Source organism: Tamandua tetradactyla, chromosome 4 (genome assembly GCF_023851605.1).
Source record: "Tamandua tetradactyla isolate mTamTet1 chromosome 4, mTamTet1.pri, whole genome shotgun sequence".
Classification (NCBI taxonomy): Eukaryota; Metazoa; Chordata; class Mammalia; order Pilosa; family Myrmecophagidae; genus Tamandua; species Tamandua tetradactyla.
Window position 1 is genome coordinate 121,897,784 of NC_135330.1, and position 72,089 is coordinate 121,969,872.

Consider the following 72,089-nt stretch of genomic DNA (forward strand, 5'->3'; position numbering starts at 1 on the left):
AGCTATTCAGCAATTAAGGAGGAGAAGTATAAGCCCCCCACTCTTTAGGCAGTGCCTGCACGTAATTACTTTGTTCTATAGAATAGTCGAGCACGGTGGAGAAACCTGACAGACACCACTTCGGCCGTTAATGAAGATTGACATAAGTAGTGACGTTACTGTGATAGTGTGTTCCCATGACATGTGCGGACAATGACACTTAATTTTCTGATATTCATTCCCCAATTTAAAAAACCACTAGAAAAAAGAGAAAAATGTCAGAAAAATTCCAAATGAGGGATATTTTTAAAATACCTATTTCTCTTTTAAACAGTCAATGTCATGAAAAACAAGAAAATTTGAGAAACTGTCCCAGTAGAGGGAGACTTAAGGAAACACAAAAAATACATGTAGTGTGGTATCCAGGATGGATCCTGGAACAGAAAGAATACTTTAGGTAAAAACTAAGGAAATATAAATCAAGTATGGAATTAGTTAATACTAACATTATCAGTATTGTCTCAATAATTATAACAAATGTATTTAACCATTGCAAAATTTTAATAATAGGGGAAATACACTTTTGAAGGTATATTGGAATTTTTCTGTATCATCATCTCAACTTTTCTACAAAGCTAAAATGATTGTTAACAAAAGCTATTTAATAAAAATGCACACAAGGATATTCTGAAAAGTTATGAAAGCATATATCTTGCACAAGTGTTCTAAGGCCAAGAAACCTTTAAGGAAATGTGTATATAGACAAACTTTCCTTACTAACCCTTTTATTTTCTGCTCATAAAGAAAAATTGAACTACTCTTTGATACTTCTTGAACTGAGAACTAATTTAATATTGAACTAAAATTTAAATTATAATTAAGTACTGTTAACTAGTTTATCAGCATAGAGGGATTTTCCAAAACTGGTAACTCACCCAAGCATTAATCATCTTCAAAGCGGGTTTGGATTACAATTCAATCCATTTGTGTTCCTGCTTACTCTTCATTCCAGCATGCATTATATACGTCTGTAATCGGGAACAATGGGAAAATCAAGTCCCCCTAAGCTACTGATATTTCATTATATTTTCTCAAGAAAATAATAAAAAAAGAAACCTTGACTCACTGAATGGCAAGATAATAAGATTGTGATAATATTTGTCCAATCCTTTGCATGTAGGCATGTTATGAAATGTAAATTATGTCAGGACAGCATAAATGAATTCTTCTTCAGTTAATATTTTAATTGCTTACTCATATTATTCATTCGACCAAACTGAGTAGAAGTAGAAGTCATACTTTTGCTCTTTAAGCACTGCTGTATTATTGACAAACTAAAGAGAACAGTTAAAGATGTATTTCTTCTCGCCCATGGCCTGAAAGGAAAGCCAAACATAATATGCATAATTAGATGAGTAATTCCTGGAAGGAAGCATAAAACACTGAAATCTTTAAGACTTAAGAGCTTCATTAGCTGCTAAGCAGAAATGATTGTTTTGACCCTGCCCTCTCCAAATAGTTAAAACACACACACACAGATACAAGTGCATAAACATAAACAAGCACACAGATGCAAGCATATGATCATAATAAATACAATCAATTAGGAAGTAATTGAGAGCTGAATTTGAATGTACAATTTCAGTGATTTTTATAATACAACTGTAATAAATATATTTATGGAACACTATCTAAGCCATCTAGTCCATAATAAGGTGAAAGAGTAAAACAATACACAGATACACTATTTTAGATTTATGAAGCAGTTGATAAAGGAATGTAAAGGTCCCTGCTAATGTTTTCACCCCAAATAGTAGATGATTTACTAAAGACTACAGAAATCATAGCTCCTACTTAGGTTTATAGTATCTTCGTTATATATAAGTACAAATGTTCTATATAGAATAGGCTAAAAAGAGACTCCATCATTATGTATATAATTTAACTTTTAAAATGAATAAGAATGGCTAGGAATTTTCTTATCCTCCCCTATCTTATCTTAAACAAAAGACCAAATATCATTTAAGCATCCTCATCCAGCTTACAGCAGCATGATGTGAAATGTAAATAAAGAACAAAGAACTGCTTAGAGCTAAAACAGTATTCTAAAGCTGTCAATATCTTCCATGGATTATCTGAAACTGAAAAACTCAAAGATACAATCCCATTAATTTTATAGTTGGTTTGCTGCCTAATCATAATTAATTGATATTAAATATAAATTTTACTTTCTGTTAGTTTTCAACTCTGATAAAAAATTGCACATATTATTTTCATAAACAATTTGGCCTCATTTTCATGCTGTATTTTATAGAAATTCACTTTTATTAGGGAAAATAATTTGATCATTTTCATTTGCTTTTATTATTTTGTTTTTCTTATTTAAGATACCAAAGGTGGGAAATACGGTGGGAATTTCATAATTAAGTACTATTAACTAGTTTATCGTCATAGAGGAATTCTCAAAAAGTGGTAACTCACCTAAGCATTTATCATCTTCAAGGCGGGTTTGGATGACAATTCAATCCATTTGTGTTCCTGCTTACTCTTCATTCCAGTATGCATTATATACATCTGTAATCGGGAGCAAAGGGAAAAATGCTTTGATATTTGTTAAGATAAACACTTTAAGATACAATATATACAATAATCACTCTAGATAATGCAGTAAAAAAATCATTTGATGACAGGCAAATTTGAGCAGAAGCTTCAAAACTGAGAAAAGAAAACAGTGGGAGGAGGGGAGAGCGAGAAAAAGAAGGAATGAGAGGACAATTGAAAGGGATATATTTCGTATGGAAAAGAATAACAATATTAACGTCACAGAAGGAAATATAGACATAGATGGTCTCATTTATATGGCTTGTAATAAATAAACAACAACAACAAAAAACAAATTATCATCCAAGTTAATATAACTTTAAAAATTCAAGTTGTTTTGGACTTCACACTGTTTATAAAAAATTAAAATAAAGCTAATTAAAGATAAAATAATATATGGCAAATAATTCCTCAGTAAAATCATGATGAAGTATTTTTAATCCAGTAAATTATTTCTAATAGTTATTATTCTTTTAACAGTTCTAAAAGTTTTAAATCCTGGGAGTTGTGATCTCAGTAAATACAAGTGATTAGTGAAAAGCTGCAGTTAGTGATAAACCAAAGGTGTGGTCTATTTATAATACTGCTTCTAGTCATTTACTTTGACAGGATCTGAATTACCAAAATCATTAAGGTAATTTTATTAAAGATGAAAAGACAGGAGATTCAGAGGTCTAACAATAACCCAAGATTCAAAACCAATGATCAACCAAATATCTACAGGGTCCATAATACAATCAAAACTCAATTATATGTTGTGATTCATTGTATTACTACTCTTAGTAATTCTTCATTTTGAATGTTGCTTAATTTTTTTCCATATGCTTGCTCATTTCTTTGGTCTGCAATATTTTTTAATTAATGTGATTTTATTGAGATACGTTCACACACCATACAATCTATCCAAAGCTTACAGTATCATCACATAGTTGCACATTCAACACCACAATGTTTGCAATTTTTAAATGAGCGCAATTATATATACTTATTATGTAATTCTGAATATAGAAAAAATAATAAGCACACTAGAAAAACGATCCAGTTGGTTGATAAGAACTTACAATAATGGAGTTTCAATTATCTTCAATTATATTTTTGTTTGTTTTTGCATGGGCAGGCACCGGGGATCGAATCTGGGTCTCTGGATGCCAGGTAAAAACTCTGTCACTGAGCCACCATGCCTTTCAGTAATATTTTGATTTTATTAAATTGAGCATTCGAGATACTTGGACAATTAAAACAGAATCTCATATATTAAAGTGAATCAGTTAAAAAAATAAAATTAAGAAGAAGAGAAACATCTAACACATTCCAGTGTCTAACTTTCTATTTCTTTTGCCTAGAGTTAAGGTAAACCTTGGGAAAATTTTACCATCAGAGACCTGCAGCCCTCTGGGTCTCTCTGATGCATAAAGCCCGCTTGGGAATTCATGAGATTTCTCACAACACTAAGTTTTTTGCAAGATTCTGAACCATTTCAGTATACAGCAGGTTCAGCATTCTGTGTATGTATTTTAGGTGATTAGAATAGGGCCACAAAAATGTTGCTACAAGGGGATGCAATTTTTATACTTGATTATTTAATGTCAAGCTCTAAGGGTTGAGTACAGAAATGACTCAAAGTCTCAAATAAATTAGATGGCAAATCCTCTAGCACTATAACTGAAAAAAATCATCTATTTTTTTCTCTAATAAGTCTTTCTCTCACACGTATTTAAGTTGCTTTCTAGCATCAAGTTTGACCAGCATGGGTCCTTTAAGCATTTGTTGCCAGTACATTGTATTCCAATGTATGTTTATAGCTAAGTCACTGATTTACTAAGTGAATAAAAATATATGAATTCAAGATATAAATATTATTTCCAATAAGAATATTTTCAGCAAGTCTTTAGATTACTTCACGTTTTGTAAGTGTCTGAGTATTTTATGTTTTCACCTGTGTCAATAAACAGAAGATACAAGGCACTTGGGAGAGGTGATATGTAGATAAATATAAGTGGTTTTAAATTAGGGGTGTTGTAGTTGTCTATAACTGCACTCATATTTTACATTTATTTTCTATCCTGATCTCATCATGAACATTTTCCTGTGGCATTAAAGGTCCTGAAAATATTATTTATTAATATAGTTATCTAATAACTATATTATATTATTAGATTAATACATGATATTAATCATGTGTGTATATGATATATGTTATAATACATGTGTCTGTACACCTCTATGTACATATGTACACATACCATTCTGTAAAATGACATTTGCATGCATAAATATATAGTGTGGTTAAATATTATTTTATATAATACTAAGAGGAAAATGATAAATATCCTGGTTACTTATCTATGGTTTCAGTTTTGGAGGGGGGTGGCTATTTTCTTAAAATGGAATTACATGGATAACGCCTTATCAACATTTAAGCCCCTGACGTGTATTTACAGAAAATATTTGCAAATGCAAATATCTTCAGAAGGTAGGAAATTTTCTATATACTACTGTGTTGTGTTTGGTAGTGATATGAATTTTCAATGAATAAACTATTTGGCAATTTATTAGGAAAGTGAAATTTTTGCCTAGAGCAAATTTGCACATTTGAATATCCATGATGATAAAAAAATTATATTTATGGCCATTTGCATATATTACTCTCAATTTTCAGTTAATTTGTTCAAGAGTCTTGACTTATTTCTAAAATTAATTTATACTTCAATAACATCAATTAATCTATTCATTCATTAAAAACATTTGATTGCTTTCTATTTTATTTACTCAAGGATGGAAATATAATGACAAACTTGTTATATACTGTCCCAGACTTCTGGTTCTTAATAGGATTCTGGGATCTACAAATAAGAAATTAGATAATTACAGAAATTGTGAAAAATGTTATGATAGGAGATCAAGGCGTTTTAGGAGTAGATAAGAAGGAAAAATGTTTCAGTTTCAAAGGTTTATTTCAATATGAAGGTCAAGTTATTTCAATAGGGAAAATATAAAACGGGGCACAATTTATAAAGATATTTCAAGAGCTGGTCAACCAAATATGGAACTATGAAGCCATCCAGAGATGAGGCACATGGAAGAAATCCCTAACTCCCCTTGGGTTTGAGAGAAGATTTTATTAGCAGATTCCAGGAGCTGGGACCATCATGCAAAAGGCAAAAGGGATGGTTTAGTGGAAGTTGGAATCATAGAAAAACAGAGCCAATTAACTTTTAGGATCCCACAATAACGTTTTAATGTTATTGTTTTTAATCAGAAGAAAAAATGCAATGTTTATGAATATAAAATAATGAATGCTGTCTGGATTATATTCATTTTTATAGTAAAACAGTTATAAAATATAACTTTTAATATTTGTAATGAGGAAGGGACCTACAAAAGCAAAAGCACCTAGGCCCAAGGAGTCATAATATAATTCTTTCTGCAGAGCAAGTTGCTATAAGGAGCACCGTGGGAACACAGGCTCAGGCACAACAGAAACTTTCAGCAAATAACTGCTTTATTACTTGTACAGAACAAAGAGCCCAAAAGATCAGGAAAAGAAATCTTGTCACGGCCAGTCTCCTTTGGAGGCCAATCATTTGGGTCAGTGTTGGTGGATGGCAGCTCTGAACACCCTACTTCCCATAGGAAATCTGTTTTGCCAAGGGCGGAGTATTTATATAACCCTTATGGGAGAGAACGCGGCCACAGAGATTTCCATCCTGACAAGTATCTGGGGCTCTTCTAGGTTTCTGGGTTTAACATGGTTGAGTCTTTCCCTTAGACCTAATGTCTCCCCAGGGGCTGTGGAATGGCAAAAGAGGGATACATCTGCACACCAACGTAACGGAAGGGATAGGTAGGCAAGAGCTAGGAGATGCCTCTTGAGCCTGTGTCTAGGACTTCCCCTGTACTTTGGAAGATATGTGTCATCCATGACCAGGGACACTATCCAAAACAAAGTGAAAAGAAAGAAAGGTGATTTTCCCTTTTCATACTCTCTAAGTATACTCAGTGGCTAGAAGTAAAAAGGCAAGGGATCCTACAAAGTGTAGTTTGCATGGGTTAGCATGTTTTGGTTCAGTTAATCAGGAATACAAGGAATAGAAATGGACAAATTACTGGTTCAGTCCATCTATTTGATACTCAGCATCAATATAATCATTTTATCCATATTTATATCCAAATAAAATAATCATCTTGCCCTTCATCTAACTTGAAGCAATTATTCAAGATATAGACATTAACATGCCTTCCTCCAAAAAGAGAAGGCACAGATTCCCATCAGCTATATTCACTGTCTAAAAGTTCAGGGTATCCTGGTGATAAGAAGTCTTTCCATCAGATTTCTTATGATTTAACAACCCATTAACTAAATTATAAAGTTAACACCTCTACTGTTCAAATAATAAAGAATGGAGAAGTGTCCAACTTTAGTTACTGAATAAGGCTGAGAAAGTAATGGAGGAATGATGTTGCAAACAACTAGAAAAGCTACATAATTTATAAAATAATCCAAATTTGTAAAGTTACCAATGACCTTACCTTACAGACTTCTTGCTTCTCAGCCATTTTGTACTTTGGCCCGTTGATCAAACCTGAGGAGGTTGAGCAAAACAGGATGAATGACATCCACCAGAGGTGTGATTCTATCCACTTGAATATCAAGAGCCTCCTCTGTGTATATGAGAATTTACATGCAAAATAAAAATTGATCTTTGATAAGGCAGTCAAACCATCTCACCTGGGACAGAGCAGTCGCTTCAATAAATGGTGCCTAGAGAACTGGATAGCTACATGCAAAAGAATGAAGGAGGATCCATATCTCAAACCCTATACAAAAATTAACTCAAAATGGATCAAAGACCTAAACATTAGATTTAAGATCATAAAACTTTTAGAAGAAAATGTAGGGAAAGGGAAATATCTTATAAATCTTATAATAGGAGGCAGTTTCCTAAACCTTACACCCAAAGCACGAGCATTGAAGAAAGAAAAAAATAAATGGGAACTCCTCAAAATCAAACACTTTTGTGCATCGAAGAACTTCGTCAAGAAAGTAGAAAGAGTCTACACAATGGGAGACGATATTTGGAAACTATATATCAGATAAAGGTCTAGTATCTAGATTATATAAAGAGATTGTTTAACTCAACAACAAAAAGACAGACAACACAATTACAAAATGGACAAAAGACATGAACAGACACTTCTCAGAAGAGGAAATACAAATGGCCAAAAGGCACATGAAAAGATGCCCAACTTCCCTGGCTATTAGGGAAATGCAAATCAAAACCACAATGAGATATCATCTTATACTCACCAGAATGGCCATTATCAATAAACAGAAATCGACAAGTGCTGGAGAGGATGTGGAGAAAGAGGCACACTTACCCACTGTTGATGGGAACGTCAAATGGTACAACCACTGTGGATGTCAGTTTGGCGGTTCCTAAGGAATCGAAGTATAGATTTGCCATATGACCTGGAAATACCATTGTTAGGTTTCTGCTCAGAGCACATGAGAGCAAGGACACAAACAGACATTTCACACCAATGTTTATACCAGCATTATTTACAATTGTCAAAACATGGAAACAGCATAAATGTCCATCAACAGATGAGTGGCTAAACAAGCTGTGGTATATACATATGATGGAATATTTGCAGCTGTAAGACAGAATAAAGTTATGAAGTATGTAATAATATGGATGGACCTTGAGGACATTATGCTGAGAGAGGTTAGCCAGAAACAAAAGGACAAATACTGTATGGTCTCACAGATATGAACTGACATTAGTGAATGAACTTGGAAACTTCAGTCGGTAACAGAGACCATCAGGAGATAAAAATAATGTAAAGATTTGGCCATTGGAGCTAAAGGGATACAGATTGCGCAACAGGACTGATTGTAAAAATTCAGAAATGGAAAGCACAATACTACCTAACTGTAATAAAACAATGTTAGAACACTGAATGAAGCTGAATGTGAGAAGGATAGAGGGAGGAGATCTGGGGGCGCAAATGAAATCAGAAGGAAAAATAAATGATAAATACTGAGCTGGTATAATCTAAGAATGCCTAGAGTGTATAATGATAGTGACTAAATGTACAAATTCAAAAATGTTTTTGCATGAAGAAGAACAAAGGACTGTCAATACTGCAGGGTGTTGAAAATAGATGGTAATTCATATCTTAAAAACTTTAACATATGTGTGAGACTAAGGCAAAAAATGTTTATTTGGTACAAAATAAATAAAAATAAATAAATAAATATTCCCATAACCAGTGTCTATTCTGTTGAGTCCATGGATATACCCTTTTCTCTAGAACGCTCTATCACAAATATTCTAATCTACGCCTGCCCTAATCTCTGACCTAGTGGGTGAATGTTATTAACTGTTCATAGAAAGATATAGGTCCTTATTTCAGGACTTCGCTTCTTACACACCATAAAATCATCAAATGTATTGCCAGAAAACTCCCCGAGGTCTTAATTTCTTTCTGAGATGATGCTGAGTTGGGCTACAATGTGGGAACCATTTGCTTCCAAGTAGAGTTAACATTAAGGGGTTTGATCTTGTCTTTTTATTTTTTTTTGTCTACCTTTAATTGGTGACAGTTAGGTCATAATTAGGGTTTATGTGCTCCTGCTATTAAGGTACGATCATTAATAATTTTACACAGAATTATCCTATACATCTCCTCTCAAAATCTGACATTCATGAGTCATCTAAGATATTGCTTTTTTTCAAATTTAATAGATGTATTAATCATTTGAAGATTTTGAATTTTATTTTTTATGCTGATTCAGTAACTTTGGTGTGGGTGCACTTTGCATTTCTGTTGTGTTTCCCAGTGAGGCTGGGGCTGCTGAGGTCAATGGATCAAACTTTGAGAACAAAGATATAGGGTAACTACTGCGCTCTGTTTACAAAGATGTCATCCATTTGGGATGTCCAAATTATGAAAATCATAGCAAACTACATGAAAACAAAGAGCCATGGTGATGACATAGTCTTGAGGTAGGAGAGTGGAGTGTACTGTGGCTTCTGTTAGGAAAATTGCCTCTCATTGTTTTGGATATATACTAGAAAAGAAAAAAAACAAAAGCTAAACTAGGTGCCAGAGGCTGGGCGGCTATTTTTATTGCAAAAACATCATATCTAGAATATTAATGCACTTGAATGTCTATTTGATTACATTATAATAAAACCATAGACATTCTCCAAAATCTATCTCTGTCACTTTCTCATTTTGAGGAAAACACTAATGCCTGATGTTCTGCTGGGAAAATATTGATTAGTGTTTTGGTGGAGAGTTCAGACTTAGAGCATAAATTTCACATACTTTTTAAATAGTGCTTTCATTCCATGTGTCATAATCTGAAGGGGAGAATACTTCTTAAATTTTTACTCTATCTGTTTATCTATCCACCTATCTATTTATCTTTCCTGATAGGAAACATGGGATCAATAGATCAGAGACCAGACACTATTTACTCAGACTATCTTATCAGTACCCATTCCCTAAACTGTAGTTCCTCACAGGTAATGTGATAAGAGTCCGTTTTACCTGTGTAAGCATCAGGGTTTGCACCCCGTGGGAAGAACTCTGAAATCATGAGACTCTGAGTTTGCATAGGATGGCTGGCACATAACTGAGTCTACCTAATGACAGAGGAAGATTCGGCAGATTTAGGGGTCTAAACATTTTGGATTTACCTCAAACCATCTAAGTGCTTTTATCCCAAGTCTAGCATAACATTATTTCCAAAGTACTGCCCAAGTCATTCTGTTGTGATTGTTGTTTTGATATTTTTGTTAACCTGTATGAAGTTTTTAATTTTGTTTTATTTTCTGGTCCTCGATTTACAAATAAGTGAGGAGGCTTTTTAGAGATTTCTTTAGGAGGCAACAAAAGAAAGGGCTGAATATTATTTTATTTTTCACAGTCTATGTCCAGCTCCATTTGCTCCCATAGGTCTTAGCCTGCAGGCAATGGACAGCACTCCTGGGTGGCTGCAGGAGACATGGAAACACATATTTATACTAACAAAGAAAAAGAGACAATCTCCCACCTAAGAGTAAAAATGAGCAAAGTGTGGTGTATTGACAATTACAAAGATGTCACAGTTTAAGTATCTTAGGAGTTTGCAGTTTTAATACACTTAGGAAAGATTATTCTTGGCACAGGCAGTATTCCCAGGCATGGTGCCAGTTGCTGCAGCAATATGAGGCACCAATATTAGGAAGATTCAATGTAAGTAAATATTTCCAAGGAGGGGTTTAAGCAGAAAAAGAAAACCTTACCCCTAATGGGTGTACGCTATTCCTTATGGATGTCACAAAATGTTCTGAGTACTGCAAAAGGCCAAGTTCCTTTATTCTATAAGCATGCACAAAATAAAATGCAGAGTATTATATTATTCCCTATGAATGACCAAAATGATTACGTACATACATATATATATATATATATCTTCAAGTAAAGCCTGGAGAAACTTGGAATGATAAAGAATGTGCGTGGGAAGTGTGCTTATCTCTAGACACATATATTTCAAATTAATATGTAAAGAAATGCTATTTTGTTGAAAAATGTTTCATGGCAAATCGTGTTTATAGCAAGTATAATTTCTAAATAGTAAAAAGTTCTGTGCACCAACTGCTTAGTCAATAATGGAATATTTTGACGCATCCTAAAGATTTGCATTTTAATAAAACAACGTGTAACCACATTTAATAAACCGAAACATAAGTTGGAGGAATGTCAGTGTGCTTCAAGGGACACTAAGATACAGCTCTGGTTTTGGAGATCTCTACTGAAAATTTGAGCATTTGTTTCTGAACAAAGTTGTTAAGGACAAACACATACGCAGCCATTCAGATGCCTCCTCTACAGCCCTGTAACCATTTAATGTGGCACCTACATATGCAGGGATTAAAATAACTTCATGCTTTTTTTGTTGTTGTTGTTAACATAAAAGTTTCATTCAAAAGCTTTACCTTAGATAATGATGATTTCTGATTATTGAATCAAGGTTCAGCGCTTTCTCTCCTTAGAAAGCTTAGGCACATAATATTCTTGACAAAGTCTTACTGTAGCCGTTGTTGGAATAAATAAAACATGCCTTTGTCTTAAAACACTAAAAACACTAAAAACATTATAAAGTTTACCCTACTATGTGTGTATTTTTTTTCCACATTGGTATCTAGATCAGGGCGGTTTGAGGAATCTGGTAGTCCAGAAATCACTTTCAGGATGTCCATGGAGTCAAAAGCCTTTTATTATAAACTAATATGTCATTTGCTTTTTTTACAGTATTGTGAAAATTGGAGGTCAAACTGAGGTTCTCTTAGTACTAAGTAAAGAAGTGGAAAAAAAAACTGTATTCATTTTTTTTTTTTTTTTTAAAGGAAAGACAGAGAGAAGGAAGGAAGGATAGAAGGAAGGAAGGAAGGAAGAAAGGGAAACATTTTTTTAAACATTTTCTTGTTTTATTGTATTCTGTTTCTCCGTTTTTGTTACATGGGCTGGGGCCGGGAATCGAACCGAGGTCCTCCGGCATAGCAGGCAAGCACTTTGCCCGCTGAGCCACCGCGGCCCGCCCAAACATTTTCTTGTTTTATTATATTTTGTTTGTTTGTTTGTTTTTTTACATGGGCTGGGGCCGGGAATCGAACCGGGGTCCTCCGGCACGGCAGGCAAGCACTCTTGCCCGCTGAGCCACCGCGGCCCGCCCCTGTATTCATTTTTATTCACTGTATTCTATCCTGCTATGCATAAGCCGAAGGAAGTAATGTTTCACTTCAGATGCCCTTAATGTAGCAGTAAAAATATATTAATTTCACTAAACTGGCCCTCATTACTCATCTTTTTAATATTATGAATGATAAAAAGAGAAGTATAAATAGCAATTCTGTTGCATATTGAAATGGGATTGGTTCATTGAAGAAAGCATTTGTGAGTTTAATTGTAAACTGAATGAATCAATTATTTTTTCACAGAATTTTTCACAGAATCATGGCTAAAAGATCTGTTAAAAGTGTGAGATAAATTAATTGCTTTAACAATGTTTGTATCTAAGTTCAGGTGAAATATTGGTGTTAATTTTTCTTTCTTTGTAGTCTCTGGTTTTCATATCAGGTGATCACTGAACTCAGAATCAACAAAGAAGTACTTCCTCCTCTTCAAATTTTGCATGATTTATGTAGAGATGGTATTCATTTTTCCTTAATATTTGTTAGAATTCATCACTAAAGCCAATTGTGCTTGGAGTTTTCTTTGAAAGAAGGTTTTTAATTTCAAACTCAAGCTATTCTGGCTATTTTTTTTCCTTGATTTAACATCAGTAACTTGTGCATTTCAAAGAAATTGTCCATTTAGTTTTTTGTTGAAATTACTAGAACGAACAAGTTAATAGCCCCTTATAACTTGTAGAATATGAATATTAAAGATGGATATTGAATATATTATTAAAGAATATTAGATCGATATTGATATTCAGAGAAACTTTTAATATTACATAGGTAATGTGTAATATTCATAGAAAGTGGAGTGATTTCCCCTCTCTCACTCCTTATATTGGAAATTTGTGTTTTTTTATTTTTATGAACCAGATTGGATAATTTTACCATTTTATTGACTTTGCAGAAAAGCAGATTTTCTGCATTGAATTTCTTTATTCTTTTTCAATTTTCTACTTTAGTGATTTTTGCTCTTAACATTATTTTCTTCATTCCCCTTACTTTGATTTTAATTTCCTTTTCTCTTTCTATTTTCTTAAGAGGGTAGCACAAGTCAGAAATTTAAGACAGTTCTTCTTTTCTAATACTCATCTTAGGTGCTATAAATTTCCCTCCAAGCACTGCTTCAGCTTTACCCCATACATTTCAATATATTGTGTTTTCAACTTTTTTTCAGGATAGGTTCTAATTACCCTTTCAGTTTCTTCTTTTATTCATGTGTTATTTAAAAGTATGTTTTCATGTATGTTATTTCTGAATCTGTTTCTATTAACTGATGTTTCTCCTCATTAAGGGATGCGTTGTCCTGCTTCTTTCATGCTTTTTACATGTTGATTGCATGCAGTAATTGTCATTTATCCTTTGTTTGATGCTGGTTATTTTTGCATTCCTTTAAATATTCTTGAGATTTGCTGTGGGGTGCAGTTAAGTAACTGGGGAACTGTTTGATGTTCTCAGGATATACTTTGGCTCTTTTTTAGGTTGGACTAGAACATCTTTCATTCTAGGACTACTTTTCCACCATTAATGAGTCAACTATACACTGAGTACTCTAGCCAATATCTCATATATTCTGAGATTTTTTTTTCACTCTAACAGGAACACAAACTATTCTGGGCCATGTATAAGCTCCTGGGGTTACTCTACTCATTTATTTCTGAGAGGTCTTTCCTCAGATTCAGTGTTTTCCTCACTCAAGAAAAGCCATAACTCTGGAACTCCTCTGTTCTCAACTCTCTCTTCTTTGATACTCTCTTTAACTCAGGTCCCTATTTTGGTTCCCCTTCCCTTTGCTGGTGCCCTGGAAAACTCTCCAATTAGTAAGCTTGTGCAATCACAGCTTACCTCATTTGTTGCATTTTCTCAGAGATCACTTTTGTGCTGTCTTTTTTCAATATTTGAAAACTTGTTTCGTATTGAATGGATTTTTACAAAAAGTTTATTCATGTGGTTTCCTATGGTATTTTACAACTATCCATGTGAAAATAAAAGCAAAACCTGCTTGACCATTTTTTTGTGCCTATTAGCAAGGGAGAATACAGTCTCACTTGTCCAGTTGCTTGTACTAACAAAGAATACCTTAAATTTTCTGAAAAATTGATGGAAATATTGCTGCTTTTTCCAACTTTGTATTTGTAAAGGGTAATTTTTTCCCCACACCTCAACCAAACAACATATTTTAATAGATTGAATCCACAGGCACATAGAAGAAGTCAAATACCTTGTCTAATGCTGGACATTAGCAAGATCTGGAAAATGTAAAAGACCTTCACTCATCACGATTTTCTGGAAAAAAATATTTTTAATCAAGTTTATGAACATGGAATGGTCTTTGTTATTTTAATGAATTCATAAATACTTTTAAATAACCCATTTTAATTTCTAATATCATAAAAGTCAGGTTTTACTATAGGTATAGAGCCACAAATGACTTAGTCATGTGGAATTACATTAGATAGCTCTAACTTTATAACCTGAATAAACAAAATCTCATAAGCATCCCCAATCACTTTAGACAGGTTAAACGTATTAACAATGAAGAATTTAAGAATTGCTGACATATCTTAAACTCTTTAGACATAATAATTCACCATTTTTTGCCTCCTTTGAAACAAATTAATGACAAGAATTCTCTCTATATTATTAATATTCATCAGTAAATTTATTAATCATCAAGCCAAGTAAAAAATTTCTTATGAGAAAACTATTTTATTTCTAGCACTCAAAACTATTTGTCCATTTTCTTATTCAGCAGAGGCTGAAAATTATGAAGTGGAAACATTTGTATAATGTCTCCTTTGGGCTATTCAAATTGCTTCTTGTCAATTAGGTCAAGTGCTTGAAATGTGGGGATGTGATGGAGGGTTGCGCTTGGATAATGCCCATTCACCCTATCCTGAAAAACTAAGGATTCTGATTGGGTTTGAGTTGCCAGGTATGGGGCGTGACATATGACTTCTGTTTCTTAGATTTATACTGAAGTATCATAAAGGAGAAATCCACTCAGAAAAAATGCCCAAGGGTCTGCACAAATTCCCACACATCTTAAAAGATCTAACAGTGGAATATGGAACAGGGACTCAATTCTCATTCCCAGGAGCGCTGCAATTTATCACTCCCCTAGCTGTACTTCACCAGCAAAGCGATATATAAATTTCACCTTGGAGGAATTTGCTGAGCTGCCTTTTGTGCATTCATAACGTGTGCATGCATTCTGGCTCTACTATTTTATTAGTGTGAATCATGAGCAGTCAGTTCTTTACTTTATTTCTTAGTCTTCTACATCTTCTACTCAAAAAAGACCTTTAAAAGTCACCTAAAAAAAGGCTGTGGGTCCCCTGAGACTAGTAAATCTCAGCCCCTTATCAGCTTCGTTATGATGTTAAAATCTTTTCCTGACAAGCCTAAAACTCAATAGAGGAAATTTTTTGTCCTTTTTTAAAGGTCTTCTATCAGATGAAGATTTAGAATGTATTTAATTCAAAATAGAGCAAAATTTTATGCCATCTAAAATTACAAGTAAAACTGATTAACGCTAATGTAATTGCATATGACTAAGTCATTTTTGTGACTCTATACCCATAGCAAAACCTGACCTAATACATTGGTTTACTAGAAAGAAAAAAACACCAGCTTTTTTCCCCTAGTCTTTCTTTACCATTATGATCATAAATTAGAACTTCCACAGAGATGACATTCCCTAAATATTTATTAAATAAAAAAAGATATTTTGTGCAATTAAAGTAGTAGATGGATGACTATTGAAATGCAAATCAACATAGGGGATAATTTTTAATCTCTAAAGTGTAAGTTAATATGTCCACAATAAAGACTATAGTAGAAAATATTAAGAATTTAGTACTTAATATTTTTTATCTTTAGTGTTTTATAAGTAACATAGATAAGACTGGTGTTGGTGTGTGCATGTGTATGTACAAGGATGTATGAATGCCATTAAATTCCCTGCACTGTAGGCTCCCTGAAAACAGGAAGAACAGAATTAAAACACATGCATCCTTAATAGCACTAATCAAAGTATTCTGCATGTTTGTTTGGATGAAAAAATATTAATTGATAAACTGATTAATAAATATTTAATTTTATTCCAATCTCCTAACTTTAAGGTTGATGATTTCATATAGGGATAGACTAAAAGAAACACTTATTTCCAAGGTTCCAAATACTTATACTTTTATGATTTGTATAGTGATTTGTATAACTTTATGTTATTTTTGATAGAAGAAAAATAGAAAATGTAACAACTAAAAATTAAAGGAAAAAATACTATGTCTATTGTGAAAAATATCTATTATTTTTTGACAAAATTTACATGAACATAATAAAATGTTGTATACCACTTTACCAACATAGCACTCTTATGTAACGTGAAAATTATCCCATGACAAGTGAAAAAGAAAATAGAATAAATCTCTGTTTAAATGCAAAGATATGAAGAAATAATGAAATTTCCAGGGATTATTAGTAAAGAAAGAAGTGAAATTAAGAGCAATTAACATACATACAGTCACATTTTCTATGACTTTCACAAGACAGGACCAGATGACAGAGGCAATATGCAAAAGACGATGATTAAGAAGTTCCCAGAATTGAGGAAAAATAAAAATCCTCACATACTGAAATTTAAAAAACTTTTAAATTAATCTATGCATTAATGATTAATGCATTACTGATTATTGACAAAGGCAAAAAAAATATATTAGCAGATTTCTTATGAGCAAAACTAAAAAACATATAATAAAGTAATAGCACCAAATGCTGAGAGAAAGTATTCAAGCTGATATTCATAGCCAGCTCAAAATAATTTAAAAAACAGAAAGCCGTTAATAGTATTTTTGAAAATAATTATCAGGTATTTATATCTAAGAAAATAAAATGAATTTTTACAAATAGCAAACATTAGCAACATAAGCAGGTCATCTCTACAGATACCACATACATTAATAAAATGAAAAGGGCACATTGAGATTAAATGACATTTAAAAATTATTATTTTAAAAAAGGTAAAATTATAAGTAATAGAAATTCCTAAAAATCCTATTTTATAAATGAAATCTATGGTGGAAACCAACAATTAAAAACTGATGAAGAGATTCCAGTCTTAGATAACTCCTCTGTTAAATTTCACCAAATAATTTAGTGAAAAATAATGCTAGTACAAATTCTCAAGAGAGGAGAAAAAATATATATTCTGACTGATTTTATGATGCTAATATATTCCTGATACCAAAATCCTAATAGGACAATGTAAGGAAAAAATGTACACATTTAATCCAATAGTGAACAACTGTGTAGAAATTCTAAACAAATAGCAAACTAATCTGTGATATATAAATATTAAGTGCATCAGGATAAAGTTGGATTTATTCCATCTGGCTTTAACAGTAGAAAATTTACCTATATAAATCATTGCCTGAACAGAATAAGTGAAAAAAAAAAAAAAAAAAAACCCAACATAACACATATAACTACCCCAATGGATGAATCAACCACAGAAAAGAAATAAAAAACAAAACAGTTAAATCACACTATAAAAGTATCAGAGACCTTTGAAAGGTTGAGGACTATATAAACCGAAAGTCCAGAGAGGCCAAACAAATGTTATTTTCTCCAAAGTACGTGCCAACTTGCTTGGTCCATGCAATGGGCTACTTCAAGTGGAAATAAAGCCTGTAATACACATAAAAGCCACTAAGAACTTGTGCATGACCTGGAAGCATGGGAGACGTCAAAGATATGACAAAATTTCATATCTTTGACCAAAGCACCTTCCCTGAGATCACAGCTATGCAAGAGTCTGGAGAATATCTGTGAAATCTTGGAAAAATGACATAAATTCTCCAGCTATATAGGGGGTAGGGGTATGACTTGCTAAAGGGGTGGAGTGCTTTAGGTTCATTTGCCCAACTCCACCTCAAAACAGTTCTCAGATTTTATCTTTTAACCTCCCATGGTTAGAAAGATAGCCAACCCAACTCTTAGTAAAGAAGCTTGTGAAAGCCAAAACTCAGGAATTGTGCAGAAAAACAGAACCACATCTTCCTGAGCAGCCCAGCTCTGACTCACCACAATATCAGACCCTCTTTGCTGATAAGAGGAAAGAGGAAAATCTCTCTGATGGGTAATAATATCTCTGTAGCCTCTATACAGCATTTTTTAATTAAGAAGATGGCAGCAAAGGGCGGGCCACGGTGACTCAGCAGGTAAGAATGCTTGCCTACCAAGCCTGAGGACCCGGGTTTGATTTCCGGTGCCTGCCCATGTAAAAAATAAAAATAAAAAAAAAAAGAAGATGGCAGCAAAAACAACAACAATAATAATAGGCCAACACAGATAATATAATCCATAAAAAAGAGGAAAACAGACAATGGAAGTAAACTCACTGATGGTCCTGATACTAGATTTAACAAACAAGAACTTTAAAATTTCTTCAAATAAATATATTCTAAATGGGAAAAACAGATACATTATATATATATAAATATATATATATATATATATATATATATATATATATATATATATTCTATGGGAAAAACAGATGAAAGAGTAGGGAATTTCAACAGATAACAAAAATCCATAAAGTAGAATGAAATGGACATTTCAGAACAAAAGTTTCAATATCTAAAATTATGTACTCAAAAGTTGAGTTTAACAGCAGGTTGGACAGAGCAGAACTCAGAATTGCTGAAGTAGATGACAAATTGCTTTAGTTTCCCACTGCCATGACAAAAACCAGCAAAGGAATAGATTGGCTCACAGTCTTGAGGTTAGGAGAAATTCAAAATGGAAGCACTAGGAAGACAACATTTCTTCCCTGAGTATGGTGATGCCCTGCTGCTGGCTGCTGGTGAGCACAGCAATTCTTGAGTTCCTTGGCTTTATCTTTATATTATGATGTCCTTTCCTTTCTCTCCCAGTTCTGTTAGTTTTTGGCTTCTTCTGGTCCAGGTGCCTTTCTCCTCATAAAGCTTCTGGTAATAGGTTTAAGGTCCAACCTCACTCAGTTGGATCACATCTTAACTAAAAGTAACATCTCCAAAAGGTCCAATTTACCAAGGGTTCACACCTGCAGGAATGCATTAAGAACATGAGGTGTTTTTTGTTTGTTTGTTTGTTTGTTTTGTTTTCCCTTCTGGAGTACATAATTCAACGTACCTCACAAGCCAATAGATAACATCCAAAAGAAACCCGGAAAAAAAAAAAAAAGCCATGGAGCAAAAGGAAAAGAACAGAATATAATGCTTTTGAGATTGATCCATCTTGTAGTTGACTTATATTGCCGAGTAGTGCACCATTTTTTTTTACAAAAAGGAAAGTAAATGAAAGAAAACAAAAAAGAACAGAGAAGAACAGAAAAGAAAAGGAAAAGCATGTGAAAAGAAATATTTTATGACATATAAATTAATATAAATTAAAAAGTTTTATGAGAAGAGAAAAACTGAGATCAGGAAGACCTCAAACTGAAAACAAAAAAACAAAGTGCAAGTCTCAATAGATCTGATCATATGCTAATGAAGGCATTTAGGGAATTTCCAAGTGGGGGATTACAATGACTAGCTGACATAGGGAGGTCTTTCAAAATGTGGAACCAATATATATTGCTTGGTTTGGTATGGCTTGTTCACTCTGATAAACTATCTTTACTGGACCAAAACTGGCTTATCACCAGTTTGCTAAAGCTGCTTGAATGCAATATGTTAGAAAAGAGTTGGCTTTTACAATGGGGATTTATTAGCTTACAAATTACAGTTCTTAGGCTGTGAAAATGTCTCAATTAAGACATCAACAGGCTGGGAACTTCTCTGAAGTCAGGCTACCAGGGATCAGAGACATCTCTGTCACATGGGTAGGCACATGGCCACTGTCTGCTGGTCCATCTCTCCCAGGTTTCATTGCTTCCAGTTTCTGGCTTCCTCTTTCAGGCCCTCTGGAGGCTTTTCTCTTAACTTTTTCTCTACGAGCTCTCTTGGTTTCATCTCTCTTAAAGGGCTCCAGTCAAAGGGTTAAGACCTACCCTGAAGGGTTGGATCACATTTCAACTGAAATAACCTAACCAAAAGGTACCACCCACAGTAGGTCTACACCCACAGGAATGGATTTAAAGAATATAGCCTCTTCTGTGGTATATAACACCTTCAAACCAGCATACCAAGTGTGCTTAACTGCAGTTCCATAGGGTGCTTTCGATTTTCTCAGAAAGCCCCTACACTTAATTGTTTTTTGGTCTTTTGGAAAATCCTGTCCAAGAAAGAGGTCACTCCCAGCAATGCCCAATGGAAGTGGCCATTTTATGGTACTTAACATATGCAGTCACTTAAATGAACTAAACAAGAGAGTACATTGACCATAATAGTGTCATGAGTTAAAAATGGAATCCCAGAATGATAACAGAGAGAAAAAGAACTAGAAACAAAAGTTGGAGAAGTAATGACTGAAGATTTTCCAGATTTTAATAAAATAAAAATATTTACTGTATAAGAATAAATTTTATAAAATATTTGTTTGATCATTGCAGAGATCTTCACCACTTTTCCACTGTCTACCCTTATCTTAGCTTCTGCCTCCATTCCTCTTTCTCATTCTAATCCTGGACATATTGCCATTCCTTGCAAACAGTCCGGTTAAATTGCCTGTCAGTTTCTTTGGTTTTGTTGCCCACTCTGCTTAGAGTGCTGTGTTCCCAGATTTTCATGACTCCAAGTCTTTCTTCATTCATACCTTTAATACCATCTCTTCAGGAAAGCTTTTTCTACTTATCCTAGCTAAAGAAAAGTGCTCCTTTTTCCTCTGTCTCGTTTTATTTTTCTTCATAGCATTTTTCAATTACTGACATTATAAATATACTTATGTAATTATTTGTGCGGTCTTTCTCCACTGTTAGAGTGCAGGCACCATATGAGTAGAGATTTTGTATACCTAGTTCATAGTTTTTCAAAAGAAGGTATAGGCACGTGTTTCAATTTCCTCATTGCTAAAGCAAACACCATGCAATGGATTTGTTTACACAATAGGAATTTATTGGCTCACAGTCCTAAGGAGAGGAGAACTAAAAAATCAGCTCCTCCTCATGGCAATCCTTTCCTCCCAAAGATGGTGTTGTAAGGCTGGCTGCATGTGATCCTTGGTCCTGGGCTCTTCTTTCACATGGCAATGCACATGGTGGCTTCTCCTGGCCTCTCTCTTCTCTTCTGGGTTCTGATGACCTCCCAGTTTTTCTTGCTTGGCTTTCTCTCCGTCAGTCTGAATTTTGTTTTGCTTAACAAAAGACTCCAGTAGTAGAACTGACGCATCCTGATTGAGCTGTACCATACCCTAACTGAAGTAGCCTCATCAGAAAATCCTATTTAATGGGTTCACACCCACAGAAATGGATTAAGTTTAAGAACATGTTTTTCTGGGGTATGTTATCTCTAAACCACCACAGGAAGCATGACCTAAAACTTATTTATGTAAGGACAGTGAGTCAAGAATTATTTTTGCATTTTTAAATGATTAGGAAAAAAATCAAAAGAATGATACCATTTCACAATGTGTGAAGATTATATAAAAATAAAATTTTATTTTCCAGAAATAAAATTTTATTGGAATGTAGTCATGCTGACTCATTTACATTATCATCTATAACTGCTATCAGGCCACAAGGCCAGAGCTGTGTAGTTGCAATAAAGAGCATATGGCCCACAACACTTAAACTGTTTAACTTTCTCTTAAAAAATAGTTTGTCAAGCCCTGGTCTAAAGCAACACCTAAGAATATACATATATTTTCTACATGTCTCCTCATTATGAAATAATTATTGATTTAGAGCTAATGCCGGATCACTTCTCAACCTCTTCATCTCTCCCCACTGCAAAGTGCTATCCTAAATCTGATGCCTACACAACCATGTTCTATTATATATGTGCTTACACAAAATATGTTTTGTTCCCTTGTGTATATATCATTTTACAGTTTTTATTATTTATTCTTAAAATAAAATTTGGTATCTTTATGTACATATTTAACATGTATATGACAATAGAGTAGCTTATTCTACATGAATTATTCAACAATAAAGTTTTATAAATTTTATGACTGAACTTCTTACAATTGTTTGATAGATTTATTCCCAAATGCTATAGCATTTTGTCGTATTCTGAAATGGTACCCTTAAACTAAATTTTCTGAATGTTTGTCATTATGTATAACAATGCTATCCATAGGTGGTTCAGTGGTAGAATGCTCACCTGTCATGCCGGAAACCTAGGTTCAATTTCTGGACCATGCACTGTCCCCCACCCCCAAAATGCTGTCTATCTACCTATGCATATATAGAAGCTAACTGAGCTCCATTACATTCAATTTTGTATGTGTATAGTTTCTTGTATTAAATAAGGAAATAATGGAAACTTTATTTCTTCCTTTTTAAGTCTGACAATTTATTTTTTCTTGTCTTACTTGCTTTACTAGGCTTTTCCTCACTAAATTGAAATGGTTATAGCAAGCACTGATCTTTGCCTGATTTTCAATATAACACTTCTACATTCATTCAAACAATGATATTTCCAACAGTTTTTTAATAGACTTACTTTATCAGGTTAAAATAGTCATCCCGTTTCCAGGATGTTCTAAGAGATTTCATCATGAATGGATGCTGAATTTTATCAAATGCATTTTTAGTATCCAATGAAATAAATTTATACTGTTCCCATTTTAATCTAGGAATATCATGAATTAATTTTATTACTACCTTTATTGATAGTCCTTATTTAAACATTTCTGTAATAAACATAATTGGTCATGATATGTTATCATGTATTCTGTTGGTTAGTATTTTACTGAATGATACCAACCTATAATTTTTCTTACTGGTGCTATCCTTAATTTGGGAATTGAAATAATACTAGCTTCAAAGTGGGATTAAAGAAGACTTTCTCATTTGTAAAATAGTGGGGATTTCATTTATTGAACATTTTTAGGAACTTCATTTAAAATAAAACTATGTGTGTATGCATATGGGTTTGTGCTTACTTTTTTGCTCAAATTGCTTTTGCTTTGGAGTGAGAAATGATTTTTTACCTCTCATTTTTCGTCATTATATATCACTTTAGGTACACTATTTCTCTTTAAAAGAGATGTTCTAATTTACATAGCTTTTCTACAAAAGTATACATTACATTTGCTTTCACATTTATTATGGCATGAAGTGGTTAATAATATTCTCAATATTATTTCTTAATTTCTATTTTTTATGTCCTCTTTCTCAGCCCTGGCTTTGTTTAGGCTTCCCTTCCTTCTTTTCTTCCTTCTTTCCCTCCTTCCTTCCTTCCTTCCTTCCTCCTTTCCTTCTTTTCTTTCTCTGTTTTCAGATATTTCTCTTTTATACACCCTTGCTTTAAGTTAACTCAACTCATCGAAGTGCTACTTTGATAATTGGCTCATTCATTCATGTACTTTTATTTCACATTTTCTTGCAACCATTTTGTATGTAGTTGATTAATCTTTCTCAAAATTCCTCATGTGAATGATTATCTTTTTAAAAATTGTTCCCTAAGGTGTTCATAAATGTAATACATTTTCCTTTCAATATTGTTTTATTGGCACTTTTGCAATAAAATGTTAATTGAAGGCTTGCATACTAGTCAGTGTTTTCTGGGGAAACAGAACCAATAGGAGATTACTGTAAATAGTTTAAGATTTTATAAAATTGTCTCACACAACTGTGGAGAGCATGAGTCTAATTCTGTAAGGCTGGCTGTAATTTGGCAACTCTGATGAAAGTTTTCCATGAATTCTCCAGGAGAAGCTGGCTGGCTGAAGTAGAGTGTAAAGTTCTCTCTTCTGACAGCTGAAGTGATCACCTCCCTGTTCAAAACCTTCAACTGATTAAATGTCTCTCATTGTGGAAGACACTCCCTTTAGCTGACTGCAGGTGCAGATGTAATCAGCCACAGATGCAATCAGCATGCTGATGATTTCAATCCATGCAATGTCCGCACAGTAACAGATTGGCCAGTGTTTGCTTGACCAGACAACTGGGCACCATCACCTGGCCAAGTTGACTTATGAACCTATCCACCACAGCTTGGGTTACCCAAACCCTGTACATTCCAAACAAAGGGCCGGCCCTAGACCAGCTCCAGGGGAGAAAGAACCTCTAATTTCTGAAATATCCTGCCTGATGAGCCTGCCTGTACATGTCTGAGGCTTTGGGCAATGCTATACTATTTTGATTTATGCTGGTCTGAAGACTGAGGTCACTTATAAGGACACTGCATATTCATATGACTCGCCCCCAGTAAAATCCCTGAGGAAGCTTCACACCATTTTTTCACATCATTCCTGGGAGAATTAAGCACTGTCTGTGGGTCTGTACTGGAAGAGGACAACTGGAAACTGGGTGTCTCCTGGACTTTACCTGGTGTGCTTTTTCCCTTTTGTGATTCTAATCTTTACTTCCCATTGAAATAAATTGTAACTGTAAGAATAACAACTTTTTCCACATGTTGAGGGTACTTCTAGTAAACACTGAAACCTGAAGGTGTTTTGGAGACCTGTGACACAACAGTCAAAAAATGATGGAGTGTAAACTTGTAAATTTGACAATGTCTCAAATTCAAAATTTGATTTAAGGTATTCTTACAGTAATACACTACATTCCCTCTTCCTAGCAGATGGCAAGAACTGGTGACACTCTTCAGAAAGGAAGGTAGGGAGAGGATTTTTCACTTATTTGATTGAAAGTATATTTATTTTTCTCTAACTCTTAAATAATAGTTAGCAGTTATTTTCCTTCAGCATTACAAGATAGGTTACATTGTCTTCTGGGATATGTTGTGGCTTAAAAATAAAGATATTTATCAGTCTATTATTAAATCCTTATAGACAATCTATTTCCTTTCCTTTTTACTTAATTTATTTATTCATACTTTTCTCTTTGTTCATTGTATACAAGAAAAGGTCAAAGTACAGAATTGTTCAAGGAAGAGATTTTTGTTTTTTCCAATAATTACTAGAGCACATATTAATTTTTTGTTGTTGACTATGGTTTGCAGATGATGCTTTAATTCTTCTTATATCTTTTCTCTGAGGTTTCATCTCATAAAGTATAACTGACCTTTTGCAGGCATCTCAAATTCAACTCTTTCCAAGGTTCCTCCATCCTGTCTTTGCTTTCTCCATTAGCAAAATTCTGGAGTCCTAGCCAATAACGATCAGTAACTGCATGAGTGTGTCATGCTTGGCTTCTTAGATCAAACTTTTTCTCTAGCATCGGAGGAGTTCTCTTCCTTTCCTGGAAACTTAGCTAGGAATTGAAAGTATTTTGGTTATGACCATCGTTTCTCTATGTTAATCAACATTTCTCCACATTTTTAGTGGAAAGGTTTGCTCTTGCCTATTCTCCATTTAGCCAGAACCAGGAAACTAATTTTTCTTAATTTTTCCCAGGAAACTAAAGCATGTATAAAATAAATTTCTCAAATAAAAACTGGAATGATAAAAAATGAATATAATGTCCTGGGACATGCACTCTCTTCCTTCATGTATGTGATCTAAATGAAAGCAGTTGTCCTCATATGTGGCTTCATCTCACTGGTCACAGTGACAGTAACACAGTCTGAATGAGTCAGTCTATGCATAGTTTACATCCTACAAGTGGCGAAATTCCTTTTTCTCAGTGGCTCTGAAATTACATAGTGACTGTCGTTTTAGCCTTATGAAGAAACCAATTTGAGGTAATTAAAACACAGAAAGAAGCAGAAATGAAAAACTGAAAAAAATTTTGATAGAGTTCAAGTCCCTGCTTAAAGGCACTTCTAGGCTATATTTTCTTGCAGTTTATATATATATGAGTCAATCAAGAAGTTGCTTGCTTCTTAATTAGTCAGATTTACATTTGTCACTTGGAACAAAAAAAATCCTATTAATATAGCAATTGGGAATAAGATCTCTGTAACTGGTTATCAGCACTAGTGATATTCTTATTAGATTTCACATATTCTAAATGGTTTATAGACAGGTTATTTTGACCCTCTATTCTTAATAATAATGATGCAAATATAATTGCATCAAGAAATCAGTTTTTTTAGTTATCTCAGAAGATAGTGTCATGACTATTCATAATCTACTCTTCATAATCATAATAACATATATTTGCCCTTCCTCCTGATCTGTTTCCCTTCCAATTGTCCTTTACATTGCTATTAGGACTAGCTTTAAAAAAAATGTATCCAATCATGCAATCTCTCAAATGACTTTCCCTGAACAAAAGAAATATGAGAGAAGAATTAGCAAGTCAAAATATCTTAGTATCACATTTGAAATCCTCAGAAATTATGCAACTAACAGTACTTTTGGTTTTATCATATGAAATTGAACACCAGCACTTTGACCATGTTATTGTCTCCATTGAAATGGGTTTCTGGGTGGGCCACGGTGGCTCAGCAGGCAAGAATGCCTGCCTGCCAGGCCAGAGGACCCAGGTTTGATTCCCGGTGCCTGCCCATGTAAAAAAAAAAAAAAAAAAAAAAAAAAGAAATGGGTTTCTTCCACTGCTTTGTGAATTGAAATTCTATCCATTCTTCATGCCCTAAGTCAAATGCTTTTTCCTCTATGATGTGTTTTACAAAACTAATATTGGAATTACTCCCATTTTCTGTGGCTTTATATCTGTTTGATTTCATTTGTGATATTGGGCTTATCTCAATATTATGAACATTTTCTTGAATGGCTTTTGCTTCTGAATCTCTAAATAGACTAAAAGCTCTTTGAGGGTTAAAATATAGTCATATAGATTTTCACAAATACCAAGTACATAAACATAAATGTTTGATGGTTGGGTTTAGTATCTAAAAATCTTAGCATTTTATAGAAGTACTGAATTCAATTCATGTTGTTATTTGCAATATGCATTATAATCCCAGCTTGATTTTCCTGCAGCTCTGGATTTGAAGCAATATTTCACATATCATACACCATTCAAAGTAAAATAAAACCTACAAAAAAGTTGGAAATTCACAAGGCAATTTTTTAAGTTTCACTTAACTGAAGTATCTTAAAGTTCAAAAATGCCATCTTTTTAGAAGATGATTGGGATTCCACAAGAATATAAAACAAACAAACAAGCAAACAAACAAAAACACTTGTTCGGCAAAGTAACAAAAGAAAGACAAATAGCCATGACAGTAAATTAGGGTGTTGTGAAGAAACAAAGCATTTTTGTTAAAAACTATAGAAATTCAGACTCACAGTGAATTTCGGAAGTTTAAGAAATAATGTTTGACTTTTTGTGAAAGAAAATACTTAATTCTGCATCGTCTGTTTTAAACAGCTATGGAATCACAGGTTTCATGTTAAGTTAAAAAGAAATAATCTGAAATATACTAAACAGCACAGGAAAAGAGACATGATGAGAACTGAGAGGAATTCCAGATATTTCTGATAAATGCTCGGGATAAGTCAGAATAGCCTCGAAATTGATAGGCCATCTGCTGTGTGAAATACTGAGGGGGAAAAGGCTGTAAAACTGACAGTATGGGCACTATTGAGGTGTATGTGTGTATATGTGTTTGTGTATGGTGCTCAAATTTTTCATAGAAATAAAGAAAATTTCAGCAGATAAGATTGACTGTATAGAGTGATATTATGTGACATTTTTCTAGGCCTTTTTTAAAGTCAGATACATTGAATTAAACCTAATTAGATTATTTACAACAGATAGTTTTGGCCTCCTTTTCTAGGACTCTGATGGCTGCATTTTTTACATCTAACTTCATAGAAGACCAGAGATTAGACCATTTTCTGTGGATTACTGAAGCATAAAACTTTTAGATTAAATACATTCACTTTCATAATGCATGGTAATCACAGAAATAATCAACAATCCCCATCATGTTTATTGATCCTATAATACGATGCTTAAAAATGCTGTTCGAAATAATATGCAAATCTTTTTCTTTGTTTATTTGTTACTCAGAGTCTTGATTTTTAAAAATTTTACGGAAATATACTAGGGAATATGGGGAAACATTATAAAAAGTCATTTGACAATTTCTAGGTTATGCTCCAAAGGATTTCTTTTAATATGACATTTCAAAATTTGGTGAAACACATTTTTCCATTTTAGTGAACTATAATAAAACTGCAGTTAGGTTACTGACTATTCAGATAAATACATACATGATATTCATTAAAATGAATTTTACATTTAAATAGAAAAGTCCTAATTTAATGCCATTAATAATTTCAAGTTAGTAGGAATACAAATCTGTCATCTGATGTCTTAATCAACTCTCTTCACTAAGCTTTCTCCCAATCTGCTTCCTCTCCTGCATTTACTCAGCAGATATAAATTAAATCATCCTATGAGGGTAGAAACTATAGTGTTGGCTCATGAAATAGCAGTTAAAAAAAAGTAGACAAGAGCTGAATTCTTCTGTATAGAATGGAAAGGACAAGGTAAGCGTGTAACAGATGTAAGTGCATGGTATGTAAGCTATCTGAAAACTATGAAAAATTGTGTGACGACAGTAACATAGGATATTTAGATCCAGAGTATCTTTAGTTGGCCTTTTAGATTGTGAGGTCAGGATATTTTAACCCAAGGAAAGACAGAAACTCTTAAGCAGAAGAATAACATGATATGGTTTCTGTTGTTAAAAGATGACTCTGATTGTTACATAGAGGATAAATTGCAAGGTCAAGAACAAAAGTAAGAAGATCACATAGGGGACAATTGCAGTGAACCTGGATTAGCAAAGTAGCACTTAAACTAGACCAAAATGTGCTCATCTGCCTGAAATCTCTCAGTTGATAAAAATTTTTCTCCTTCTTGGTGATTAACATTCAGGAAATTCTTTAAAAGGTAGACAGAGGGGTTTGGTATCAGCAAGTACCTTACATAGGAAATGATATTTTTGAGAGAATTTTGATATTTAAAAAGAAACTTTAATTTTTCCCAGAAGTTCAGTATTTAAGAAAACTATTTGTGTGTTTCTTTATAGGTAGGAAAAATGAATGTGGACCAAATACATAAAGCGTTCCTAAAAATGGAGAAAAGACAAAAATTTAGATATATGGGTAAAATATATGAACAGGAAGCTCATGAAAACAGAAATAATACGTAAATATTTGAAAATATGTTCATTCTTTCTCAGAATAGGTGAAATGTAAATTATGGTTACGCTGAGAACAATTTGTTGCCTATAACCTGTCACCTATCAGATGGGCAAATCTGCTTTGGGGAAGCAGATACTCTCATTTCTGTTTGGTGATTGTATAATATCACACATTTTCTATGGGGAGGGATTTGGCAATATCTAGCAAAATTACATTTGCATTGGCCTTTTGACCCAAAAATCCAAAGAACACTTGCAGAAACAAAACGGTTATGCATATGGTTATTCACTACAGTATTCTTTGTAATACCAAAAGAATGGAAACAACCCAAAACCTTTCAGTAGAGGACAGATTAAATTAACTATGGGATAGCCATCTAAATGAGAACTATGCACCTATAAAAAGAAATGAGACGGTGGTCAATGGTGGCTCAGTGGCAGAATTTTCACCTGCTGTACTGGCGACCCAGATTCAATTCCTGGAGCCTGCCCATGACAAAAAAGAAAAAAAGAAGAAAAGAAATGAGGAAGATCTTTGTATATTCATGCATGTGATCTTCAGAATATATTAAATGAAGAAAACTTAAGTGAACAGTAGTCATAGGGTACCAACCTTAATTAATGAAGGGGAAGAAATATATATATATAAAAAAAAAGGACTAGAGGAATGACGGAAATATTGTATTATTTCTAGAATGTATTTTTTAAATTTTAAAAAGAAAGTGTTCAAATTATAGTAATTTAGTAGAGATTATGGCACGAAATAAAGTCAATTAACATGTAAAATTTTCTATTACTTTAATCGGATAATTTAGAGATGATTCATATGATTAATCATTCATATGATTAATCCTACAAGTAATCTCAAAATTCATAATGTGAGGGTCATATATTATGAGCCAATAAAAAAAGTTTCAATAATTTTGATAATATCCGTATCATACTAAATCTGTTCTTAGGGTATTCTGCAACAGGAATTTTTTTTTAAAATCCTGAAATTTTGAAACCTAAATAACATACTTCCAAATAATCTAAATGTTAATGAAGAAATCAAAAGGAAAATTAGAAGTGAATGAAGAAAAAGCAAAACACAGTATATCAAAATTTTCATGATATTGTTATAACAATAATAGGGAAACATTTATATATCTAAACATATCTCAGATGAGAAGAAAGCCTCAAACTCAGGTTCTCTTTTAAGAAAGTACAAAGGAAAAAATAAGTTAAAAATAAGACTAAATTAAGTTAAGCCTAAATTAAAAAGAAGAAAGAAAAGTAACATGAGAGATAAACAATGAAAGAGAAAACAGAAAAACTATAGAGAAAATCAATGAACCCAAAGTTGATTCTTTGAGAAATTGAAAAAAAAACCCATGATTCAGGGCAGGCAATGGTGGCACAGTGGCAGAGTTCTCTCCTGCCATATTGGAAACCTGGGGTTGATTCCCAGTGCCTGCCCATGCAAAAATAAAGAAAAAGAAAAAGAAAAAATATATATATATATAGATCAATCACCAGATTAATCGTTCAAAAGAGAGAAAACATAAATGTAAGAAATGACAGTGTATCACTAAGTAACCTAAAGATGTTAAAAGGATAATCAGGAATGTTTCAGAACAATTTTATACTAATAAATTAGAATAAATGGCCACTTTTTTTAAATACAGAAACTACCATCTCAGTCAAAATAAAATAACCTGAGTAACCCTTCATCTATTGAAAATGTTGAGTTTGTTGTTAAAAGCCTTTCCACAAAGAAACTCCAGGCACAGATGGTTTCACTGGTAAATTCTATCTAACATTTAAGGACGAAATAATATCAATCTTGCACCAACTACTCCAGAAAATTAAAGAGAAGGTAATACTACCTGAGTAATTCTGAGGCCAGACTTACCCTAATATGAAACCAGACAAAGGCATTACAAGAAAAGTACAGATAGTATCTCATATGAATATTTATGCAAAAATATGAAGCACAATTTTAGCAAATTCAATACAACTGTATATAAAAGACGTGTATCCATCCATCTATCTACCTATCTATCTACCTATCTATCTATCTATCTATCTATCTATCTATCTATCTATGTGACCATTATAATAGATGTAGAGAAGTTAGTAGATAAACTCCAACATTCATTCTTATGGTAAAGAAGGAATAAAAAGGAATTCTCAGGCTGAAAAAGGGTATATCTGAAATACCAAACATCATACTTAAAGGTGAAAGGCTGAATGATTAATCTCTAAAATTAGGAGTAAGTTAAGGATGTTTGCTTTCACCACTGTTATTCAACATCCCACTTAAGTTCTAGCTAGTGTAGTAAGACAAAAATAAATAAATAAAATGCATACAGGTGTGAGAGAAAAATGTAAAACTGTATTTATTCAAACACATGCAAAAAACGCTTGTCAATTTTGAGGTATAATTAAATCTACAAAACAGCCATTTTTAAAACTATCAAATGGTTTTAACAAAGATGCAGATACATAATCAATATGCAAAAAATCAGTTGTATTTCTGCATAATATTAACAGGAATTCTACTGAAATTTTTAAAACACCATTAATATTATCAAGTATATGAATGACTTAGAGGTAAATCTAACAAAATTGGTAAGGTCTGAACATTGCAACTTACAAAATGGTGCAACAGCAGTTAAACAAGACATAAATAAGTTGAGAAAAAAGATGGTGTTAATAGGTAGAAGAATGAATACTACTAATTTGTCAGTCCTTCTTAATTTAATCTATAAATTAAATTCAATCGAGTTCAAAATTCTTTATTTTGAGTCTCATTATATACCTTCAATAATCAAGACAACATGGTATCAGCATAAAGATAAGGAAATAGATCAATAAAGCAGTAGTGATGTCCAGAAATGGACACTTTTTAAAACAGGGAGCAAGGAAATTCAGTGGTATAAGGAGGTTTTGAACAAATTACTCCATGTACAAAAATTTAATTCAAAATTGATAATCAATCTGCTCATAAAACCTCAATGTATAAACTTGCTAGAAGAAAAGAGAGGAGATAATAGTTTATAAGCTTTATTTAGGCAAGGATTTCTTTTAAAACATGAAAAGTTCAATCCATAAAAGAAATATATGATAAATGAAACTTCTTCAAATTTAAAGACATGTTTTCTTCAGAAAATATTGCTAATAGATTGAAAAGGCTAGCTATAGACTGAGGAAACAGTTTTGGAAAGACATATTTAATAGTGAATTTGTACCCAAAATGAATGAAGAATGCTCAAAATTCACTTCTGAATTCACTTTCAGAATGGCAGCATGAAGTACAATGAAGACGCTTTACTCAGTGTGGACAACCATAACTGGTGAAAATTATTAAAAATAAACATTCAAGTCTCTGGAAATTGATCCAATTTTAAACAACAAGTAATCAAATATTTACTCAATATTGAGTGTGTGGCACTCAACAACATGCTTCTTCTCTTTTCCATCCATAATTTCAGCATAAATGAAGATACATTCTGGATGGGTGTGGCCAAGAAGATAGTGCTCCTTTTCTACCCAGCTTCCAGCCAAGTGCTCTGGTATCTCCATGAGAGGGGCAAGCCACCAACATGGCTCATTTCTCCCCAGCTTTAAGCTGCAAAATCTAAATTCCAGATGAGTGTGGCCAAAAGATGAGGGGTCTCAGTTGTTCCCCAGCTACCACTCACTGTAGAGAGGTTATATCATGCATGCAGAAGTCTGAGAAAACTGGGAACCTGGTCACTCTTACTCCAGCTCACTTGTAGGATGGAGATTCTAATTCAAGAGAGGCAAACTGGGAAGCCTATAGACTAACATCTGCAACCCAAGCCCAGTTTCTAAAAGAAAGCAAGAGAATGGGCCAGAGTCCCATACCACATCTCAGTAGCTCCTGACAGATTTTGTCCAAGGGGAAAAGCAGACCATAAGAATGAAGAACTCCAAAGCTCTCCTGAAAGGAATTGAGTTTTGGGGGAACACAATGTGAAAAAAGTCAAGCCTAAGAACATTCTGGAAAACAATGGAGATTTTAGTGGTGCACAATGGAAAAGAGGTTGGGAACTCCATAAAAGCAACAAAATAAAACATAGGCAAGATATATTATCATGCTGAACCAGGAAAGTGATAACTAAAATGAGTCTTCTGGTATTAGAAAGAACCTAAAAGACTTGCTTCAAAGACTACCACTCAAAGTTCACCAACTTTAATTAGATCAAACAGTAGAACAACTCCTGGCTGAAGACATTGTCAACCGACTTCCTGGAAGATGGCTGCTTAGTAAGAGGCGCGGATCTTAGTTTCTTCCCCAGGACAGCTACTAGGGGAGTAGAAATGACACAGAAAGCGCCCAAAGCCACAACAGAGATAAAAAAGACAGCGTACCCCATCCTGGAACAGCTGGCTGGCTGAGAGAAGCAGCTCGGGTGAGACCACCGAGGCATGCGGGCCTCACTGGGTGGGGTGGCAAGCGGCCAGAGTTACTCCCTTCCCCCTTCCCGGGCCGGCTGGGAGAATTGGAGAGGCGGTCCCCTGAAACCAAGGAGGCTGGCGCCCACACCACGTGCAGCCCCCCGGACCAACTGAGAGAATTGGATCGGAAATCCCCAGGCCGTTGAGAACGGTGATGGGTGGGGGAGGCCCCTTCCAAACCCGTGACTCCCGGGGAACGAGCACTCTCCCGGGCAGGCCATTGCCGCTGGCGCCCTCCCGCCACGCTTGTCGCCCAGGGCCGACTAGGAAATTCAGACAGGCTCTTTCCCGGGCTGCAGCAACCAGCAACCCTCCCTGCGTTCGGACCCCGGGCCGGTTCAAGCCATTTCGGCTAGCGAACCCCCCGGACGGCAAGAGTTTTCCAAAGTTTAAGGTCCCACAGCACCTTTTACTGGTGGGACCCGCATACAAACGTGTGCCACGAGCGCCACCTACTGGGCAGGATAAGAAAAAAAGAACCCAGAGATTTCACAGAAAAATCTTCCAAACTTTTGGATCCAATACCCAGGGAAATCTGTCTAAATGCACAGACGTCAACAGAAGATAACGGATCACGCTCAAATAATTGAAAATATGGCCCAGTCAAAGGAACAAACCAATAGTTCAAATGAGATACAGGAGCTGAGAAAACTAATGCTAAATATACGAACAGAAATGGAAAACCTCTTCAAAAACGAAATCGATAAATTGAGGGAGGACATGAAGAAGACATGGGCTGAACATAAAGAAGAAATATAAAAACTGAAGAAACAAATCACAGAACTTATGGAAGTGAAGGACAAAGTAGAAAAGATAGAAAAAACAATGGATACCTACAATGATAGATTCAAAGAGACAGAAGATAGAATTAGTGATTTGGAGGATGGAACATCTGAATTGCAAAAAGAAACAGAAACTATCGGGAAAAGAATGGAAAATTTTGAACAGGGTATCAGGGAACTCAAGGACAATATGAACCGCACAAATATACGTGTTGTGGGTGTCCCAGAAGGAGAAGAGAAGGGAAAAGGAGGAGAAAAACTAATGGAAGAAATTTTCACTGAAAATTTCCCAACTCTTATGAAAGACCTAAAATTACAGATCCAAGAAGTGCAGCGCACCCCAAAGAGATTAGACCCAAATAGGCATTCTCCAAGACACTTACTAGTTAGAATGTCAGAGGTCAAAGAGAAAGAGAGGATCTTGAAAGCAGCAAGAGAAAAACAATCCATCACATACAAGGGAAACCCAATAAGACTATGTGTAGATTTCTCAGCAGAAACCATGGAGGCTAGAAGACAGTGGGATGATATATTTAAATTACTAAAAGAGAAAAACTGCCAACCAAGACTCCTATATCCAGCAAAATTGTCCCTCAAGAATGAGGGAGAAATTAAAACATTCTCAGACAAAAAGTCACTGAGAGAATTTGTGACCAAGAGACCAGCTCTGCAAGAAATACTAAAGGGAGCACTAGAGTCAGAACCGAAAAGACAGAAGAGAGAGGTATGGAGAAGAGTGTAGAAAGAAGGAAAGTCAGATATGATATATATAATACAAAAGGCAAAATGGCAGAGGAAAATATTATCCAAACAGTAATAACACTAAATGTTAATGGACTGAATTCCCCAATCAAAAGACATAGATTGGCAGAATGGATTAAAAAACAGGATCCTTCTATATGTTGTCTACAGGAAACACATCTTAGACCCAAAGATAAACATAGGTTGAAAGTGAAAGGTTAGGAAAAGATATTTCATGCAAATAACAACCAGAAAATAGCAGGAGTGGCTATACTAATATCCAACAAGTTAGACTTCAAATGTAAAACAGTTAAAAGAGACAAAGAAGGACACTATATACTAGTAAAAGGAACAATTAAACAAGAAGACATAACAATCATAAATATTTATCCACCGAACCAGAATGCCCCAAGATACATGAGAAATACACTGCAAACACTGAAAAGGGAAATAGACACAAATACCATAATAGTTGGAGACTTCAATTCCCCACTCTCATCAATGGACAGAACATCTAGACAGAGGATCAATAAAGAAATAGAGAATCTGAATATTACTATAAAGGAGCTAGACTTGACAGACATTTATAGGACATTACATCCCACAACAGCAGGTTACACCTTTTTTTCAAGTGCTCATGGATCATTCTCAAGGATAGACCATATGCTGGGTCACAAAGCAAGTCTTAACAAATTTAAAAAGATTGAAATCATACAGAACACTTTCTCGGATCATAAAGGAATGAAGTTGGAAATCAATAATAGGCAGAATGCCAGAAAATTCACAAATACCTGGAGGCTCAACAACACACTCTTAAACAACGAGTGGGTCAAAGAAGAAATTGCAAGAGAAATTAGTAAATACCTCGAGGCAAATGAAAATGAAAACACAACATATCAAAACTTATGGGATGCAGCAAAGGCAGTGCTAAGAGGGAAATTTATTGCCCTAAATGCCTATATCAGAAAAGAAGAAAAGGTAAAAATGCAGGAATTAACTGTTCAATTGGAAGAACTGGAGAAAGAACAGCAAACTAACCCCAAAGCAAGCAAAAGGAAAGAAATAACAAAGATCAGAGCAGAAATAAATGAAATTGAAAATATGAAAACAGTAGAGAAAATCAATAAGACCAGAAGTTGGTTCTATGAGAAAATCAATAAGATTGATGGGCCCCTATCAAGATTGACAAAAAGAAGAAGAGAGAGGATGCAAATAAATAAAATCAGAAATGGAAGAGGAGACATAACTACTGACCTCACAGAAATAAAGGAGGTAATAACAGGATACTATGAACAACTTTACGCTAATAAATACAACAATTTAGATGAAATGGACGGGTTCCTGGAAAGACATGAACAACCAACTTTGACTCAAGAAGACATAGATGACCTCAACAAACCAATCACAAGTAAAGAAATTGAATTAGTCATCCAAAAGCTTCCTAAAAAGAAAAGTCCAGGACCAGATGGCTTCACATGTGAATTCTACCAAACGTTCCAGAAAGAATTAGTACCAATTCTCCTCAAACTCTTCAAAAAAATCGAAGTGGAGGGAAAACTGCCTAATTCATTCTATGAAGCCAACATCACCCTCATACCAAAACCAGGCAAAGATATTACAAAAAAAGAAAACTACAGACCAATCTCTCTCATGAATACAGATGCAAAAATCCTCAATAAAATTCTAGCAAATCGTATTCAACAGCACATTAAAAGAATTATACATCATGACCAGGTAGGATTCATCCCAGGTATGCAAGGATGGTTCAACATAAGAAAATCAATTAATGTAATACACCATATCAACAAATCAAAGCAGAAAAATCACATGATCATCTCAATTGATGCAGAGAAGGCATTCAACAAGATTCAACATCCTTTCCTGTTGAAGACACTTCAAAAGATAGGAATACAAGGGAACTTCCTTAAAATGATAGAGGGAATATATGAAAAACCCACAACTAATATCATCCTCAATGGGGAAAAATTGAAAACTTTCCCCCTAAGATCAGGAACAAGACAAGGATGTCCACTATCACCACTATTATTCAACATTGTGTTGGAGGTTCTAGCCAGAGCAATTAGACAAGAAAAAGAAATACAAGTCAAAAAAATTGGAAAGGAAGAAGTAAAACTATCACTGTTTGCAGACGATATGATACTATACGTCGAAAACCCGGAAAAATCCACAACAAAACTACTAGAGCTAATAAATGAGTACAGCAAAGTAGCAGGTTACAAGATCAACATTCAAAAATCTGTAGCATTTCTATACACTAGTAATGAACAAGCGGAGGGGGAAATCAAGAAACGAATCCCATTTACAATTGCAACTAAAAGAATAAAATACCTAGGAATAAATTTAACTAAAGAGACAAAAAACCTATATAAAGAAAACTACAAAAAACTGTTAAAAGAAATCACAGAAGACCTAAATAGATGGAAGGGCATACCGTGTTCATGGATTGGAAGACTAAATATAGTTAAGATGTCAATCCTACCTAAATTGATATACAGATTCAATGCAATACCAATCAAAATCCCAACAACTTATTTTTCAGAAATAGAAAAACCAATAAGCAAATTTATCTGGAAGGGCAGGGTGCCCCGAATTGCTAAAAACATCTTGAGGAAAAAAAACGAAGCTGGAGGTCTCGCGCTGCCTGACTTTAAGGCATATTATGAAGCCACAGTGGTCAAAACAGCATGGTATTGGCATAAAGATAGATATATCGACCAATGGAATCGAATAGAGTGCTCAGATATAGACCCTCTCATCTATGGACATTTGATCTTTGATAAGGCAGTCAAGCCAACTCACCTGGGACAGAGCAGTCTCTTCAATAAATGGTGCCTAGAGAACTGGATATCCATATGCAAAAGAATGAAAGAAGACCCATCTCTCACACCCTATACAAAAGTTAACTCAAAATGGATCAAAGATCTAAACATTAGGTCTAAGACCATAAAACAGTTAGAGGAAAATGTTGGTAGATATCTTATGGATCTTACAACTGGAGGCGGTTTTATGGACCTTAAACCTAAAGCAAGAGCACTGAAGAAGGAAATAAATAAATGGGAGCTCCTCAAAATTAAACACTTTTGTGCATCAAAGAACTTCATCAAGAAAGTAGAAAGACAGCCTTCACAATGGGAGACAATATTTGGAAATGATATATCAGATAAAGGTCTAGTATCCAGAATTTATAAAGAGATTGTTCATCTCAACAACAAAAAGACAGCCGACCCAATTACAAAATGGGAAAAAGACTTGAACAGACACCTATCAGAAGAGGAAATACAAATGGCCAAAAGGCATATGAAGAGATGCTCAATGTCCCTGGCCATTAGAGAAATGCAAATCAAAACCACAATGAGATATCATCTCACACCCACCAGAATGGCCATTATCAACAAAACAGAAAATGACAAGTGCTGGAGAGGATGCGGAGAAAGGGGCACACTTATCCACTGTTGGTGGGAATGTCAAATGGTGCAACCACTGTGGAAGGCAGTTTGGCGGTTCCTCAAAAAGCTGAATATAGAATTGCCATATGACCCAGCAATACCATTGCTGGGAATCTACTCAAAGGACTTAAGGGCAAAGACACAAATGGACATTTGCACACCAATGTTTATAGCAGCGTTATTTACAATTGCAAAGAGATGGAAACAGCTGAAATCTCCATCAACAGAAGAGTGGCTAAACAAACTGTGGTATATACATACGATGGAATACTATGCAGCTTTAAGACAGGATAAACTTATGAAGCATGTAATAACATGGATGGACCTAGAGAACATTATGCTGAGTGAGTCTAGCCAAAAACTAAAGGACAAATACTGTATGGTCCCACTGATGTGAACAGACATTCGAGAATAAATTTGCAATATGTCCTTGATAACAGAGTCCAGCAGGAGGTAGAAACAGGGTAAGATAATGGCCAATTGGAGTTGAAGGGATACAGACGGTGTAACAGGACTAGATACAAAAACTCAGAAATGGACAGCACAATAATACCTAATTGTAAAGTAATCATGTTAAACACTGAATGAAGCTGCATCTGAGCTATAGGTTTTTGTTTTGTTTTGTTTTGATTTTACTATTGTTACTTTTATTTTTTTCTCTATATTAGCATTCTATATCTTTTTCGGTTATGTTGCTAGTTCTTCTAAACCAATGCATATGTACTAAGAAATGATGATCATGCATCTATGTGATGATGTTAAGAATTAATGATTGCATATGTAGAATGGTATGATCTCTAAATGTTGGGTTAATTTCTTTTTTTCCATTATTTAAAAAAAAAAATAGAGAAGGGATAATTGGAGCTGAAGGGATACAGACTGTACAACGGGACTGGATATAAAAACTCAGAAATGGACAGCACAATACTACCCAATTGTAATGCAATTATGTTAAAACACTGAATGAAGCTGCATGTGAGGTATAGGTTTTTTGTTTTTTTTGTTTTTTTTCTTTTTCTTTCTATTATTGTTTTAATTCTTATTCTGTTGTCTTTTTATTTCTTTTTCTAAATCGATGCAAATGTACTAAGAAATGATGAATATGCAACTATGTTATGTTATTAAGAATTACTGATTGTACAGGTAGATTGGAATGATTTCTAATTGTCTTGTTAATTCTTTTTTTAATTAATAAAAAAAAAGACATTGTCAACCATAATAGACAAAAAGCTGTCATCTAGTAGAGCTTAAGAACTCAATACCAATAAAAGTAGACAGCTTAATGTTGATACCAGAATATATATATACATTTTCAACTAGTATCCTGCTCATCACAGAAATACTTTGTTGCATGCTAAAAAGATGCTCTGAGGAATGAAATCAGAGGCTTCCCACTGTGTGTGGAAGAGATAACAGTAAAATATTTCAGCAAAGTTGCTAAAGATGTAGACAGGCAAACAACCCAATAAAAAGTGTGAACGAATATCCAGAGTTCTTCTAATATAGTATCTATAATTTCTGGTTTTCAATGGATAATTTTGAGGGATGAAAAAAAACAGGAAATTTTTATTCATAGACAAGAAATAAAGCAGTTAGCACAAACAGCCTATACATTAGACTTTTCAAACAGAGTTGAAAACAGCTATTACGAATATGTGCAAAGAATTAAAGTATGATGCCAATATCTCATCAAATAGAAAATATCAGGAAAGTTATAAGAATTATGAAAAAATGGAAATTACGAGTTGAAAAGTGCAGTAGCTGAAATTAAAAATTTCCCTCAGGTTTCTCAACTGTAGATTTGAACTAACAGAAGAAAAAATCAGGAATCTTGAAAATAAAGATTATGAAAGCCAAAGAATATAAAATTTAAGGACAAAATGAACAGACACTGGCTTTCTGTCTAAAATGTAAATATTGAAAATGCAATTTCAATATCAAAATGATTTCCAGTATTTATCTCTGAATATGAGGTAATTTTTAAAAATGAGTCACTTTTTAGTATGCTAAAAGTAGGAATTCACTAAAAGTAGGAATGGTGAAAATGTACACCTAGTTCCTTCAGTTATTTTGAGCATCATTGGTTCAAGATGCAGAAAGTGCTACACCTGAGTATATACGTACCCTAAACCTATTTCCAAAATATAATTCAGAATGGCACCTGTGGTCACTCGAACCTTTGAGATTTGTTTTAAAATAAATCTCCTTTTTATACCTCACTGTGAAGCACTGTGTTTATTCCATGACTGCTGCACATCTTTGGGGGACAAGGGAAGAGATTGAGACAATTTATATTATCTTTCACTGCAATGTGGGGACAATGTGAGAATGGGACTTCTTATATAAACTTTCATTACACTATCTCTTTCCCTGTGCCTATTAACATAAGACTCTTTAATTCTTCATAGAATGGAGGAGATGTTTTTACAAACCTTGAATGCGGACTCATGCTTTTGACATGTTTGACCAGTAGAATAAAGTGAAGTGGTGAGATACCAGTTTCAAGACTAGGCCTTAAGAATTCAGGCATATTTCCTCTTGCTCTTACACTTTTGCCAAACCCATAAAAATAATAATGTCCACACTAGCTCACTGATTCAAGAAAAGGGTAATAAACATCTGGATGGAATACTGCCAAGTCAGTCTAGATGAGCTAATCCCTGCTTTTGCATGGTAAGCAAGTATTAATTTCTGTATGTCACTAAGATTATGTGGGTGTCTGTTACTTGGCAATTTTGTGGCAATAGCTAATTTAATTTATATAGCTAATTGTTCAAAACCAGGAAAAGAACAAGAACATAACCTCTTTCAGTTGTGTTTCTCGGACAACACTCACCCAAATTATTTTTGTGTATGTCTGAGATTTTACTGAATATTTGGAGGCAATATATTGGAAATTATTTCATGATTCCCAATAACAAAGACCTTACAATCAAAATAATTAGGTAGTTCTTCAATTATCTTGCTCTGGGAAGTTCTCATTACCCTTTTTACCAGGGTTCTACCTCTTGATATGGCTTTGCTGTTAAACAAGAAATTAATTTGCCTCTACTTTCTCCAACTAGAAATTCTAGTTCCTCCCTTTATTTCATCATATTTATTAATTAAATTTACTTCTGCCTCATCAACTCTGAGTTCACCTTTAATATAAACAAAGGCTTTTTAATGGGATTTGTTGTGCCAAACAGTTATCATGTCTCACTATTTCATATCTAAAGAACTGCAAAGGTTTGTGAACAACAATCTTTCTTTTCTCCACTGCTCCTCTTCCAGGTTCTTGTAGGTGAAAGTGTGAAAAAAAGCCATGAACCTCTATGTTATAAATAATAATTTTCATCCTATTACATTCATCTTTACTGAAATAATGCTTGTACCTATACACGTTTTCACAGGAAATTAATATTTGCTAATTTATAATTGAATAATTATTATTGACAGATTCTACTTAATTGAAATAAATAATGGTGATATTTTGTGATTTGAGGGATTATGTAAAATATACATGTGTAAAATCATGGTAAAGGAAAATTGCATGTTGCAAAGTTGCTTTTGATCACACATCTATGTCGATCTTGAAATGTCAAGGTGATAGTTAAAAGGTAGAAAAATGTTAGAAGTGGGTGTATGAGGTATGTAATTCAGAATAGAACTATTTGTGCCTGAGGTATCTATTTTATCAGTAGCATATAATATAAACTAGAGAATGGATATTAATGAGTTTTCACTATCAAATTTCAGTGTTGGAAAAAAGTTTATTGGCAAAAATGAAGACTACGTTGGGGAATACATAGAATTAGTTGTTCATTGTTATCCAACAAATAAGTATATATATTACAGTGAACACTGAATATTATATTAGCTCTATCAGAGAAAGATTTAGGGAGCAATATGTATGGCACTTGGTGATGGACTGGGTGTTGGTAACAAGAAATAAGTACTTCTTGCAGATTACTCCGTGGTTCACATTAAAGTTTGAATTGATGGAGAGGTTTTGGTGAATTGTACATGTTTCCCATAGATTCAAAATGGATTCAACATTTTCTGGTCTACCTCCAAGGTGACAATCCAACAAAACATCTGTGGTTATTTAATGGCACTTAGAGACATTATCTTCCTTCCTGTGCTTCCTGTGTTTTTCATAATGATTTCCAAACCTACGCATTTATGTGTGTAAATGGCAGTATGTTGGCATATTACATCACTTATTCCTGAGAGGAGAAATACTGTAGCCTTTCTCTTCAAGATGGGCAATTTCATGCTTAACAGAAAGTAGGACTCCCCGCAGATCCTAAATTTCATGCCCTGAAGCATCACCAAGTATAAAATGAATAGAATCAATGGCCTGGTAACACATGCATTTCATCTACCAGAACCTGTTCATATCTCTTCCTAGGATTTTTCTTCTTTAAGGCACACTGGGGGAAACAATGTTTTCACTCACTTCTGTATGATAAAATGGTTAGATTTACTTCTCAAGAGCTCTCCTTGTTCAATGCGAACAGTCTGACCAAGACTGATGCCAACATATAGAGAGAAGTAAAAACAGGGAAAAGAGAGAATGATTTCTTATGTCATTCCTTTGTAGGTAGCAGGTTAAACCCAAAATCTTGCATCAGGTTATGACTACAGGGTCAGTAAATTTCTTCTTTTATCCTAAGCTATTTTGAGTTGGGTTTCTGGGCTCAAAGTCAACTGCTAAGTTGAATGCCATGTTATACGAATGACTGGCAATTTTCAAAAGTGGAGTAATTTACAGAAAGAATAAATCTGATTTCTTCTTTGGCTAGACATCAAATCACGGAAGCTGCAGCAATTATTTTAGATTGTTTACATTAAATGGCTAACTAGTGTATTTTATTAATATTCAGTTTATATTTATGTATAATGAAGATTACATTCTGCCTAAAAAATTAAATTGTTCTATTATGAATCAAATACATAAACCTATGTCAATTAACATACACTAATACTTTGGATGTTAAAATGTTTACTCTTCTTGTATAGTGTTTTATACTATATCACACTGCCCCATATATCTTTATACCTTGGGTGTAGAATTTGAAGTGCCACTGGTCACACCTTGCATTTATTTAGCTGTATCTTGGAAAATGTGGTGAAAATTATAATGCAATGTAGAATTTTGTATTAGTTAGGGTTCTCTAGAGAAACAGAATCAACAGGGAACACTCGTAAATATAAAATGTATAAAAGTGTCTCACATAACCACGGAAATGCAGAGTCCAAAATCTGCAGAGTAGGCTGTGAAGCTGACAATTCTGATGGAGGGTCTGGATGAACTCCACAGGAGAGGCTCACCAGCTGAAACATGAAGAGCCTATCTCTTCTGAATCCTCCTTATAAGGCTTTCAATGATTAGATTAAGCATTACTCATTGCAGAAGACATGCGCCTTTGGCTGATTACAAATGGAATCAGCTGTGGATGCAGCTGACATTATTACGATTTAATTAGATGAAATGTCCCCATCACAACAGACAAGTCTACACTTGCCCAACCACCACTTGGCCAATTTGACACATGAACCTGACCATGACAGTCCACCCCTTGTCAACTTGGCAACTATATATACCACCTTAAAACATACCTAATTTCTAAATAAAAAACAATAAAACAAACATTTTTTTCTTTCACCTAACAATACTCAACTTTTCTGTGTATAACAGGAAACACATTAAATCTCTCTAGAATAGGGTGCAAATCCTTGGGTAATGTTCATTCTAAAACTTGATATCTTACAACTTAAATAGTATAACATGAACGAAACAGCAATACATTCCTTGTTTCTATAACTGATCATGTGGTCAAAGTTTATATTTATCACTACCTTCTTCCACTACCCACTCCATGTTCCCCTTACCCTCAGCAAGCAGTTCAGCTGTCCATGGTTCTTTGCCTGTTGGGGTGACCCAAACCTTCATTCCTGAAGTTTCAGAGCCTTTGGTAGTCCTGCCTGGATTGTGTTGTTGCAGTTTTCCATTGATTTTAATCACACGGCATGGTAGTACTAAAAGATGCCCTATGGAATCTCCTATATTCTGAGAAAACTCTTCTTTACCTCCATTATATAGTTGCAGTCCTACTTCCTCCTGATAGTCAGGGTCAATCACCCCAGACAATAATGTAATCCCTTCTTGGCTTGTTGATCCAGTGGCATAAGTAGCCCAAAGTGACCAGGTGGCAGTTTTAACTTCCAGTTCAGTGGAATCACTGTTGTTTCTCCTGAAGGAAGCACCCCCCCATTTTGGAACTAAAATGTATAGATCAGCAGAGCTCAGGGTAGCAGGGACAGGAAGCAAAAATTTTCCTAGTGGATCACTAGGGGTAAGAGTGAGTGGTAACACTCCCATTTCCACCCCTTGGTTCCTGGACCCATGGATCCTGGCTATGGGAGAAACAGCACCATACAGCAGATGCTGATTCAGAGCATATACAGTTTCCTGGAGAACATTACCACAGCCTTTCAGGGTATTGATGCCTACTTGGCACCATAACTGAGTTTTCAAAATGACATTCCACCGTTCTATTAATCCAGCTGCTTCTGGATGATGAGGAACATGGGAAGACCAGAGAATTCTATGAGCATGTGCCCATTCCTGCACTTCATTTGCTGTGAAGTGTGTTCCTTGATCAGAAGCAATGCTGTGTGGAATACCATGACGATGGATAAGGCATTCTGTAAGCCCAGGGATGGTAGTTTTGGTAGAAGCATTACGTGCAGGGAAAGCAAACCCATATCCAGAGTATGTGTCTATTCCAGTTAGAACAAATCACTGCCCCTTCCATGAAGGGAGTAGTCCAATGCAATCAACCTGTCACCATGTAGCTGGCTGGTCACATCAGGGAATGGTGCCATATCGGGGGCTGAGTGTGGATCTCTGCTCCTGGCAGATTTTGCATTCAACAGTGGCTGTAGCCAGGTCAGCCTTGGTAAGTGGAAGTCCATGTTACTGAACCCATGCATAATCTCCATCCCTACCACCATGACCACTTTTTTCATGAGCCCATTGGGCAATGAAAAGAGTTGCTGGGGAAAGAGTCTGACTGCTATCCACAGAACAGGTCATCTTATCCACCTGATTATTAAAATCTCCCTCTGCTGAAGACACCCTGTGGTGTGTATTCACATAGGACGCAAATATCTTCATGTTTTTAGCCCACACAGAAAGGTCTATCCATGTACTTCTTCCCCAGACCTCTTTGTCACCCATTTTCCAATTATGGTCTTTTCAAGTCCCTGACCATCCAGCCAAACCATTAACAACAGCCCATGAATCAGTATACAAACACACCTCTGGCCAGTTTTCGTTCCAAGCAAAATGAACAACCAGGTTCACTGCTCAAAGTTCTGCCCACTGGGAGGATTTCCCCTCACCACTGTCCTTCAAGGACACCCCAGAAAGCGGTTGTAATGCTGCAGCTGTCCACTTAAGGGTGATACCTGCATATCGTGCTGAACCATCTGTAAACCAGGCCAAAGTTTTCTCTTCCTCAGTCAAGTCACTTTAAGGAACTCCCCAAGAGGGCATAGCCCTGGTCTGGGAAAGAGAAGGTAATGTGGCAGGAGTGGAGACCATGGGCATTTGTGCCACTTCTTCATGTAACTTACTTGTGCCTTCAGGACCTGCTCTGGCTCTATCTCGTATATACCATTTCCATTTTACAATAGAGCGCTGCCGTGCATGTCCAACTTTATGGCATGGTGGGTCAGACAACACCCAACTCGTGACAGGCAACTCAGGTCTCATGGTAACTTGGTGGTCCATGGTTAAGCGTTCAGTCTCTACTAAGGCCCAGTAGTAGGCCAAAAGCTGTTTCTCAAAAGGAGAGTAGTTATTTGCAGCAGATGGTAAGGCTTTGCTCCAAAATCCTAAGGATCTGCATTGTGATTCTCCTATAGGGGCCTGCTAAAGGCTCCAGAGAGCATCTCTATTTGCCACTGACACTTCCGGCACCATTGGATCTGCTAGATCATATGGCCCAAGTGGCAGAGCAGCTTGTACATCAGCCTGGACCTGTCGCAGGGCTTCCTCTTGTTCAGGTCCCCACTCAAAATTAACAGCTTTTCTGGTCACTTGATAAATGGGCCGGAGTAGCGCATCCAAATGAGGAAGATGTTGTCGCCAAAATCCAAAAAGACCAACTGGGCATTGAGCTTCTTTTTTGGTCGTAGGAGGTGCCAGATGCAGCAGCTTATCCTTCACCTTGGAAGGGATATCTCAACATGCCCCACACCATTGGACACCTACAAATTTCACTGAGGTGGAAGGCCCTTGTGTTTTTGTTGTATTTATCTCCCATCCTCTGACACACAAATGCCTTACCAGTAAATCTTGAGAGATTGGTACTTCTTGCTCACTAGGTCCAATCAACATGATATCATCAATATAATGGGCCAGTATGATGTCTTGTGGAAGGGAGAAACGATTAAGTTCCCTGCGGACAAGATTATGACATAGGGCTGGAGAGTTGATATACCCCTGAAGTAGGACAGTGAAAGTATACTGCTGACCTTGCCAGCTGAAAGCAAACTGTTTCTGGTGGTCCTTGCTAATAGCTATTGAGAAAAAAGCATTTGCCAGATCAATAGCTGCATACCAGGTACCAGGGGATGTACTGATTTGCTCAAGCACTGATATGACATCTGGAACAGCAGCTGCAATTGAAGTTACCACCTGGTTGAAATTACAATAATCCACTGGCATCCTTCAAGACCCATCTGTTTTTTGAACAGGCCAAATAGGAGAGTTGAATGGGGATGTGGTGGGAATCACCACCCCCGCATCCTTCAAGTCCTTAAGAGTGGCAGTAATCTTAATTCCCTCCAGGAATCCGGTATTGCTTCTGATTTACTATTTTGCTTGATAGAGTAATTCCCTCCAGGAATCTGGTATTGCTTCTGATTTACTATTTTGCTTGATAGAGGCAGTTCTAGTGGCTTCCACTTGGCCTTTACTACCAGAATAGTCCTCACTGCATGAGTTAGAGAGCCAATGTGGGGATTCTGCCAGTTGCTCAGTTTGTTTATACCAACTATACATTCTGGAACTGGGGAAATAACTGCAGAATGGGTCCAGGGGCCCACTGGATCCACTGTGAGACAGACCTGAGCTAAAATTCCATTGATCTGGCCTCCATAAGCCCCCACTCTGACTGGTGGTCCAGAGTGACGTTTTGGATCTCCTGGAAACAATGTCACTTCTGAACCACTGTCTAATAATCCCCCAAATATCTGATCATTTCGTTTTCCCCAGCACACAGTTACCCTGGTAAAAGGCCATCGGTGTCCTTGGGGAAGGCTTGGAGGAAGATTAACAGCATAAATTTGTGGCAGTGTAACAGGGTTCTACCCCAAAGGGATCTGGCCTCACCTTCATTCAAGGGGCTCTGGGTCTGTAAACTGTTTCAAGTCTGGAAATTGATTAAGGGGCCGTGACTCTGTGTTTTTGTAATTCAGGTTAGACTTCTGTTCACTTGACCTAGAACTCTTTTGTTTATATAGCTCCAACAAGAATTTAGTAGACTGCCCTTCTATTGTATTTCTAGGTATCCCATGATTTGCTAGCCAATGCCACAAATCTCTGCATGTCATATAATTTTGACGCCTGCTTTGAGTTTGCTGTCTATTATAATAGCCACATCTACCCTCTCTGGTGATGAAGTGCTGCCACCTGGCTTCTGCCAACTTGGGATCCTGTCATCCCCATCATACTTAATGATTCCAGCTCAGTGACAGAAGTTCCTACAGTAATATCTGACCTATAGAGAAGTGCAACCACAGAGCTTTTTAGGGATGATTGTGCTAGTCTCACAAATTTCTTTCTCACTGTTCAGGTAAAAGGTGCATCCTCCGGATTTCCTGGGGTGTAAGAGCAGGTTTTGTGTGATAAATCCACTCTAACATTCCAATCTCTCTAAGCCTCTGGATCCCCTCATCTACATTATACCAGGGCAGCTCTGGAATTTCAACCTCAGGTAATGTTGGCCACCTTTTGACCCATGTTTCAACCAACCATCCAAACAAACTGTTAATACCTTTTCTAACTGCTCGAGTTGTAACATTGAAGGCAGAATCTCAGCTTAGTGGTTCCATATCAATAAATTCAGCCTGACCCAGCCTTATATTCCTCCCACCATTATCCCACACCCTTAAAATTCACTGCCACACATATTCCTCTGATTTCTGTCTATATAAATTGGAAAACTCACGCAGTTCTTTTGGAGTATAATGTACCTCCTCTTGTGTGATACTTTGTACCTCACCTTTAGGGTCCTGTTGGGACTTTAGTCTAGTTATTGGTCTGAAGGAAATGAGGGGTGGTTCATGAAAAGAATTAGAAATATCTTCCAAACCATTTGCTTCAGGGCTTTAGTTTGCAGTTTCATCTGGTGAAACAGGATTAATCACTCTAAGGCTAATCCCTTCAGGAGAAGGTTGGGTGGCCAACTCCTCAAGGCAGGCTGGAGGTGGGGCAGTTGTGTTCTCAGGGCAAACTATTACAGGGTTATCTAGAGAAGACTCAGAATGATCTAGGCTTTCAACCTCTCCCCTGACATCATTATCAATCCATATGTCACCATCCCATTTTTCAGGGTCCCACTCCTTTCCAATCAATGCCCTCATTTTAAAGGCAAACACCATGCAAGACGGAGATTTCCATTAACGTTGTAAAGTTGCTACTCTAACAATAAGATTCTGAGTCTGATTTTCAGAGATCTCAATCTACAGCTACAGGAAATAAGATTTTCCTTCAGGATATTCATAGAAACGTCTACATCTTTCAGATGGTGCTTAAGCGTCTAGTTTGAAGCCTTAAACCCATCCCTTTCACCCCTTAATGTAGCCAGTGCATCTAACAACAACCAACCGACATATCTATACCTCTTATTTCTACAAAACTCTGTAAAGGCGTCAAAAACATTATCCCCCAGAGCCTGGCTTCATACAAGCAAAGCATTAGGATAATCGAATGGTGATATTTTGACTATCTCTTTTGCCAACTCACTCCATGGATTGGGAGTGTCATTCTTATTATGAGAATCAGAGTCCTTAGTGTCTTTGAGTCCAGTCAGAGTAGAAAAACGTTCATAAAAAACCATTTTTAAGATTCTGTTTCTTAAGAGCCACTCCTGGTACCAAGATGTATTAGCTAGAGTTCTCTAGAGAAACAGAATCAATAGGGAACACTCACAAATATAAAATTTATAAAAGTGTCTCACATGACCACAGGAATTGAGAGTCCAAAATCTGCAGAGCAGGCTGTGAAGCCGACTATTCCGATGGAGGGTCTGGACGAACTCCACAGGAGAGGCTCACCAATTGAAACAGGAAGAGCCTATCTCTTCTGAATCCTCCTTATAAGATTTTCAGTGATTAGATTAAGCATCACTCATTGCAGAAGACACTCCCCTTTGGCTGATTACAAATGGAATCAGCTGTGGATGAGGCTGACATTATCATGATTTAATTCTATGAAATGTCCTCATCACAACAGACAAGCCAGCACTTGCCCAACCACCAATTGGCCAAAATGACACATGAACCTGACCATGACATATTTACAGCTATTTAAATAAAGAGTCAGTCGGGATATTCACTTTTCATAAACCTAGGAATAAAGACAATACTTTCAGTAAAATACTGGAAATTCAGAATCAAGCTATTGAAATGTTGGAAGAAAATTCCAAGTACTTTTTTGTGTGATCTAAAAGAAGTATTGAAAATATAAAGGAATATACAGATTATGATCACTCAGTCATGTTCGCATTCTTCTCTGAGAGAAACCTAAACTCTGGCTACCTCAATGCAACTGTTGATGATGAAAGAAAGAGGCTTAAAAACTTAAAGATTATTTTTAGATTTTAAGGACCACATTATCCAAATGATCTGACCATGAAAAACTTTAGTTCTGTGATTATTAATGCCCATAGTATTATTTCAGTGAAATTTCCACCACTATCTCAGAATGAACTGAATTCAAAAACTAAAAATAAATTGACTTTGAAAGGTCTTTGTAAATGGTAAAAATGTACAGACAATAATTGATTTTATTGTCTTCAATTTTTAGAGGACTCAGATTATTTCATATATATGAGGTGGAAATATTATACAAGAACACTATTTTTTTAAAGCTGAGAGGTGCTGTCAGAGTTATAATTGTGCTTGCCAAAACATCACAGTTTTCTTCATATAATTCTTGTTGAATTATTTCAGAGAAGTTGAAATTTAAGATATGAAATCTATAACAGCATTATATATCAATGGTAATTGGTAACTTCAGTGATTCTCTTAATTTTAAAAATTTAAGATACCCTCAGGACTTTATTTCTGAAGGTGTAATCAGCTCAGCTTTTCTTGAAAGTAAAAATATACATTAAGTTCCTCAAAAATGTCTGTATTTTGAGCAGAGCAATTCGATTTCTAGAAATTGAATAAATTTCAAAGTGATATGTTTTCTAATAATTTCTCAATTTGAAATTTATTTAAAAGCTATTCGTTGAAAAATTCTTATGTTCCAAACACTCTTATAGGTATCAGGGATATAGCAATAAGCAACACAGGTAAAAACCTTTATTTTAAAGAACTTGTTTTCTAGCAAGGGAATGCATACAACATGGAAAATAACTAAATTATATAGCAATTTTGGAGAAAAATAGCACGTTAATTTTAAATAAGGTGATCAAAGGAAAGTCTACAATTAGAAGATTGCATTGAATGACACTATATTCAAAATCACTGAATTGGAACTGTATATCACATTCCAGGAACTATAAAAGTACTACTTTTTGAGGATACTAAATGAAGAAGACCATAGTAAGAAATGAAAACCACAGTATAATATAGGGCAGATCAGAAAGGGACAATTAATCACTGCTAATACTTATTTTCTTTTATGCTGAGTGAAAAGGAAAACATTAGAAAGTTTTCAGGAGTGGAGTGACATTATTTGAAATAATTTTTAAAATAACCTTTTGGCCATCTGTGCAGCAGGAACAGGAGCAGTATTAGATATTAGAGCAAAAACAATGTCTAGGTAAGATTATGGGGACAAGGACCAGAGTGGAAAGTAAAAGGACAATAAGGAATGTTTGGATGCTCAATATTTTGGGAAGGAAAAAAAAAAAAAAGTCTTGGGTGATTGTATATGAGATATGAAAAAAAAATGATGTGGCAAGAATGATTTCAAGTTTTTTTGGCCTGAACAACTTGAGAATGAAGCTGCTACACTGAAATGCTGCATTTTGCTAGTGGAGCAATTTTGAAAATGGTAGAAAACAGACATTTCATTTTGGGACATGTCGAGGTAAAGGAGACTGTTGGCCTTTTAAGTGGAGATTTCAATTAGGTGATTAAAAATGAGAATCTGATATTCATAGGAGAGGTGTGGGCTGGAGTAACATGTTTAGAAAACATTAGTAAATATGCAGTATTTAAAGTTGAAAAATTTGTGGAAGTCACTAAAAAGATCTGTGGAGATAGAGAAGAAGAGGACAGGGAACTGATCCCTGGGCATCCCATTATGTGACAGATTGCATAGATGAGAAAGAATCATCAAAGAAGGAAAGAGAACTAGTCTTGACATAGGAAGGAGGTTATTTGAAACTCAAGTTATAAACATTTTTCAAGTGATCAAAGGTAGCAAAGTCAGATGACAGCAACAATTAACCATTATCAATCTGGAAATCAATGGTGATAACAACAGAAGATTGGGTTGATGTTTGGGGCCACTTTTTGCTTAAAATTCACTGACTGGAGTGAACTTAGAAGAAAAAATAAGAAGAGTTGAATGAAAGACAGTGAAAACCAATGAACAATCTTTTGGAAGAGAGAAAAATTAAAGGGATTCATAGGGTGTTAAGGAAATTTTATAGAAATGAGAGAAGAAAAATTTAAAAAGATAAAGAAAAAATGAAGTAGAGAAAATGAAAAATTGCTTGAGCGATATCTTTGAGAAGACAAAGAAAATTAGATCTAGTATAGAAATGAAGGAGTTGAACTTAGATAAATTTATGGACAGATTCAATCTGGAGGGGAGTAGCTAGGAAGAGGTGATCTTACTGTTTGAACCAATTGGCTTCATCCTTTCAATAACTGGTTCCATATTTATTGATAAACGCCACCCATCTTTGATTCAGGATTTAGTGTAATCTGGCTTAGATAATGAAAGTGGATCTTGGTTGGCTTAAAGAATCCTGGAAACAATGGTGGTTTATTAGTAATTAAACATGCCAGAACTCTCTTGGCAAAATGCAGAAAATCAAATTCGAGGATTTAGGGAGATGAGACTGATGAAATAGATCTAATATATACAAAGTCACCTTCCTGCCAAAGCGATCCCGAAAGGGCCATGGGATGCATTCACTAAGGCATTGAACAACTTTGGCAAAAGGAGGACTGGCATCACGAAACCTCAGTGATATGTGTCCACTGGAGACTGGGGATGATTGTGAGAGATGCTGCCAATGAAACGGACAGCACGTGCTCTGGGGATCACTGAGTACAAAACTGATTTATGTTAGTAAGCAAAAATTCAACATCAGAAACAAAATGGATGGGTTCATCACAGTCAGTAGTAAAACCAAAGTGGTAACCAGAGTGTTTTTGAGCAACAAGGATAAAATGAGGTGTCTAATTAATCATGTTTAATTTCTTATGACTAGTTGATGATGAAAGATTAAAATTTAGGAGCCATTTCCCATTGCCTTGTATAAAATGTTAGTGCTAGCTAAAAACAAACTGCTAACGCAATTATAGCTTCAGGCAGGGATGGCCTTGGAGAAAAGGAATAAAGTGAAACTCTTTCAGAGGGTATAGTTTTAGCAATACTTTGGTTATTACTTTGGGTAGTATAGATTTATATTGATCCATGCATGATGACAAGCATATTTGTGAACTAGTCAGAGCCCTAGAAAGAATGACATTTTAGTGACAAAAAAAAAAAAAGGTCTGAGAAAGTGGTATGTGAAAGGTTAAGGAAATTTAGGGGACCATATTAAGTTCATCAATCCCAAAAACCTCTTTCCAAATTCCAGGGTCCTACTCTTCTCTATTAAGACCAGATTTTCACAAAGGAATCCTGTTTCAAATCCTGTTGAAAGCATTCCCTCTCCTTTCCATTTTTCCACCTTCAAAATCAGGTCATAGTCCTGATATTCTAGCATAGTTTTCAAGAAATGAGTTTCCTTCAAAGATGACACTAAGGGTCTTAGCCTTTCACAGCATGTCTCAAGTTGACAATTAGCAGTCCCGAGTAGCCTGTTATTTTCTTATTACGAGGATTTCAGTACCACAGTGGAACCATCCCACATTATAATCCTTCTAACGATCATTGCTTTTATACCAAATAAGCTTCATATCTACTGTGTATCCTAATACTTCCCCTTCCATCTGTACTTAAACAAGTTAACCATTGATGAAAACATGAGTAATTGTAGTGATGCTATGTGTAAGAGGTTATGCCCCCCCACCACATGCTTCCATACTTAATAATGCCCCTCTTGCTTTCAGAAAGTGGAAAATGCAATTTCACAATGTGGGCAGCTTTGGTGAGTTTTTCCTGGTACCATAAATATATTGAAGCAGATTCCCAAGTAGCCAAGTGCCATGCGAACATTTTTAGGGACATGTCCAAAAAAGCAAGAAAGAGAGAAAAAGGGAGTGAGGCTGGTAGAAAGGGAAACAAGCATAGAGGAGTGCATTTCCAAGCCGGTCTCATATTTGACAAGCTGATTGTTTCATCTGCAGAAACTTCAGAAACTACATAAAGAAAATAAACTCAGATTAATACAATGTCATGCTATGTAACAGTTAAACATCATGTAGACAAGATACTTTCACTTTTCTGGAGGGTGTAGTATTTTTCTACAGTTTGACACATAGGAATTAGTTCTATTATAGTTGGGGCAAACAAATGTAAATACTTCTAACATAAAATTTTGTGATTGCTCACATATATGTATTTTATAATACAAATGGAATTACAGAAAGAAATTTACAGGAGATATCAAAATGTTAAGAGTGTTTTGCTTTTTTTGTTACTACATTGTTGAAGTTGCTTTTTCTTTTGTTTTTATGTATGCATAAATGTAATTATTTAAAAAAAGACACTAAGCCAAGATAATTTAAGGAAAATGTTATTTAATTTTTCTTGCATTCCCACATGTGTAAGGAGAAAAATATTTGCCCATTTCCTGAATATAAATCTTGAATCCCTTCATTTCTCATCACTTTGGCTTGGTTGGCCATATAAATATTCTTTTTTTACTGAGTAATCTAATAAACACTGTCTGAAACCAGAGGCTGTGCATGTCTAATTAACAGTCATTCCAAGAAAGATAGCTCTATTAAAAGAATTTTATTTACTCAAATGCTTTATTGTAAGCAGTATAGAAATTTAAAATTTTTATGATAAAACGGAAGAGTAAGAATGTTCCTTAAATCACAATTTCAAAATATAAATACAAAGCAAGTTTAGGAAGCGACATTGTTGTCAGATTTACACTTGTAGTATATCTTATACAAGCTTTTCTTCTTTTTTTAATTACAAAAGAATATTTCAATGTTTTTGTGAAAAAAGTGTTGGGTGTTCCAACTCTAAAAGCTTATTGTTATCCCTTATGCATTGAAACCATGAATCTTTGAGCCTTCCTAATTAATTGTCATGTAAAATTGCATTAAACCTTCTGCCTGTAAGTTATTTATATGTCTCTAAATTTCTTCATTTGCCAAAATGTTCTATCTGCCTCCTCATAGGCAAAATGTTATTAATAAAATCACTGAGTCTAGCAAAATATTTGTCTTAAATTAGTGTTAGGAGGGTGCTGTTTCTACGTTAAATAGTGGTACAGTCATTTATGACTGTATATCCTTTTGGCACATTTTATTTCTTCAACTCCTCTGCACAAACAAAAATTACTGAGTATTTCATTCCTTAGATTATCAGATTATAAAGAGATAGAGAGAGACAAACTAATAACGGAGAGAACTCAGTGCAGGTTTGAGATCAACTGTTACTAGGCTGAGAGTCATTTAACTTTTCAAAATTCTTTCCTTCCTTGTTATATGAGCATTTTCACATCCATACCCTTAAAATTCAAGTACTAAATTCTATAATTTTAATAATGAGCTTATGTATCTGTTTAGCTATAGATAATGACAAGAAAGAAATTAATGGATAACTAAACACGGAAAATGCTTGCAAAATATTTCCTGGGGACTTAAAATGAACCATTTATTTGAAGAGGAAATATCTTGTTTATTTATTGAAGTAGTTCATTTTAATTTCTACTCTGAGATCCATTCATTATTTAGAAATAAACCATAAAACCTAAATGGCTTTAAAGATGTTTGAAAGAGTCTAGTAATAATATTTTTTAAACACAGCACTACATTTTTGTGTTCTTTCATAAATAAAAGAGATGTCCGTTTATGAAAAGACATGACAATCTAGCTTTTTTTTATACTTCTGTCATTCAATGTCAATATAGTCAGTGACACTCCATTTCAGTTGTACAAGCAAAGATAATATGAATTTTGACATCACATTGTTAGTTATTCAAGCCTTTTAGAAGGAGAGATGATTAAAGAGAAAGAAAAAGTAGATCCATGAAGGAGTGAATTATATGCATTGGCTATCTAAATTGATTAAATTAACAATGTGTTTATTCCAAACATACAAATATCTTTCCTCTACATCACAAACTAAAGTGTGTCATTGAATCACTAGTAAGGTTAATAAATGAATCATAGTAAGAAAATATTTTCCTGAATTTTAAAACTTCATATAACTTCTGGGCATGCTTAGAAATAGCAAGAAGTAATGATAACATTGATAATGAAGAACATAAAAGCAGTCTTTGCAAGATTTATTCATTATTATTGTTTATTGTATTTTGATGACACATTTTATTCTATTTGTAATCAATTTAATTTCTTAGAAATAACAATATTGCCAGTGGTTCCATTACAGGGGAAAAATAGGAAGTTTAGCTTGATATATTATAGACACTAGCTATAAGTTAACATTAAAACAATAATCTCTTTTTACTTTACCTGAAAAGAGAACCTATTTTTCTGGTGATTATGCTATTTTTCTATTGAGTGGTTAAAAGTATAAAATAATTCAAACAGATAAAAACTTCCTAAATTTTATTGGTTAATTTATATATTATTAAATATGAAAAAAGTTAATTTATCAACAAATGTTAATTAGTTTTTAAAATGCATCTTGAAAACTAATGCTATCATTGCACCTTTACTATTACTAGCGCTATGTTTTTTCAAGCCTTTAACATAAAAGAGTATGCTGGGAATCTCACGAACCAATTTTTGAATACATTTGTTTTTAAAATAATGTAAATGGTAGACTGTCCACTAAAGGCAAAAATGTTTCTATATAAAGCTAATTTGAAGCAGATTAAAGGGTTTAATTGATTTTTAAGATGAAAACATAAAAAATACTCTTCCTTATATCTCCAACACTTAAGAGACTATGACCTTCTAAGCAACAGTTTAAATTTACCTTTACCTATCCCATATACTAAAGAGACATATGAACAGCTAGAAAAATATTATTGTATTTTATTCATTTTTATTCCCAAATCACTGGAGAGGAATAACTATAAACAAACAGTTGATTGAAAAGGGAATCTGAAGTATACGGCTGAGTATATAGCCCATATTAACAAAATATTACAGGAAAACTATACATGAAAGAGATGTAACAAAGTCAAGAAAAGGAATATTTATCATTCAAGAAAGTAGCACTGATAATGTCAATTGTAAATACCTTTTAAAAATACACAGGTGATGGAGAAATCATAAAATATCGCCAACATGGCTGCCGTGACTGAGGCAAGGCAACACAAAATGGCTAACCTTAAATTTGCCCTCCGCCCTAGCAACAACGGTGGCCAATCCCAGAAATCTGCCCTCTACCCTAGCAACAACTGCCACCAATCCCAGCCCGACACGTGTACCTGCACGCTCCCATCCTGTATAAACCTGTGCACTTCCTCAATAAACTGGACGCCTTCCACTTGCCCCTGAGGGTTGTTTCCCCAGTCGTGTGCTGTGTGCTCTGTGTCGGTGTGACTGACTCAGTACGGCCACTTACCCCCAGCCATCAGCTACCCAACACACAAGAAGCAAGTGAAACCATTGTCCTCCCCCTTAATGAGAGACATGACATACGAGGATGAAAGTCTCCCTCGGCATGGGAGACGACCCCCAGTGATGAGCCTGGCCCTAGCAGGGTGGGATCAACAATGCCATTCTGTCCAGAAAGGGGAAATGAGGTGTAACAAGTAAGGTGTCAGTGGTTGAGAGAGTTCAAATAGTGTCAAGAAGTTAGACGGGAGATCACCCTTATGTATGCTTCAGTTAAACATTGCTACTTATCATAACTTGTCAAACCCCAACTAAAACCATTCCTGTCAATCCTAAAGAATACCTACGGTATTATATAAGCTTCTATGAAGGTTCCATGCACTAGGATAACTCTCTAAAACCTGCAACCTCCAGATGAATCCTTGGACCAGATAAGTCCTGAAATGCAAAGGGGCCAGAGAACACCAACTAGTTCCATCCCCCATCCCATATTATTGATAGCCACTTCCAATATGGAAAAGTTAAAATGGGCATAGACCAAATATCCCTCAAGAGTGGGAAAAAGGTTAAAGGCAACAGTGGAGTTATACAGAGAAGGTCTTTTTTAACAAATGAGTATGATTGCAGAATATTATACTGATATTTCTCTTAGCCTCCCATACCTTACAGCAGCTAGAAATAAAAACCTAAAATTATGGAATTGTAACCCATACCAAACTCTGAAATCTACAACTAATTGTTGCAATGTATTTTGAAATTTGTTGCTTTTATGTATATATGTTATTTAAAGAGGAGGAGTATAACAGAGAGGAGACAATTTAACAAATGAGTATGACTGCTGAATCATTATATTGATATTTCTGTTGATCTCCAGTGTCTTGGAGCATGAAAAAAAAAAAAATCATAGAACTGTAACCCATACCAAACTCAAAAATCTGTTCTATAACTACTCGTCAAAATACGCTTGGAAATTGATTGCTTTTTTGCATATATATGTTATATTTCACAATTTTAAAAAAACACAAAAAAATGAAAGGGAGTATACAGAAATAAACAAAACTCCTCACTTCTGATATGCATGAGTTTCCATTAGCACAGCACAAAGCCTAGGGTGGAGGAGTTTTCTGTAATTGATAAAATGTTACTTCATCTTCTTCCTGGCCTCATTGTCTAGTTCTCTATACTTATTTTTAATATGCCCTGCTCTCAAGATTCTTCCAACATTCTCGTCCTGAATTGAAAGCTTTATGAAAGATGTCTCTGTAATTTTAATTCACATTCTGTCACTCCACATAAAGTACTCTCTAGCTGAAGTTTTGAAGATATCAACTTCATTCCTACAGTATTTCTTTGCCTTTATTTTTCTTTATCTACTTTTGTTATCTGCTAAATTGTAAAACTTTTGTAAGATGCAGCTCAAGTTTAAGTTCTACGTCTTCCATGAAGTCTCTTCTGCTTTCTAGTGGCCGATTTTTGCTAAACTATTTGGTTAATATATGAGAGATCGAATAGAATATTTTCTATTTTATACTTTTTATCTTTACATTACCATTACATTATGAATTAGGTGAGAGAAGAACCTACTCAAGATTATGTTTGTTTCTCATGGTACCTAAAGCCATGGGTCCTACACCAGCGACCTCCTGAGTGTTACCACATGATATATACCAAGTGAAAACCACTAGGTAAGCATAATCAATAAAGAAAATAATTGTTGTTTAAGCCACTAAGTTTTAGGATGATTTGTTAACCCCCATCAGATGTCCAAAGCAATTGTTATTGAGACTTTCAAACAATTGTAGCCTTTATTTTCAAGTTGTATTTAGATGTCCAGATATTTTGTCTTTCTATAACTACTGTACTTCAAAACAAAAATATGCAAAGAGATAACAGTGCTCTTAAAGAACAAATGACTTTGCAGAAATAAAAAGTAATGCTAATGAAAATAATGTTAATGAAAAGACAAATAGTTTAGCAACAATCAGAAATGCAAAGCAACTTCTATTTACATATATTTTAATTCATATTATGGCAAAAGTCAACTTTCCCTTTGTTTTCAAGAAAATGCTTGCAATCTTCTAAAATGCACAATTTTGATTTAGCCTTATGTGATAGCTAACCTAGCTATGACCCACATCATCTAGAAATAATGCTTTTTAGTAGGTTTTTTTTTTTTTTTACATGAGCAGATACCAGAAATAGAACCTGGGTCTCTGGGATGGCAGTTCAGAACTCTGCCACAGAGCCACTATTGCCCACCCGCTTTATAAGTTTTTAAGCTTTATTTCCCACTAAAAGAAACTATTTCCCATGTAAAGTTTTCCCATGTTTTTAAGATGTTATAGTACATTAAAATTTTAAAAAGAATGTAAAATAGAAAATGGACACAGGAATAAATACATTGAAATCTTTACACTTAAACTCCAAGTGGTTCAATGATATTCACTCTATTAGTCTTGTAAGGGAAACTAAATCCTACTTAAGGATTAAAACTTATAAGAAACTACTGACTGTTTTCAATGTCTCTACAAAGAAAGTTTATCCAATTTTGTCAAGTTCTACTCTATTTAAAATAAAGTATAGAACCAATACAGATGACCCAGTCTCATAATTTAGAACAGTAGGTGCGATATGGATTAATGATCTATAGAATATTTACTCTGCATTCTGACTGTGATTGTGTTTGTATTCTGCACCATATATGTTTTTCTTTTCAAATGTATTATTTTAAAAAGGATCTTATATTAAAAATTTTCTCTCAGGAACTCTCCTTTTACAAATTTGAAAAAAATAAAGAACTATAAAACCTTTTGTGATTTGAAGATATCTGTACCCAATATTATCCTTAGTAGTATAAAAGTAAACCTGAGATTCCCAGAGCCTGCCCATGCAAAAAATAAATAAATAAAGTAAACCTGAGGAGATTTTGCACTCAAAATTTTACTAATCCTTAGACAAAGTTTTATAGAGTTCTCTGAGAAGATAGCAGGTCCATCATATGCCATGTACCAAATGTTGAATAGCAGATTAATATTACCAACATCATTAGTAATATTAGTAAAGCTATTCTTATTATTTGCTAGCAGAAATCCACATAAGCAGTTAGTCATTATAATACAAGATAGTTTTTACTGGACAAAGAAGATCCTAGGATCTAGCCTTCTGATGACAGGGTGGAAGTCAACGTTATTTAAAACAAAGGCCATGTCCAGCCCCAAGAGGTTTGTGTCTTCTAGTAATGACAACCCTCTCAGTAACTATACAACTTTCTTATGTTATACCTTGTCATGTTTTCCCTTAATGAGAATTTGAACAAATATATCTGTTCCATGAAAAATTTAATAAATAAATATCTACCTAGGGCTCTCTTCTCTGATATGTGGCAATTCTTTTTTTTTTTTTTTTTAATGTATTTATCACCTCAACTCTCCATAAAACTGGATCTAATTTGATAGGATTTTTCTATAAATGTCCTAAGCCTGATGGATGTAGACCAACTTATAAATCAGATGGCTTCTGAGTCATCACTACTAATGAAAGTGTATTCTGCCCATCCAACCAGAGAGTCTTTGACTGGGTTTGTTCATAAAGGAACAATACAATACTGGTTTTGGATGTTGAAAAAAATGATTCAGAATGTATGAGTGTGTCTTTATTTTTCACCAATGATCAACTATTCATGTACATGTATTCTACTGGTTAATCCATATCTGATGAGACAGAAAATTGTTTAACATATCATCAGCTATAAATAAAAAATCCATTGTCCCTTTACTAAGATGTTAACTCAGAGTGGGAGGGAAAAAGTATTTTAAAAGATCAAAAATTTTCTAATCCACATTCTTTACCAAAGATGAAAAATTAGGTTAATTAGGCTAATCCCCCACATATGTGATCAGAAATCAACATCAAGCAAAGTTGTGATCATAACTTCTTTATGGAGTTTGGAAATATACAAAATCCACTTGAGCCATTGACTCTATACTTTGGACGGAGTATGATGTATGAATATGTCTCAACAAAATTGCATTAAAAACAAAATCCACATGATCAATCTACTCTTGAGATGCAAAAAAGTATTCAATAGATGAAATAAAGCATCTGGATACTGAAAGTTAGCTATTAGTATAACTAGATTACACGAAGTATAATCAGAAACAGCTTTACTCTTTCCAGATTGTCATGAAATTCTCTTAGGCATCTTCCTTCTCAGCCCTGATGGGAATAAAAAAACTGCTCTCCACCACAGATCATGTCTACCAGAGAGTGATTTCCTCTTACACCCTCCTCTAGCTGAAACGGAAGGGGAAACACACCCTCCCTCACAAGGGTATAAGCTTCCTTTAGAGTCTTCTCTCACTCAGTGAGTCTCTTGATTTTCCCTGTATGTAGATTGGGAAGAAGATGGCGAGGTTGGCTGGAAGCGTGATAGGGTGAATTGGGGAAGTCAGGGTAAGCTGTCTCTGAGCAAATTCTGCAGAAATGCATTCAGTGCTTCTTTGCAGAAAGTGTAAGCATATGGCACTGGTATCTTTGTTATCTTTGGAGTCTTCTTCAGACCTTTGAAAAGGGAGTGAAAAGTCATTTACTTTTTGTTTACCAAATTTCCTGTTTCAAAAGATTCTACTTCTACAGAAGTGGGGTGGAAGACCAGGGACTGCTTATATAAAATAGAAATGACCTTCACGGAGAGGGAGAATAGTTTTTACCTTTCTTCCCATTAAACAAAGGAAAAGAAGGTCCAAGTATCGTATTGTTATTTCTTTCATCAAAAGGCCCAAATTAAAATTACTTGGTGCACGATTTCAAAAAATTTTAGCGCCTTAATTGATTGTATTATTATCCCCAACACCAACTGCATGGCACATTGCTAAACACTTGATTATTCCAAATGCTTGTGGGGCATAGTCCTTGGTTTCCAGAAACTTATCATTCATGTAGGGAAGTAACACATGAAAATAATAATTATGATAGGAAAATCAAATAAGTGTCAAATAATGGGTACATATTGATTTTGAACTTGAAGTCTCAAATAGATTGGATACTCAGGGTAGCTACACGGAGATACTAGAATTTAAGTTCAGTTTAAAGGTAAGTTGGACTTAAAAGAAGCCCTGAATTTAAAAAGTGATGAAAACTTTCATAGACAGGGAAGGATAAGGGAAGTCCAGTGCATGGGTCTGCCATTGTACATGAAAGCAACAATAGACAACCTGAAAATGAAGGTGGCTGTATTCCAATAAAATCTTATTTGAAGATGCAGAAATTAGTAATTCATATAATTTTCACATTTTACAAAATTTGATTTTGATTTTGATTTTTTTTTTGAAAAATATAAAAATGTAAAAACTGGGTGGACCACAGTGGCTCAGCAGGCAGAGTCCTTGCCTGCCATGCCAGAGACCTGGATTTGATTACAAGTGCCTGCCCATGCAAAAAAAAAAACAAACAAAAAAAATATTAAAAATAAAAAACAAAATTAACCTGAGCTCAAAGTCATACATAAACAGGCCATGGCCTGTATTTCACCAATGACTGTATTTTGTTTCATGCATTCTGGAAAGACAATGAGCCAGTAAGAGCGTTAATCTAAAGACATCCATTTTTGTTGTTGTTGTTTATTTCTCAAGTAGTTTTATAGAAGATTTACCAGTTAAAAATAAATAAAAGTCCATGTATTTGTTTTCCATTGCTGGGTAACAAAGCACCACAAACTTAGCTGCTTAAGCTGACACCCCATTTATTTTTCACACATCTGTAGGTCAGATGTCTGGCATTGCTTAATTCAGTTCTCTGCTCAGGGTTGTACAGGCCAAAATCAAGGTATCTGTCAAACAGGCTAATATCTGGATGCTCTGCATGCTCTAATGCCAGGCTCATTTGTGGTTGACAGAATCCAGTTCCTTGAGGATGTAAGACTGAGCTCCCTGATTTCTTGCTGTCCATCAGTCAAGGGCTTCTCTCTGTACCTGGAGGTCACCTGCAATTTTTCGTTCATGGCTCTCTCCATCTTCAAAAGAGCAAAGCTTTGAAGCCTCCTTCTTGTCATTTAAATATTTCTGCCTTCTTTTTCTCCCACCAGACATAAAGTTTTTTGTGTTGTGTTTTCTTTTTTTGAGAGGGGGAGGCAGGCTTTTCAGGGCTTAGGTTTTTAGATCAGGTCTCATGATATATTCTTAAGTCAACTGGACTACATAATATGCATGATCATGGAGTGATACGACATGATATTCACAGATTCTGAAGACTAGAGTGTGAACACTTAGGAAGAAGATACATTTTTCGAATTCCAAGTATCATGATGCATATTTGAAGACTTATATAAAGGGAATAAATAGGCTGACAAATTCTATGGAAAGTTTAGTACAAGAAAAATCTAGATTGTGCTATCAATACAGAGAAAAGCAGCAAATTTTTATGTCAGCGTTTTAGTAGCCAAAAAAGAAATATAAATATGAGCAGGCTAAAAGTTTGAAGTGTCTACAAATTAATGCAAATTCATGGTTCCTTTTACTAGGACCTCAAAACCAAATTATTCTAAAACTTACGTGTATGTGTAATAGAGCTATTCATTATGCTCATAGATTCTTTGGGTCAGGAATTCTCAAAGGTTGCAGTAGGGACATTTTGTCTCTCCTCTATGTTATCTGGTAAGTCCACTGGGTTATCTGAAGGGTTTAGAGTCATTTAAAGACTTGTTCATACATGTTTCTAATGTTTGGTGCTGGCTGCCAACTAGAGCCTCAGCAGGAGTCTATTAGCTGGAACACTTTAAAGTATGGTCTCTCCACATGGCCTGGGCTTCCTTACAACAGGGCAGCTGGGTTCCAAAAGTAAGCATCTGAACCATTAAAATTCATCCTGCCTTCATGACCTCATCTTAGACACCACCGTGTATCATTCCCACTGCAATGGAAAATGAACTGCCTTGCTTAGCTAAGCACAAGGAAGTACATATGTTATCTACCTATAAAAGGAGAATGGCAAAGTTCTGGAAGAGCACAAAGGACAAAAAAAATTGCAGTGGCCATTTTTCAAAATACAATTGGTTATATTTATTGCTCAGGAAGAAGCAGCATTCTATATCATGTTATTATATAAATAAAGAAAAATAAGTAAATAAATAAATACATAGATGTAATCAGAGTTTAAGCCTTTCATTCTATAATAGTTGCAATCCCAACAAAAGAGAATGATTAAGATATTCAAAGCATTTTGAAAGGTGTAGCAACCCCAGAACATTTTGTACAATTGTAAAAATTACAGTGTTAGCAAAAAAAAAAAAGATTCCACTATTAAAATAAATGTCTTTAATAATTACAGGTTTGTTTACTGGTGATGTGTTTAATATTAGTTATGAGAACTTCTAAATATTCTCATATTTTAACCAAGTTTATTAGAAGAAGACATTTCTGTTGATATCAGTAATACAGTTTTTGACAGATTCTGAAGAGGTAACTTTTTTTGTTATTTAAGAAGAACTTTGGTGGACATGCATAAATTCATTGATCAGTGTTGTTCATATGTTACTGTATGTTTTTTCAATTTACAAGGTGAATCTTCTAAAAAATATCTTACATAATGGTTAAGCCATTCTTATGGCTCCAGGAAGTCAAGGTATTGAGTATTGATTTTAGAAAGGCACAGTGCTGCCCATTCTTTCTGCCTAGTAGGTGGAGCCATTGTTACCTTGACTCAATATTCTAAATGCTTTTCCAACCAAAAAGATGACATATTGCCCCATAGGACAAATGTAGACCACAAAGTGCTTTCAGGAAATAAAGGCCCACTTCTATAAGCAAATAGAAACACACCATTCCTGGTTCAAAATAATCTGGTAGTTGGACGATTTCCTTAGATAAAAACAGTGATTAAAGCTGCACTTCCACTTGGATATTACATGAAATGCAAATATGCAATTCATGGTAAATTCGGAACTGTATACTGAACCTTTTTAAGTTTAAGTACACATAAGAACATTGAATTCTGAGATTAACTTTAGTTTTACTTCATAAAGTAACTGGGCCAAGATATTTTGTGTGTTTGTGATGGTATGGTCTGTGTTTCTGTTTCATCACATGTATCAAATCAGTTTTTGTATTCCCACCATTACGTCCTTAATATATGTTTTTGTTTAAGATTCTCATTTTATAACCTTATTTCAAAAAGTGATAGATAGTGCTTAAGAACATGAGTGCTATTCTTAAAAATTGTGGTTAAGTTGCTCCCTCCAATGTGATCTGTAAAATATTGCTGAGGAGTCAAGCTAGAAATGATTGTGCTATCATGGTGTTCCTTCAGAGCTATGGCTGTCTCTTTGCCATAAGTACCATCAGTTCTGGATCCCTGGTCTCTTTGTTGGTCAAGTTCTCTGTGCTTAGTTTTTAGAATATGTGTACCTTTCATTGTAGCAAGAACGACATACTAAACAGTGTGTAAGTTGAAAAATGCATGGAAACATGTAAAACACAGAACACGCCACCTCTTTTGAAATATCTGTCCCATTTCCCCACACCAATGCAGTTGTAGCAGTTAAAGGAGGGGACCTGTTATAAATAAGATCTCTATAAGATGTTACTAAGTTAAAATGTGACCCCAGTGAATCCGGTTGGGCTTTAATCTAGTTCACGGGAGTCCTTTATAAGTAGAGTAAAAATTAGAAGGTGAGAGAAACCACTGGGAGTAGCCAAAAGCCGGAAGTCAGTGGAACCCAGAATAAAGGAGCAGACACTGCGGTGTGCTTTGCCATATGAAAGAAAAACTGCCGAAGGTTGGGATACCAGCAGCCAGCCCCAGAAAGCCAGTCTTCAGGGAGAAAGTATCACCATACTGATGCTTTGATTTTGGACTTCTCCTAGCTCCAAAACCATGAGCCAATAAATTCCCATTGGTTAAGGCAACCTATTTTATGGTGTTTGCTTTAGCAAGCCGAGAAACAAACACAGTTGGAAACCATGATATGCCCAATAAATTAGGGTTGCCACTAGCATTCTTGTTAATACTCAAACCTTACTGCTACCCGTAAGTCATTTCTTTACATGTTTTATTTTCATAATTAACAAGAGAATAATAAACCTTTATCACATCTTTTTTAACAAAATCCAAAACTGTTGCAATTTCCCATAAATCAAATCTGAAGTAAGCATACATTTAACAGCATATTATGTTTAACAATATATTTTAGCCACAAAAACAACCGCTATTCATTTCATTTGTAAAAATGTGGCCAGAACAACTAGGAACTAGCTATCTCTTTCTGTATACTTGTTCAAGGTCCCTTTTATGCTGCAAATTGTTGTATTTATCCAGGTAATTATTGAAGCTTATGTGCCGGTGTTCTTCCAAATAGATAGCCCTACTGATATTATTGCCAAGAAGGGAAATTCAAATTCCATTATGTACCATTATCTTGCGAGGAAGTTTACTTATGCTAGCTTTAATTAAGTTAAAATCTGTTTCACTTGCATTACTGATTAAAACTAATTGAGTTTGTTGCTTAATCCTATCTAGAAAGTCTGCTTAAACAAGTTTACCTCCAAATGGAATTGTTTTAGAGGAGAAGTGTCTGCAATATCAGGACTAGATTTTACTTTATCTATTTTATTAAAATATTGTCTTGATTTATCCCACTGGGGAAAAATTTCTCACATTCAAATCCAAGACAATAGACTTAAGTAGGCTTAGGGAGTAACAATTGTTTAACAATAATAAATTTAAGCTTTGCAATTTGATGAAAAAATTGACAAAGTGGGAAGAAAAAAGAAAAGAGCATACGTTTTGGATTGTTTCGTGCTATAAAGACTGGCCTGCTACAGCCTTGAAAACTTTCGTTAAAATAAATATTACTATGCTTTAAAATAAATTATTATTAATAAATTTAAAATATATAAAATAGTAAAATATTACCTAAGATATTAAATATTGTGCACATTTTGCTACAAATGTATCTGTAATGAAACTCTGTGTGAACTGAGAAAGAAATAAAATAGAGAAACTATTCTTTTCCCTTAGTCTGAGTCATAAAAAAAAATCATAAGACCATGAAGCTAACAAATGCTGTTCCAAATTTACAATCGATGCTGTTGTACAAATTTTCCAGCTCATGTAGTTCAACCATCGTACTATAGCCAAATCTTACAGGTGTTCTTTTAATCTTCTGCAACCACTGAGAAGATGGCAAAAATATAATCCATTGCTCACAGTAGGCTGAAATCAACAGAGAGTAGCTCTTAAGCTTCTTTTGCCTTCAGCTCTGTCCAAGGACTGTTAGATCTCTAGCAGAAAGTATAATTTATAAATAACTTGTCAAGGAGGAATCAGAAGATCTAATTCAGATTTTTGCAAAGATAATACTGATTGCAGTTCCCTTTCACCACCATGGTTATAGGATTTTTTTTGAAAATGTGTGATATTTTGACAGTTTGGAGTTGTAAACTCTCTGTTTTCACACTCAGTTCTCACGACCCAGAATATCCGTGATTTATAATCATTTGGGGTATTTCTCAGAGATGAATGTGAGTCATGTGCAAGTGTATTAGTTAAGTCTGAGTAGCTAACTATTCAACTCACATAATTCAATGCAACGCTATTACCCTTTATCAATTTCTCCATTTCCGTTGATCTTAAAGTTAGCAAAACTGAGTTTGTTTAGCTAAAAATCATTCTCCCTAAGAAAGTCCATTAATAGCATTGCTCATAAACATGAAGAATGTGTTACAGAAGAAAGTAAAGAATGTTATCTGCAATTTGATAGAGGCTTGGCAAGGCATGACTAGGCTTAACCTTTGCTCTATAGGGGAACAAAAGAGACTGACCAAAATGTTCTAGATAGTTGCATTCAGCATAATTTGAAAGTGTGACTATTTGCAAAGATAGCAGACTTTTATCCCTTGAAATGTCTAAGATTGACACAAATACCTGTACTATGGAAAAACAATAGAGGAAACACAAGTGGTGAATGGGGGTACTCATTTCATTTTTCATCTCTGAGGCAGGCTAGAACAGGGAGAGAGGGGAGAGGAAAAATAAAATGTGAAGGGGCCCTTAAACAACGACAATTAATCAAGATCAGGAGGGCACATGTCTGGCACAGACACCCTGCCCAGAGGCTACGCGCTTACAGGAAACACCCACGGGTTGCCACCCTAACAGAAGCCAACTGACCCCTACCTAAGTCTTTTGTGGAGAAAGGTAGAGACAGCTGACGACCCCAATGCACTATCCACCACCAGGCACGTCCCCGGAAGGAAGGGATAGTAGAGGAAAAAGCTCTGAACAAGGAAGGAGGAGGAGAATAAATAAAGCAAATCTTTAAGAGGAAGTGGACATGCGCGGGTAGTTCAGTGGGAACATTCTTGCGGGCAATGCAGGGAGACCCAGGTTGGATTCCTGGCCGGTGCGCTCCATCAAAAGAAAAAAAAGCACACGCTAAAAGCGGAGATGGCCTCACATTGTCAATTGCCTCTTGCTTCTATCCTCCTGTGAGGGTGCCTGCTTGCTCCTTCTCTGCAAGTGTATCCAGTAAGTTTTCTACCTACTTGCTCTATCTGCTGTGCTCTTGAGTTCTTTCTCATCGCGTGGCCAAGAATCTGGAAGCTGAAATCCTGCAACATAATGACGTGTAAATACCAAGGGAATGGTTTTAGTATACAGGACTATCAATTTAGGTAAATACAAATGATATTTCAAGACTGATAATAATAAATACTTCTATCAAAGAGAAAAGCAATGATGGCATTTTGTAAAAATAAGTAAGTATAAATGAAGCAGTGACAGTGACTTCCTTTATATTGTTATAATTTTTTAAATGAGAAATCCAGGGCACAGAAGAAGGTATTTTCTGCGGGAGTTTGTAGTTGTCATCACAATAGTTTATGAAAATAGTAACAGAAGACAAAACAGTATTTCTTCACATATAACACTTTCATCCAGTGGCAAAAGATAGAGCTTGAAAGCTGTCAGTAAACATGGACTTTTCATAATGTTTAATTATTTTTCAAAGGTTACCTTTTCTCATATAATTGTTAAAAACGTACTTTTCCATAATGACTTTTAATGATAGCATTTAAAGGTAAAATGTATAATCTGTTTTTTATGCAAATAATTATTCAGTTAGTATGATCATTAAGCAGAAGCATGGTTTGTTTTAAAATATTTATTACTCAGCTTTTTGAATATTTAAAGGAAAATACAAAACCTGCACAAAATTGAATTGGATTCTTAAAAAATAATTTTCATCAGCTCAACAATGTAAAGAAATATTTTGTACAAAATTGAAGAAATGTTACTTCCTGCCTTAAATCTATGTTCTTTGATTTGCCATTTTGCACCCTATACTGAAGTTTGATTTGAAATATTTAATTTCTTCTTTAGTAAGGTGGACATTGTAGATTTAAGTAGTTCTCTAAAATTAATGTAATTGGTGTAGTTATTAATAGATGCATATTGTAAAATAATCCCTATTTGTCTAAAAACCTCATTTGCAGCTTTCCTAGTCAGTCTTTCTTAGCACAGGTAATGCTCTACTGCCATCCTAGCTAGATAATTCCCTACGTATCAGTGAATGGCAATAATCCTGTGTTGAATTTCAGTATCTCCAGTTCTAAGTGAATTAGTAGAGAGTAAAACTCTATCCTAGATGTACTTTCCTTCAAGCAATGCCAGCAACTACAGTCATTCAAAACCTCAGAGACCAATGGCTCAGCAGCACCTGGCTCAAACCAACAATATGCCTGTAGCAACATTAACTTTTGATTTTTGCTGGTGCTTGTTTTCTATTTTTAATATTACACATGAGTGTCATCATTCAGTCTGTTGTGTAAATGGTAATGCTAAAGTGCAGTGGAATTTATGGCTTTACCTCACCCTGTCTTTATTTCTGCTGCCCATCCTTAGGCACATAAAGTATCTCCGAGGATATGATGGACCAATAAATTACCCCTTAGTAATTTCTAAGCATTTTGAAGGATGGCAAAATATGGTGAGGGGGATATCTTTAAAGGAATAGTTTTCAGATAATAAGAGTGCTGTACAGATTTGAGTTTGTGCTTTCTTGCTGAAGACCAATTTTAATACTTCTTCAGATTATGCTATGCATTTGAAAATAAATCAAAATACTGTGACTACTTGTAAAAGATCCTCGATTATCTCCGTTATGAAAGGATGTGGAAATGTACCACTTCCCTGCAAAAACTACTTATTTCAATTAAAGCCTTAATCTAGAGGTCAACTAATAGTTTCACTAGTATTGAAAGAAATAGTTCTTAGGCTGGCAGGCAGAGAGTTGAATCTGTATTCACATCGAATGCGCATGATCATATGAGAAATGAAATGCAGCAACATATCACTCACATGTACACATCTTAAAAATAATTCTGAACAGACAAAATCATTGTTTCCTCTCCATTTATTAAAACATGAACAATTTTATCATATCACAATTCTAGAATGCTTCAGTTGAAAGCTATTTACTTTTAATTTGAAGATAATTCTAAAATGTATAATAACTGAATTCCCAATCACATGAAAATGATACTCAGAAAATTCAAACAGAAAAGGAAGAAATGATGTTGGAAAACAAATTATAGAAGTAGGAAGTGATTACTGACAATGAAAGGGACAAGGAGTATGAAATTTTAAAAAAACACAGCAATCTGAGACCATTTTGCTCAAGAATAAATAGTTCTCACAAGACTCCAAGGCTATAACTGTGGAAATTTTTCAGGTGAATTGCATAATTTTTTCTCAGGACAAGAATGCTGAATATTCAAGAAAAATTTCAACACTCCTGAAAAATTTTAGAAATACATAGTTCTCTCTATATTTGTATATATGTGTGTTCTATACAAAAGGAAAATGTTTTCCTGTTAATATGTTTTAAATGTCAACTTAAATATTGAAGTACATAACTAAGTAATAAGTATTAAGTAGAAAATGTTCCCAAGGAAAAAGGGAAGAGTCAATCTCAAATTCCTTAAAACTAAATTTATCTTAAAATTAGCATTTTCAAAAATGGTAAAATATGGAAAATAATTCTCCATTTAATGCGTGGTACTCTAACAACAGTTCTACTTTTTAAAT

The 72,089-nt window shown here is 34.8% G+C and overlaps 1 long non-coding RNA gene across 1 annotated transcript; it reads right to left on the reverse strand.

The window, feature by feature from the left end:
• Positions 1-1,296: 1,296 nt before the first annotated feature.
• On the reverse strand, positions 1,297-57,742 carry LOC143679321 (uncharacterized). Its single transcript, XR_013173650.1, has 4 exons — positions 57,691-57,742; positions 7,111-7,163; positions 2,461-2,553; positions 1,297-1,355 (listed from the first exon to the last, which is right to left on the reverse strand). It is a non-coding gene; the product is annotated as an uncharacterized LOC143679321 (long non-coding RNA).
• Positions 57,743-72,089: the final 14,347 nt, after the last annotated feature.